Raw genomic sequence first — 72,089 nt, forward strand, 5'->3', positions numbered from 1 at the left:
TTGTTTCAATTGAACCGCTGGTTCTGTTGTTGGGGAAATCGGGATTGTCTTTGCAATGTGAGAGGTCTATTGTGTGACAAAGAAGACTAAAAAACAAAAAATAAAGAGATTTGCCCAGAACTCCAGTCAAATCACCTTTACTTAAAGGAAATTATGGAAGAATTTTCCTCCATAACAGTTTAGTTTTTCATCTGAGTTTGAGAAGGAATGAATTCCAGTTGACTCCAGAGCATTCATTCCAGTGGAGAGGTCTGTTGAAGTGAGAATTTCTCTGAGATGGGGAGCACTTTTTAAAAAAAAAATCAATTCCCCTCCCTTTTGTTACTTTCTTGGTTTTTTTTTCCCATTCCCCACTCTTTATCTCCATTTAATTTTATTGCAACTGACCCTTATTAAATTCTAAGGATGTAGTAACCTTTCATAGCCTATATAAAATATTGTTTGTAAATTGAACTTGCCTACCTTTGTTTTGGTGAAGCTGTGTTATCTGTCTGTAAGCTTAGGACTGCATAATATCTGTGATTCATGAGCTGTTCTAAGACTCTTAAATACTAGGGACATGAAAAGGACAATGTTGAGCTTCTCTAGTACCCCAGGATTGTTCATATGGATAAAAACAAAAGAAAAAAAGAATCCTAGTGTAGACAGCAAATATTTTAAAAATAAAAATATACTGGTATGTGAGAGTTAGTTTATGGAGAGACTTAAATTCCAGATTAAAATTTTTGCATCTTATTTTATCTTAAAGGTAATAGGGAACCACTAAAGATATTTGTACAAGGGAGGGACATGGTCATATTTGTATATGAAGATCATTTTGGCAGATTGGTAAATTAGAGAAAGAAGGGAATGAAAATAGAAAGACAAAGTAAGACTCTATTACCGGAGTCCAAGTGATGCAAGATATGAACTATGGTGATACTCTTGTGAGTAGGGACAAGGATTTGTGAGATATTATGAAAGTAAAATGGACTGGATTTATGAACTAATTTCACATGGGGTTAAAGGGTGAGAAAAAAGTCAGCCATAATTCTAAGTTTCCAAACCTGTGTGACTGAGAGTTGTCTTTTTTTCAAATTGGGAGAAAGATGGATTTAAAGAGAAAGATAATTCATTCAGTGTGCAACAGGCTATAGCCAATTGGATTAAAGGGAGTTGGAAGTAAGATACATTAGCTGAGGCAAACAATTTCAGCTGGATATAGAATCATCTGAATGAAGAGTTAATTTTATCTACAGGAGCCAAGAAGATAACCAAAGAAACAAGTATAACAACAGAAGAAAGGTGGGCCCAGAACAGAACCTTGAGGGATGTTCATGTTTAGGAGATGGTATGAATAATGAAAATTAATGATGATCCAGGAAAGGATGTGGAATAGGAGGAATCAAATAGGAGGAGAATCAGGAGAGAGCAATGTCGTAGAAACAAGAAGAGGAAAGCATTGAAAAAGAGGTGGAAGTTGTTAGTGGGGAGTGGGGAGGAAGGTGAAAAGTCAGGGAGGATGAAAATTGAGAAAAATCCACCCTATTTAGCAATTACAATATGAGGGGGAAAGGAAAAAAAGAAATTTGCATGATTACTGGTATATATTTAAGAGGAATAGCAAGTTGTACATAATAGATATGCAGTTTCATGTGCAATCATCTTTTTTTATTATACTATGTTATAGAAATGCTTCTTTTATTCCATAAATTAAAAATTAAATAAAATTTTAGAAGAAGACATCACTAGAAACATGAAGGATTCCATAATGTCCCTATGGAACCCATTCTAGTTCCTAAGTACCATGGCATTGCTGATGAATCCTTTCTTAGGTCAGGTTGAATCTTGTTTATAAGTTTGTACAAATTGTGTTCATTGGAAGGATTAAAAATAAAAGGTATAGAAAACAGAAGGTTCTGTCCTTTTAAATGAATGGAAAGGCCAAACTAACAAGCAGATGTCTAAACCACTCCTTAGTGAGAAGAGATGCTAACTAAGGTAATTAGCAGAATGCCACAGAAAAGAAAGAGGATATGGCCCTGTTGGGAAAAGGGACAGACAGTGGTGCCAACAGTCCTGAGAAGATGGAATCATAGCTGAGGTTCTAGGAAAAGGAGCTAAGGTTGTCCCTAATGGCTGTTAAGGGACCCTGAGGCTGACAGGGAATAACCAACAAAGTAAATAACACTTGTTTTCTAGAGACACAGTTGCCAATGGGCTGGAGCTGGGCATAGATCCTGCTAAGGACCAGCAGAATTGACAAAAGGGACTATACAAATACTTTTTGCTGACAACTATCTTAGAGACGACGGATTCAGAGGCCACTAAGCAATTATTGCTCCTTCTTTTGTCTTAATCTTTCAGGTTTTGTCTAAATCTCTCAGGTTTATTATTTTGTCATTTGATAAAACAGGGCTTAAAGTTATGGGCATCATTTTCTTGACAGCTTTTTTATGACCAAGTCGGTAGGTCAATAGACCAATGGTATGTGGTTCTTCTTATAAGAAGGCAGATGCCTAAACAGGCACCACTATTCAGTTGGTGGCAACTATCCTTAGTGCAGACACAGGGCCTGATGCAAGCTAATATGCCTATACCACCATAGCCCTGACCATCTTATTTTAATGCTGTCAGATTCTGCTTTACCTCTAACTCTCAAAGTCTCAAGCTTTAGACTTCTAATTTTATGTTGTAAGTAGAGAGAAACCCTGATTATGAAAGAAGAATGTCATGGTTCCTTTCCTCTCCTTCTTTTTCTTGTTTTCTCCACTCTCCACTCCACCTTTTCTGTCCTCTATTTATAATTTATTTATCCTTTACTTCTATAATGACTGCCTGATCCTAGTCAGTGTTTATGACTGGACCGTTATAGCTCCTTTTCTGATTTTTCTTAACTAGGAAAGAAACCCACTTATTCTCCTTGCCTCCCATATTCTCTCTCTTTCCCTTCTACTCCTCTCCTTCCCTCCTTTTCTTCTCTCTCTCTCTCTCTCTCTCTCTCTCTCTCTCTCTCTCTCTCTCTCTCCTCCTTTCTTTCTTTCCTCCTTCCATTTCCTCTTCCCTTCCCTCTTCCTCTCTCTTTTCCTCTTTCTCCCCCAACAAGCATTGCTTTTCATCCACTAAGCCATTCCAAAGAGCTTTTGGTGTTCCTGAACAACTCTATAACTTGAATGATTCTAACAAGTTCTAGACAGAACTTGACAAGATTACTGTCACTGAATCACCTGTGTAAAAACAATTGCATAATTCCATAGCATTTTTGAACTGGAAGGAACATTAGTATCAAAGAATCTCAGGGATAGAAAGGAAACTGCCTCCGCAACTTAAGATCCTCACTTTTTTTGGGGGGGGGAAGTCTAGGCAATGGGGTTAAGTGACTTGGCCAAGGTCACACAGCTAGTAAGTGTCAAGTGTCTGAGACCTGATTTGAACTCAGGTCCTCCTGACTCCAGGGCCAGTGCCCTATCTACTGTGCCACCTAGCTGCCCCCAGACCCTCACTCACTACAGCTTTTTGACAACAGGTCATAGAGCTTGTACTTAAAGACTTCAAGTGAGGAGAGCTGCATTGGAACAAGCAGGAAATTTTTGTGCTGGAAGCAAGAGGCTGGAAAAGGAATCTTCAGTTGTACAAAGTAAGAAGGAAGGAAGAAATACAGCATGGTTACAAGGTGATGTGTAGAAGTATGCTCCCAGGTAGACTCTCTGTTCATTTACAATACAGTCCAACAAGCAGGCATTAAATATTCACTATGCAAAAGGTACCACAGTATTGGGAAAATGAAAACTAGTTCCTACTTGAAGGGGCTTCCATCTTAATGGTGGGGGAGGGGAAACATGGCACTTAAACACATATGCAAGCAATTTCTTGAGGGAAAGAGCACAAACAAATAAGCTAGAGGGATCTGGAATGGATTCTCATGCAAAATTAGAAATGATCTCATATGTTGTTGTTGTTGTTTGTCCTTCATTCTTGAAAAGGATCTGGACTTGGGAGTGAATTGGATTTAAGTAAGGTAGAAGTACACACAGTCATCAAACTCATTCTCACCTCTGGAGTCATCAGGGTCCAATAGCAAGATGAGTCAGGACAACTGGCAATGGCCCAGGATGCAGTAGGTGACCTTGGCTTTTTTTTTAAATTGAGGACTTTCCAAGGTCTTTGCTTGTTTGAGGCAATGACCATTCAATGATCATTCAATGACCATTTCTTCTACAATGGCTAGATTTCAAGAAATCATAAATGAAAAACTATGTGAAACAAAGAGCAAATTGTCCCAGGTTTGGGGGAAAATATAAAATTAATATTGATAATAATAGAAAAAAATAAAAGCTAGCACCTAAACCACAAGATATCTTACAAAATATAAGCAATTAAACATTACATTCCTTTGGACAGAGTAAAATATAACACCCAATTCTATTAAAAACATTAAAAGGCATAGAAATTAATAAGGTCTTTCTTAAAATAATAAATAGTATCTATCTAAAACCAAGAACAAGTATTATCCATAACAATAATAAACTAGAAGCCTTCCCAATAAGACCAAGTGGAAGCAAGGATGTCCATTATCATCTCTATTATCCAATATTGTACTAGAAATGCTAGCAATAAGACTAGAAAAACAGAAGGAATAATAATAATAGGCAATGAGAAAATAAAATGATCACTCTTTGCAGATGATATGATGGTATACTTAGAGAATCCACTAAAAAATTAATTGAACTAATTAACAACTTCCAGAAAATATAAAATAAACCTACATAAATCATCAGTATATCTATATATTGCCAACAAAACTCAGAAGCAAGAGATAGAAAGAGAAATTCCATTTAAAAGAACTGCAGAAAAGAATATCAAGGAAATCAATATCTAGGCTCTCTCTTTCATCATGACTTTCAAGTAGTCCAAAATTTTTAATTCAACTTTCCTTGATCTGTTTTCCAGGTCAGTTGTTTTTCTGATGAGATATTTCACATTTTCTTCTATGTTTTCACTCTTTTGACTTTGTTAAGAAACCATAAGTTTCTTAATGTCTTATGAAGTTATTAGCTTCCACTTGCTCAATTCCAAATTTTAAGGAATTATTTTCATCAGTGAGCTTTTATACCTTTTTTTTTAAATTTGGCCAATTCTGCTTTTTAAGAAGTTTCTTTTTCATCAGTAAATTTTTGTACCTCTTTTTTTTTTTTACCATTTAGCTAATTCTGTTTTTTAAGATTTTTTTTAGTATTTTTGTGTCTCTTTTATCATGCTGTTAATTGTCTTTTACAATTTTCTTTTATTGCCTTCATTTCTTTTTTTCTTTATTCTTTTTTATTAATGAATTTATTTTGATTTATCAATAATCACTTCCATATGCTTTTGAATTTAAAATTTTTCTCCCCTTTCCTCCCTACCACCCTCCCCAAGACAGTGCACAATCTGATATAGGCCATATAAAAATTAGAACCAATAAGAGGAACCACCAGAAAGAGGAAACAAAGCTCAACAGAAGAGAAAAAAAATAGCAAATAGTATGCTTCAATCTGCATTCAAATTCCATAGTTCTTTCTTTGGATGTGGATAGCATTTTCCATCATGAGGCCTTTGGAGATGTCTTAGATCCTTGTATTACTGGGAATGGTTAAGTTTATCAATATTTGGCATTGCACAATGTGGCAGTTATTGTGTACAACATTCTCTTGGTTCTGCTCACTTCACTCAGCATCAGACCATATATGTCTTTCCAGGCATTGCATTAATTTCTTTACATATTTTTCTTCTACAAGTCTTATTTGATTTTAAAAATCAATTTTTAGCACTTCCAGAAATTCTTATTGGGCTTGTGTCCAATGCACATATTCCTTTGAGGCTTTGCTTGTAGTTATTTTGACTTAATTTTCTTCTTTTGAGTTTTTGTCTTGATCTTCCCTGTCACCATAGTAGATTTTTGTGGTCAGGTTATTTTATTGTTTTCCCATTGCTCCACCCCATTTCTCAATTTTGAACTTTATATTAAAGTTGGGATCTGTTCCTAGCATGAGGGGGTAGGGGGAAGAATTATGGCTCAAACTTCAGGATTTTTTGCACTGCTGTTTTCAGAGCTAGTTCTAGGGGTTTGGACATTCTTCCAAAATGGCATGATCTGGAGAGAGGTCTTGTCACTGTTCCCTTCTTATACGCATTGATCCTTACCCAGGAAGGGTAATCCCTTGGGATTGCAATCTATATTGCTCCTCAGGGCTCCTCTTCTTTTGAGACTGAAGTGCTCCTCTCCACCCTTAAACTATGACCCAGAAGTGAATATAGGGCCAGGCAATGGAGTTTCCAAGTAGCCTCTGGTCCTCAGTCCAGTGGTAATACAAGGGACCACTCTAATCTCTTTTTAACCAGTTGCCAGGTCCCCTTACTTTCTCTGCATTGAGAGCTCCTGAAGCCCCTTCTGCTTCTATCACCACCACTGAGTCCCACCACTGAAGTTTCATCCACTTGGGCTTCACGCCAGCCTTCACCCCTGGGGCAATGTTGAGAGAGCTCAGCTGAATACTTTCTCTACTACCCTATCTTGGCTTTGCCCCCAGAAGTTAGATGTCCTAACAAGTGAAAGTGAATGCAATCCAGACATAGGAAATAGCACATAAATGGGGAATGGAAGTTGGAAGATGAAATGCTAGGGAGTGGCAATTAGTCTAAATTGGATAGAATATAGAGGGCATAAATAGACTAATGTGAAATAAACCTGCAAAAATAGGATTGAGTAAAATTTGAAGGGATTCTCATGCCAAGTTGAGGAGTTTGCATTTTATCCTTAAGGAACAGAGAGCCAGAAAGATAGAGGGTTATAATAAGTGGTGTTCTGGTAAATGTGTAATAAATGATGCCAACAACAATGAGCATTAATATAGCACCTACAAGGAGAGGCAGCTAGGTAGTTCAGTGGATAGAGCACTGGAACTGGAGTCAGGAGGACCTAAGTTCAAACCTGGCCTCAGATACTTATTAAGCTGGGTGACCCAGAGCAAGTCACTTAACCTCTGTTTACCTTAATCTACTGGAGAAGGAAGTGGTAAACCACTCCAGTATCCTTGACAAGAAAACCCCATGGACGTTTGAAGAATTAAACATAACTGAACAACAACAAATATTTTCATGTGATGGTGTTGCCCAAGGTGTCACCATATGAATCTGACTGAAGTACGGATAAACATATGAAGTTGAGAAGATAAAGGAATGATGAATAGAAAGTTTTAAAGGGGGCATGAATTTGAACATTGAAATTGCCATGGTTGATGGGGTTATTAGGGGCAGTGGTTTTGAGGTCATCAGATGACATCAAGGAAGAGGGAGACGGGGTAGTAGAATAAAAAGCCACTTCCTAATAGACCAATCACAACTCAGAGTTCAAGAACTAGCTGCCATACCTGCAGCCTTTCTGAACATGGCCCTGGACCATATAACTTCATAATTTTGGTGTGAGTGGTAATGACAATCCCCAAATCAACCCTTTATGTCCACCTATTCTCTGGTGATTAGTGAAGAAGAAAATGGCTGTGTATATAGGTAAAGCTATGGGACTCTGATATTATTGGGTTTCTCTATTCTCCGCTATTTATATCCATATATATCACTTTCAAATTAATAGAATCAGAAGGCATATGAGCAAGGAACTTGGGTATATTTTAATTTGGTTAAATAAATAATTGCCTGTGACTCCAATATGGAAGGTATAAAAATAGCTTAATAGTCTTGAAAGAGTTAAATGTTTAAGATGCTGCTAGAATTCAATGTTTCTAATATCCAAGGTAGCAATGGAACACAGAAAAATATATACATTATCAATAAAGCCCTTTATAAAGCCTAAAAGCTTTCACATTAACAACTTGCCAGAAAACATTCACTTTAGAAAGGCATAAAATCTCTATTTCTAATTTGAGATTCAAGCATTCCTTGGTCAATAAATGAATGATGTAAGATATTTGGAGGGGTGAAAAATAGCCAAAAAGGCCATCTGGGGACCAGGTTTTGGTTAGCAGTTGCAAGGTCTGGTGGAAAGTTGGGAGAAAAATGCCAAGTCAAGATTGAATATTGAAGAGATTTTCTCTCTTGCCTAATTATCTTTGGCAGTATGTAGTCACTAATTCTGGGTAATTAAAAATATAGTTTAGCATCTTGCCTCTTGACTAATATTTCACTTCTGTTATATAAAAGAATTACAACTAGAAAAAATCATATATACACTAAAATATAAAATCTATAAAATAATATATATGTATATTATGTAGTAAATATATGACATAACATAGTTATAAAACACATTATGTGGATATATGTGTGTGCATATATATATATTATATATATGTATATATATGTATGTATATTGGAAAGGTGATAACCCATGGATACAATATCAATTATTCTATTACCCTTTCAAGTTTTAAACTAACACTTTAAAGTAAAATCTACTATGTAGTTTTATTGTTTCTGCTTTCTCCACCTTCCCCCTAAATTCCCCAAAGTTAAATTCTTTATGTTCTTTTGTTTGCCTTCCACACTCTCTTCCTTAGACACCTGATGTATTTTCTTTTTAAATGTAGCTATCATGAGAGGCAACTTGGAATAGTGGAGATTGTTGGATTTGGAATCAGAAAGAGCTAGGTTCAAATCTCAACTCGGAGGCTAACCATATATTCCTGGGCTAGTTACTCAACCTCTTTTGATCTGTTTCTTCATCTGCAAATGGGGTTAATAATAATAATAATAACAATAATAATAAATAATAATAATAATAATAATAACATAGGTAGCATTTCATATTCCAGGGCTTCCATATATAAAGTGTTTCACAAATTTTAAGTACTATTTGGATGTCAATTATTAATGCATGTATTTATGCAAATAACTCCCAAACATCTCCAGCCCTGTCTATTAAGGAAAGACAGCTTCAAAAAAGATTCAGAAGCATGGTTCCGAGAATGGAAAAAAACATCTGAACAGAGATCAAGAAAACCTTTTTGATGGGGGAGACCTTTGCAATAGCCAATAGTACCACTACTTAGTACAACTAATAGTACATCTACATTAGTATCCACTGATTGAGAAAATGCATTATAAAAACCTACTCTTAATCAGTAATACCTTTAAATAAATTTTGTTGTTCATCAAAACAACTTCTATATTCACTGGAAGAATATATTAATTATTCAATGCTGCTGCATATTTTGTCAGAGCTAAATAATCATCAAAATGACAATACTTGGTGCACTCAGTACTTCGGAAGACCAGCTGCAATAATTTTCTGTCTTTCTAGGCTTTTGTTGTCCACCAGTTGGGAACCAGTGGAATGGATCAACTCTAAAGTTTAACTAGGTGGCATAGTATCTAGAACACTAGATTTGGAGTGAGAAAGACCTGAGCTTAAATCCAGCCAAAGACTCTAACTAGCTGTGACATTGGCTAGCCAATTAATTTCTCTGAGTCTCACTTTCACATCTTAAAAATGACTATAATAATAATACCAACCTCACAAGATTTCTATGAAGGATCAAATGAGACATGCTAAATGTTTTGCTGTCCTTAAAATACTATGTAAAGCCTATCAATTACTGTTGGTGGTGTTATTCCTCAGTCTAACAGTCATTCTAGGCTGTTCTTTTATATATATATATATTTTTTTTCTGTCACCAAAAGCAACTTTAATGGCCTATAGAAGTTGCTGAATAATATCTTTTCAGGTGTTTGTTTTCTGTGTTTATTTTGTATCCCCAGTACCTCAGACAGCATCATTTACACAATATATACATAATTACACAATGAATATGTGTTAAAATGAATTATTGAAGTGAGAGATTGAGTCTATCAGAAAGCCATTTTTTGAAGCATATTATCATAAGAGTAGACTTTCCTGAATGGCTGAGTACGGAATTATGAGAATTTGTCTTTTGTCCTTTCTCCTGCTGTCCCATGAAAGATTTTTTTCTCCCTTCTGGTTCTCTGTAATATTAGTTATTGGACTAGGCAGAAACACAAACAGACAATCTGCATGATCATCTGGTGTTTCCCAGTTCCTCCTGGGATTAGAGAAACTTTCCATCTAATACTTTTGATTTTTACTAGGGGATACAGGGGATACAAAGAAATAAAAGAGAATGCAAGATACCAATGTGTTTGGTGTTTGTTTATTCCAAAGAAAAGCACAGTAGAGCAATGCATGGTCTTTAGAACTCTCTGTTCACAAGGGGTTGATACAAGATGCTCTGGTATAGGCAATCACAAAGTTTTCATCAATGATCTTCTGATTACCAATATCTAGGCATAAAATAAGTTTTCTCACAGAGGTGGAGAAAATCCTGTGCAAAATATTATTGGAGGAGAGATTCTCCATAGACTGCCAGGTGTTCCTCCTTTCAGATGACATTGTGCCAATTGCATCAAGCCCCATAGTACTCCAGGGCTTTCTCAATGAGATCCATGACCATTCAAAAGACAGCAACCAAACAAAAAAAAGTAATAAATGAATTAACAATGTGTCTGATCCATATTTTGAGGTGTAGTTGGATAAAGAACTAATTGAGCAAGTCCACTGGCACTTTTGTCTTGGACAGGCACTAAAGATGGAAAACAAACTGGATCCCAAATCAAAGTAGGAAAGGAGACATATCAGGTTGCATTTGGGAAATTCTGTGGCACTTTCAATAATCCCAAACTACTTCCTAGTACAAAATAAAACAAAAATCTTTTTTGTTACCACTATTTTCCCAATGAAGCTATGTTTCCAGATTGTAGAACCCCATAATCTCCAAGAATTAAAATTGTAAATTACCCAAAGGGCAATGGAGAGAAGCATGGTAGATGTAAACATGCTGTGGTATATTAGCTATGATGATTGGAGGTGTATGTTTGGAAAAGGAGGTAGGCTGGTGATGTATTAACAATGAAGGATGACAAATGTGTAATCCTATTGCAATATTGGGGCCCATGGAAAGACTGAGAGCAGAGAAGTTTAACCTGGAGTCTGTGACACATGATTTTTAAAAAAATATTTTAATATCACTATTTTGATATAATTGCTTTTGTTCATAATCTTACAGATTTTATTTTATGCAATTAAAAATTCTATTCTGAGACATGGTTGATAGGTTTCCTTAGACTGACAAAAGTGTCCATAATGCAAAAAAGATTAAAGAACCCTAATACAGAAAAAAAGGCATCCCACGAATTGGTTAAATCCTCTATGAGGGATCTGTTTGTACAAAAACTTTAATAGGAATTATGGGGAAGAATGGAAAAGATTTTATGGTATGATAAAGCATGATAGGCAACAAATTTGTCTGGAAGAGTCTACTCATGGCCATGAAATCATGGGTTCTTTAAGGTTCTAGAGTGTTTTGTACATCACCAAAGGACAAAACATCACTGGCTTAACTCAGTAAATTTAGAGCTTTTATTAGAGTTACTAATTATGAAAACTTGCAAGAGAATGTTCATAGGGAAACCTGAGGGAAATACATACACACATATGTGTATATACACACATATATAATACATATATATACACATATATATCCCATATGCAAATTGATTTTATTTGCATAAAAAGCAAGTTTATGTAATACATAATATACAAATATATACTATTATATCTTCTCTTATATAATATGCCTGAATTATATGTTTATATAAATTATCGGATTATTTATTGAGTTTGAGATTGAGTACAATCTGATATTGTACACTCAAATTATGAGGCTTTCTCTTTAAGTTCTTTGTTTTTTGTACTAGTGATCCTTTAAAAATATCAGCTTCCATCTTTTCATTAGAAAATAGTATCATTATGAAGCTTCCTACTAAGATCACATAGTGACCTCTCTAATGGCGACCTGGATGATGGAGGTATTTCCATAATCCAATAATCTTTAGAGCTATATAATTATATGACAAAACAGCCTTACAGGATCATCTGGTCCAGGTCACTGCCTTCAGGAATGCAGTTCTTCAAAACCAGGAAAAGCCAACTGTGAGAACCATCAGTCAATGGGTGGCTTAGCCTAAGCATCATTCACCATCTTTTTCAATGACTACCTATTCAAGATATTATGCTCATTAGAAAAATTAACAGTTGTTGAAGGGTACATTCCACTGGTCAAATGTCAACATCAAGATTAGTCCTGATGGAAGAAATAATGATAATCATGTAATTTCAGGCTTAATAACACTTTCTCTTCTTTTTGTATTTACTTATTTCTGTTCTTATTTGGTAATGATTATGGTACTAGCAGCAAATTTCTATGAAAGGTGTTTGTTGACATTATGAGGTTTTCATATGATCACAAATTTAGACCTGGAAAGGAACTCAGAGACTGATTAATGGGATCCCCTCACTTTTCAGATGAGGAAACTGATAGTTAGAGAGCATAAGTGATTCCTCAGGCTTATAAAGTCTGGGTTTTGTTTTTGTTTGTTTTTTTTTTTGTTGTTGTTGTTTACTTTTGGTTTGATTTGATCATTGTTTGTTTGTTTATTTTTAAGGTAAATAAATGTTCATTGTACTATAAACCTGGATCTCTGATCATAGACTGGGGTTCCATGTTGTGGCATACTGTACAGGCAACTCTACTTTTTAATGATGCCCTTGGCAAATGCAATAAGTAAATCCCTTGGACAATATCCAAAATTTGACCTTATTTATTTATCTATCTATCTATCTATCTACCTATCTGTTTGTTTGCTTAATTATTTGTTTATTCAGTTATTCAGTCATTAATTCATTTGTTTATTACAAATAACATTAAGTATGAAATAGTATCATTCTAGCTTCAGTGCATTTGTCACATCATACAGCCCAGGTCAAAATTGAATTTGACCTACTGAGGACTGTGAACATTTAGTTATATAAACTAATTCATTAATGAAGTTCATTTATGCTAAATTTGTTGGAATCAAAGACTCGTTCATTCAGCCTCGTTTTAGTCCATTAAAGGAAAATGTGATTGGATGTCACACTTTCTAATAAAGGAACCATGTCAGTTAACATTTCCATTAAATTATAATACTTTCAAGCCACAGGGCTTGACTAAAGTTAACAAGTGACCATCATTCATGATTGAACTATAGATGGGGCACTGGTATGTGACTTTTCTTGAAAGCTGTCTATATCCACAGTTCACAACCTTTTTGATAGGAGAGACCTATGTAATAGCAAATAGTAATACTATTTAGTACAATTAATGATAAATCTATATTAGTATCCACTGATTGAGAGAATGCATTATAAAAACCTACTCTTAATCAGTAATACTTTTAAATAAATTTTGTTGTTCATCAAAACAGCTTCTATACTCACTGGAAGAATATATTAATTATCCAATGCTGCTGCATATTTTTTCAGAGCTAAATAATCATCAAAATGACAATACTTGGTGCACTCAGCACTTTATAGGACTGGTTGCAATAATTTTCTGTCTTTCCAGGCAGTTCCTTATTTATGTACATTCTGGCCTCCTTACATTTTCAACCATATGCAAAGTTTTAGTATAATAATAATTCTTTGTTCCCAGGGAATGAAAAAGCATGCATATCAACAATGCTGAAAAATGTTTGCATTGTTAGGTAACATGGTTAAGATTTTATTTCTCGGGAGGTGGAGCCAAGATGGTAGAGAAAAGGCAGTGACTTGCTTGAGTTCTCCCCCAAACCCTTCCAAATACCTATAAAAAATGGCTCTAAACAAATTCTAAAGCAGCAGAACCCACAAAAAGTCAGAGTGAAACAAATTTCCAGCCCAAGATAACCTGGATGGTTGATCAGAAAGGTATATCATGCTGGGCTGAGAGAGGAGCGCAATTCAGTGTGGGTGCACAGGCCAAACATGCAGTAGGCCTCAGAGGACTGGATCATAGGCAGCTGTGGTGGTTTCCAGTCTTCTCAACCCATGAAGGCCAAAGACAAATTAGAAGGTCAGTGGAAAAAGTCTGTTTCTGCCGTGCTGAGAGAGAAGCATGGTGGGGTTCCAACCCCATTCCCCAAGCTCAGCCTTGGGGTCGCAGCAGCCTCCTGAGCTTCTAGCCCACAGACTGAGAGGGAAACAAGTGGCTGATCAGAGGGGGATTGTAGGGATCTCTCTGCTGGTGCAGGATTTTCTTGCTTTGCCCATGCTTGGATCTGAGTCACAGTTCTAGGTGGCAGTCCTGGGATGAGAAGGAGCGCTGGTGTGATGGAGTTTATAGTGGCTGTAGAAAGGAAATCCTCACAGTTCCAAGACAGAAAAGAGTGTTTGTGGTCACTCATAGACCAGAACACAGGCCAGGAAAGGAATAAACACCTAACCCTTGATCATAACACCTTGGAAGAACTGAAAATTTACAGGTACCTAGAAGTATCTCCAAAAACAGCTGCACAAAACCGCTGAAGCTTGGGACAGTACATTCTCCACAATGGAAACAGACCCCTACCTTAACAAAGAGTTTATAACTCAAGTCATTGGCTGGGATCATGAGCAAGCAGTGCAAAAAGAGTCAGACTGCATTATCTTACTTTGGTGACAAAGAAGATCAAAACATACAACCAGAAGAAGACAACAAAGCCAAAGCTCCTACATCCAAAGCCTCCAAGAAAAATATGAATTGGGCCCAGGCTATGGAAGAGCTCAAAAAGGATTTTGAGATGCAAGTAAGAGAAGCAGAGGAAAAACTGAGAGTGATGCTAAAGGTGACCCAAAAAAATATTGAAGAAAATAACACCTTAAAAAATAGCCTAACCCAAATGGCAAAAGAGGTCCAAAAAGTCAATGAGGAGAAGAATGCCCTAAGAAAGCAAAATTGGCCAAATGGAAAAGGAAGTTGAAAAGCTTACTGAAGAAAATACTTCCTTAAAAATTAGAATGGAGCAATTGGAAGCTAGTGACAATTTGAGAAATCAAGGCACTGTAACACTAATCCAAAAGAGTGAAAAATTAGAAGAGAATGTGAAATATCTCATTGGAAAAACAACTGACCTGGAAAACAGATCCAAGAGAGAGATCTTAAAAATTACTGGACTATCAGAAAGCCATGATCAAAAAAAGAGCCTAGACATCATCTTTCAAGAAATTAACAAGGAAAACTGCCCTGATATTTTAGAACCAGAAGGCAAAATAGAAATTGAAAGAATCCGCCAATCTCCTCCTGAAAGAGATCCCCAAAGGAAAACTCCTAGGAATATTGTAGCCAAATTCCAGAGTTCCCAGGTCAAGGAGAAAATATTGCAAGCAGCCAGAAAGAAACAATTCAAGTATTGTGGAAACACAATCAGGATAACACAAGATTTAGCAGTTTCTACATTAAGGGTCCGGAGGGCATGGAGTATGATATTCCGGAGTGCAAAGGAGATAGAACTACAGCCAAGAATCATCGACCCAGAAAAATTGAGTATATTCCTTCAGGGTAAAAAATGGCCATTCAATGAAATAGGGGACTTTCAAGCATTCCTGAGGAAAAGACCAGAGCTGAATAGAAAATTTGACTTTCAAATACAAGACTCAAGTGAAACATGGAAGAGGTAAACAGGAAAGAGAAATCATAAGAGACTTATTAAGGTTGAACTGTTTACATTCCTGCAGGGAAAGATGATATTTGTAACTCATGAGTCCTTTGTCAGTATTAGGGCAGTGGGAGGGGAAAAATTATATGTATGTATAGGTAGATAGATAGAGGGCACAGCATGAGTTGAAGATGAAGGGTTGATATCTGGAAAATAAAATTAAGGTGCGAGAGAGGATTATACTGGGAGAAGGAGAAAGGAAGAGGTAGAATGGGCAAATTATCTCACGTGAAACAGACAAGGTTTTTACAGTGGAGGAGAAATGGGGGAAGGTGAGAGGGAATGAGTGAATCTTATTCTCATAGGATTTGGCTTAATGTGGGAATAACATACACAGTGGGGTATGGAAATCTATCTTACCCTACAGGAAAATAAGGGGGGAAGGGGACAAGAGAGCAGGGGGTTGATAGAAGGGAGAGCAGATTGAGGGAGGGGATAATCAAAAGCAAGCACTTCTGAGGAGGGACAGGGTCAAAAGAGAGAATAGAATAAATGGGGAGTAGGATAGGATGAAGGGAAATATACTTAGTTTTTCACAACAGGACTACTATGGAAGTGTTTTGCATGACTACACATCTATAACCTGTATCAAGATGCTTGCCTTTTCAATGAGGGTGGTTGGGGAGGGAGGAAAGGAGAGGATTTGTAACACAAAGTTTTAAAAACACATGTTAAAAAAATAAAATAAAAAAGAAGGAAAAAAAGATTTTATTTCTCTAACATTAATTTTTTTCATCTATAAAAGGGAAATAATAATGATAATAATAATTGCTAGTATTTATGTAGCACTTCAAAGTTTGCAAAGCACTTTACAAATATTATGTCATTTGATCTTCACAGCAACCCTGGGAGGCAGGTGCCATTATTATCCTCAATGTACAGCAGGGGAAAATGAGGCAGGAAGAGATTAAGTCACTTATCCAGAATCATACAGCTAAGAAGTGTCTGAGACTGGATTTGAACTTAGGTCTTCCTGACCCCAAGCCCTGTACTCTATACATAGCACAAAAAGGTGGCATTTATATATCCCTCTAATGTGTATAAACAGTTTAAGTTGCCTGCCTCCTACGGCCATTTGTTATGAAGATAGCACCTAGCAAAGTGTTCTTTAAAACTAAACTATTGTTATTTTCTTACCAATCAATTAAATATAATTTGTGCCTTTGAGGATAATTTCTAACTTCATTCTACAACTCATGGCTGATGACCAGTTGGGCCCAATTGCAGACTTTGTCATATACAGTGAGTGTCAGTGCCCACAAGCAACTTGATAAAATGATGTTCTAGATGAGTTGTTGACCAGCAGCATCAGCTGAGGGAATCCTCACACCAGAGAGATCTCCACATGAATGAAATTATAGGCCTGGGACAAGAAAAAAAAAATCGGTTTAAACTTGTCAATCCTCCGTTGTGCTGTGTCTCAACCAGGCTTGCAAAAGCCACAGATCCAGAAGGTAGATTCTTTGATTAAAAGATGCCTGGTTCACCTCAGGATTTAACCAGAGTCAACACCATAACATACACAAAACTATATTTCTTTAGAAAAATAAAACGATCTTGTTGTCTTTCAAGACATAGTATTAAGGGAGGTAGTAAATTCATTGAGGCATGGATATTCAGGAAAAACAAAACATCAAACACAGTAGCACAGAAATATAAATTTCTCTGTACATATACAGAGAGAGAGAGAGAGAGAAAGAGAAAGACAGAGAGAGAAAGACAGAGAGATAATGTATTTGTTTGGTCTAGACCTGGGATTTCTTTGGTTTGTATGATGGAAGATTGAATGAGGGAAATCTCTTTATTTATGAATGAATGATCGAATGGGATAGTGTAGACTTGGAAAAGGAAGGCCTTATTTCTTACTAGCTGTAATATACTGTCAAGTCACTTAACTTTTCTTAGCCTCAATTTCCTCATCTTCAGGGTTTAACTCCATGACTTTAAGGTTTCTTCCAGCTCTAAATCTTTGATCCCTTGATAATGCATAACTACGCAACCTATAGCCTTCAAGAGTTACCTGGGACATAGAGAGTTTTAATAATTTGTTCCAGGTCATACAAACAGTATATTTAAGCATCAGGACTTGAACTCAAGTCTTCTGATTATGAGAATAATTTTCTATCCATCACTTCATATTGTTTGTCATAGAAGTATCAATATGAATTAAATTAAATACAGAGGCTTTTACCATGGAAAGCAAGGACAATAAAGCTCTTTCAAAACCCAACATAGGTTTCACGTCTCTCCCATGATACCTCTTCTGAATACCTCTTCCCTTACAAGTGAAAATAATCTCTTCTTCCTTGAATTTCTCACAGCATTTTTCCTGGACTTTATACACATCATTACTTGTTTATATGCTAGTTACTTTTTTGTATGTGTTTTACTCTCAAGAACTTTGACAGTTAGGTGTGTGAAGTATCTGTCTTTTGATGCATAGGACGGAAGATAATGCCTAGTTCTTACCATCTGCTTAAGAAATGGTTGTTGACCTTGATTCAATTGATTTAAATTATGTCAGTTATTTGAATTGCATTTATCTACTAAGAAGGTTCATGCTTCTAAGGGTAAACACTACTTTGGAAAAGCCCTTAGGTCAATCCTTATGTCCTTTAATTCTTTACCCTTTTCCCCATTGACTTCCCTATAATACCACCACCTAATCTCAAAGTGTGGTTGGGCCATTAATCACAGTCAGGGGATCCATTTGTTATCATTATTTTTTCCAACCTCAGGCCCTACATTTGCTCTTTTCTTTGGGATGATGCAAGGGACTATACACACTCATATTATATACATATACATATATACATATATGTACATACATATAATTTTCCTTCATAGGAGTTAATTATTCAGAATAGGAACACTCATAAATAAAGATAACTGGTTATAAACAGATTGTAGTGTAAACACAGAATTAACTGCATGCATGTATCTTTATCTATATACACACATGTATGCATACATGTACCTCTGAGCTGGATTTTTCCCTTAGACATGATGTCCTCCAGCTATGCGTGTATAGTCATTGAACAGTTTGCATTGGTTAGAGCGCATGAACTTTTCTCTTAATCATAAATGATTAAACTGGATTTGTGTTACCACCATTGACTTCAGAAAAAAATTTGGGAACCTAGTATAAGTACCACAGAATGCTCCCTGAGCCTGGGGCAAATAGTCAGTCTAGGGACCTCAAATCAGGCGTTTTAAGAAATTCATTTAGAGTGTGGGAAAGAGTCTCAGATAGTAACAGGTACTCAAGTGCAAAAGATATACCTCATTATCTCTTGGGAGGATGGTAACAGAGACCAAGAACAAAGACTATAGTATACTTCTGTAAAACTATTGTTGGGAATAGAACACAGAGCAGGGCTGAATCAGGCAAAGTCTTAGATGATATGAAACTGCCTGAGGAAGAATGCTGAAATCTGACAGCTACTTTACCTAATTGTCCTTGCTAATTAAGCATACACCTGGGGCAGCAGGGCTACACAGTGGCTAGAGCACAGTCCCTGGAGTCAGGAGGACCTGAGTTCAAATCCGACCACAGACACGTAACACTTACTAGCTGTTTGATTCTGGGCAAATCACTTAACCCCAACTACCTCATTAAAAAAAAAGTGTACCCCTGATAAAAGCCTGTAAATACTGTAAACACCCTCTAAAGCCCTAGTCATGGCTCTGGTTGACATCCTGTTCAGTTTATTTAATTGACAGCTGCCCTCTTCACTAGACACTGAGCATATCAAACCAGTATTTGATGAATCTGACAAAGTCATTGATCATGTTTAAACTTATTCCTTTGTTCCTAATGCTAATTGTTAATTATTATTTAAAAATACTCCTTACGATGGGATAACTTTGGCATAATAAAGATCTGGCTTTATAGTCAGTAAGGTCTGGGTTCATATCTTTCCTCCCACACAAAGAGTTGTGTGATCCTTAACCTCTCAGTGTCCAAGGCAACTCCCTAAAATTATAGATAACATAAAGGTATCAATTCTGCATCACTAGAGGGAATTTTCTCATCTGAGAGTTCCCTATACTAATAAAACATCAGGTTCAATCTTTATTAGTATTTTTACCATTCCATATGCTAAGTGATTGCAATAATGGTGGATGCACTGTTGGTGGACCTATGAATGGGTATAACCTTTCTGGAAATCAAATTGTAATTATATACAAAATAGTTATTAAATAATGCTCACTCTTTCGTCCAGCTATGCCACTGCTAGGTCTATTCCCAAGAGAAGTCAAAGAAAGAGGTAAAGTTCCTTTATGTAGAGAAATATTTAGAGCAGCTCTTTTTGTGGCAACTAAAACTGAAAACAAATGTTCAACAATTGAGAAATAGCTGCATAAAGTTGTGGTATATTAATGAAGTAGATTGCTATTGTGTTAAGGAAATGAAGAAATAGTTGATATCGAGAAGACATGTAAACACTTGTATGGACTGAGGCAGAGTGAAGTGAGTATAACCAGAAGAATTATTTATACTATAATATCAATATTGTAAAATTGAACATTTTGGGGGACTTTTATAAGCTAACAAAGAAGGAAATTGGCAGAACCAAGAGAATGGTTATTAGGATGATAACAACACTAAAAACAAACAACTTTGAAAATTGCAAGAGCTATGATTGATAACCAATTCAATGACAATTAAGGATTCTAAAACAGAGGAGTCAAAACACATAGCCTGTAGGCTACATGTGGCCCATAGCACTCCCAGTGCTGTCTAAACCATCTTAAAATATATTGGGAAATATTGAACAAAATAAAAGCAAAATGAAATGAAAATAATACTATTATGAAGTTTTCTAAGTCAATGTAAGGCTTGCAGGGATCCTTATGTATGGTTTAGTCATTTAGTGGTTCTCATTTCAATTTGAGTTTGACACCAATATTCCAGAGGACCAATGATAAAATATTATCCATCAAATATTATTGATGAATTTAGACTGTGGAATTATATCAAAATCTACATCATCTATAACTATCCATCTGTATATGTATATTGATGTCTATATCTATACCTATATCTAAATATGACAATATAGACAGATAAGACAGACAGACAGAGAGACAGACAGACAGATAGAGAGATAGATAGATAGAAGAGAAATAGATATTTGTGTATGGCCACTGAGGGATTGTTATTTCTGCATGATTATACGTAGTTGTTAAAAAGTGTTATTTTCTTTTTCCTTTCAATGGAATGAGATCGTGAGAGGAAAACAAAGGTTATTTCTGTTTGTTTGGTTAGTTTTTTTTTTTCAAATATATAGGTGGAACATGCTACAGATGTGCAATGTTGCCTGTACTTTAAAGTCACTGTATTTTTAGTTTCACTTGACTGTTTTGCTTTCTTACAAGAGATCTCTTGCAAAGTGGGAGTAATGCGGAAATAAAAATAAAACACATCAATAAAACAAAGTAGGATTTTCATGAACTTTCTTTTTAATATATTATTTATGCACCTCTTTTCCTCTTGCTTTTCTATTCCAATTTTCTGTAGTCCCCTTGAAAGGCATAGCTTATCTTCCCTCCATCCTTACTGGATAGTCTACTTATAACTTTTTCCATAGATGCCATAAATAACATTGATTTTCAAAGAAATGCTGGGACAAGATCTCAATGATGCCCTGGACATTTCTGTAGGGCTGAAGATGAAGTTAGGAGTGACGATTGTCAACTGGAAGTGAGGATTTTTTTGTGGGTGGGGGGGAGGCAAAGCAAAGCATTCTTCTTTCATGCACCTGTGACAACTATGATTCATGAGGGGGATCTGGGTCAGAATCTGCAGCTGGGGAAGCCCCAGGAAAAGCTCATTCTTGTTATAAAAACATGTACTTAATTACAGCTCAGAGCTAGAATAGAGGGTGAATGGCACAGCTGGAAGAAGAAGGGCAAATTAATTTGTTGATTTTTTGTTGTTGTTGTTTAAGATCTCTTACAGAGAAATATGCCCCCTCCTGTTTTAGCACTGGGTCAGAATGGAAGCCTTACTGAGCGTTCTCAGAGCAGAATCAATGAGTGGCAAAGTGAGTTACATTCGCTATTTCTTTGGGCCTATGAATTGATGAAGCTGCTCTGGTTTAAAGTTTCTCATGAGAAAGTAAGCAAAGCTTGGCCAATCCTCAGAATGATTTCTTCCAATTTATCTCACTCTATAATGTCATCGCTAAGGCTTGTGTGGTTCCTTGGTTGTGGATGGCCTGGTCTTAAGGTTTAATTAGAGTCCATTGGGCCCATACATTTTAGCCTCCTGAAATCATTTCCATACCAGTAGAGTACTAGCAGTGTGTCCCAATCCCATCCACTACAACAAACACTAAAATTTACTATGTGCAAAGCATTGTGATATTCACTAGAGACATAAAGGTAAAACTAACAACAGTGAAGGACTATTGAAAGAAGGATCTTTTTTTTTATTTTTGTGGACTTTTGAAAAGCATGAGAATGAAACTGATGCAGAATGAAGTAAGCAGAACCAGGGAAACAATAAACATAATAATATGCAAATAAAATATGAAAAAATATAAAAAAGTGAATGAAAAAAATTTTAAATGAAAACTAAAAAAAAAACATTAAAACAAAACTGAATGATGTATGATTACAATGATTAATCTTGGCCCAGGGTAGAGGGAGATGAGAGGAGGCACCATTCTACTTTGATTGAAGAGTTTGGAGGACTGTGGGTATAGAATGTTGCATGTGCTAGCAGACCCAGAATCAATGTTAGTTGATTAGTTTAACCAATTTTCTTTGTTCCAAAGAAAATTTCAATATGAGTGAGAAGGGATGAAGGTATATTCAAAAATTACTATGCTATAAAAAGAAAAACAAAAAAAATAAAACTTTTAAAATAGAATAAAGGCAATGGCAATCATACTGGTAGCAGAATAACTTACTGCAACTTTGTCAAGCTGAGCAGCAAGCTACAGCTTTGACATTCCTTATAACAAAGGTGGAGCTCAGTTGCTAAGTTGAAGCAGAAGACAATGTTCTAGGGTACAAGTCTTTAGAGGCAACAGAGGAGGGAAGTATTTCTATTTTCAGTCTCAGGGTTGAAGATAGATTTCTATGACCAATGAATGGAAAAAGTTCATCTTGGAGAAAAGAAACACTCTGTATGCAGATATTTGGGTTGGATTGCTTCTAGAAGGACTGAGACATCTATAACTTTGCCAAACTCAATCCACTGGCTACTCTCTGAGGATGAGTTAGAAGAGAAAGAGGGAATGAACTGAGGAAGATTAGTTTTGACTAAAGAGGTCATTGTAAAGCTTGGTAACTTTTCTATTCAATTGTTAGGACAATTCCCTTATCAAAAACAGTGATTCCCAGCCCAAATTACTATATAGATCCACTCTAAGTTAGTTTCTACTGTTTTGAAATTAAATGAGACTTTATCCAAATAAGAAGCTGAATTCAAAGCATTGTATATTGAGCTCAGGCAAAGCCCCAAATCTCAAATGAGTTAATCAATTGTCAAGCCTGTTTCTGGATTTGGGCCTCACTAAGAGTTGAGCTCCTCTGCAAACTTGTTTGGAAAGTGATCTGAAACTAGTTATCCAGGAAAAACTAAAAATGTACCCATTTGAGGTCTCGGTGGCACCCTTCTAGGAGTATATTTTTAATTGAAAAGTGAAAATAGCTGCAAAGCACCCTTCCCCAAATTGTGTCATTCATTGGATCCAGATATCTTGTTTGGCTTGCAGACTATGTTAGGGTGTATGATTAAATGTTTGAAATTTTCCCCTAATGGTGACATAGTTTATACGCCCAAAGAAGCCAATTATGCCATTTCTTTTTCTTATCTGAAAGAGAAAATGCACTTTGAAAGGTTGGGATAACTTTAGTGTTAAATTAAGGAAATTCTACATCAAAGAACCTTATAAGTAACCCAAGCCATGCCACAAGTATTAATGATCTTGAGTACTGGCTCGCCTCGGCCCTCTTTGCTGTGATCCAGTTTCTATCATTGTGATCATGAAATATCACTGGAAAAGGTGTGATGTGATTACTATGATAAATGTTATATGATGAAATCTCAACTCAAATGCTAAGGAGTTGCTGCAAAGATATTGACCACATTGAATAATCTGGCCAAACATTTGCAAGATTTGCTTTCTCTCCTTCTGCCCTTCCCTATGACTATAACTAAAGTAAAAGCACGACTATGGTGGGTAGGGAGAGTCTTTGAGAAATGGACCACTTCTGCAAGTGTGACGTATCCTATTTGATACAGAAAAAAAATGGAAATCTGAAATATAGGGGCCCTGTATTTAGAGACAGAGTGATGAATTCTGATTAATAGATATCTCCATATCGAGAGTCAGCAGGACAAGGAAAAATTTGAGCAAATTTCAGTGCCAGAACATTACTGGGTTTGAATCCTGCCTTCAACACTTCCTAGCTACTCCACCACCCACCTGTTATCCTTGTTTTTCACCCATCTGTTAAATGGAGATAATAGCTGAACTATTTCTTTTACAGGGTTGTTGTGAAGATTAAATAAATCAATGTCTTCAAAGAACTTTGCAGATCTTAAAGTACTATCTAAATGTTGGTTATTATTATTACAGGTTCTAAGACTAAAGGGTACTCCCAAAAAAGATCATCTCATGACCAAAGAACATGTAGGAGGGAGGGAATGAGCATTTATTAAGCACCTACTATGTGCTAGACATTGTGCCAAGGGCTTCACAACTATTTTCTTATTTGATCCTTCCAAGAACCCTGTGAAATAAAATATAATTGGCAGTCAAACAAAACAGGATGTTGGATCAAAAAAGGCAGGCAGCTAAGTAGCAGGCAGTAGTCAGGGCATATTGATAGACAAGGTCAAGGCACACAAGGATTTGTAACTGGGCCCAGGAGATGAAGGAATGAAGACAGGCAGAATGCAAGAATGATAGCAGAGAGAATACTCCAGGGCCAAGCGGTTTATCTAAAGCCTAGGTGGAGAAAGAACCATGAGGAGGAGCACAAGAGTTCTTGAAGATCAGGCTGAAGCATTGGGCCAGAAGTATAGGTGGGCAAATAGAAAAGTCATTAAAAACATTTGAAAAAATCAGGAGAATTTAAACTATTTGTTTCTATATCTCCTGATCTTCTTGACAGGGGAACAAACCATCTGCAAGCATTGAGGATCCCGCAAATGAGAATCATCCAACTCAACAAACCTCTCCTTTTGGCAGAGCACAGCTGGCAGATCAAACGATAGAGCAAAGACTCTCAAATCAGGAAGAACTGAGTTCAGAATCCTGCCTCACACACTTATGAGTCATTTAACCTCTTCTATCAGTAAGCGTTTATTAAGCACCCACTATGTGCAGGCACTGTGCTAAGTGCTGTAGATAAAATTACAAACAAAAAGAAAGCTTCTTCCCTCAAGCAACTTATATTCTAATGGGGGAAGATTATACATAAAAGGGTGCTGAAAAATGGATGAGGGTTGGTAAAGGGAAGGTACCCACATAGCGGTGTGGTAGCAAAGTCCAGAAAGTCAGAAATTGAGCCAGTACAGGAAGGAAGAACGGCTGACCTAGGCCCTTCCTCAAAATGGAAATTCCAGGAGAAGCTCAACAATGCAAGAAAGAGGTCTTAAGGGCAGAGGGAACTTTTAGGAAGCTGAGGCATGGTGGCCAAGTCTAAATAATCAGAATTAGAGCCTCAGTTTCCTCATCTATAAAGGGGGTGTAGGGATAATACATTACAGGGTTATTAGGTGACTTAAAGGAGATAAAACAAAGTCCTTTGAAAACCTTAAAGCACCATACAAATGCTAGGTGGTATTGTTGTTGTTATATATCTGGCTAGAAAGAGTGACAAAAGAAGTAGTGAACAAAAAAATGAGATAATATCATAACTAAGATATGTCTAGAACAGAGTACTTATTTGCTTTATAGATCTATACATCTTCCTGAGTTCAAATCTGGCCTCAGACACTTACTAGCTGTGTGACCCCAGGCAAGTCACTTAATTAGCCCTGTTATCCTCAGTTCTTCATCTGTAAAATGAGCTTAAGAAAGAAATAGCAAACTGCTTCATTATCCTTGCCAAGAAATCTCCAAATAGGGTTACATAGAGTAGGACACGATGAAACTACTGAACAACAACAGGAAGTGTGTATGTATGTAATGTATAAATATATATAATGTATATACATAAGTACTTCTCTTGCCCAACCTTCATGCCTGTTTTCATCACCCTTTTATATCCGGTCTTGTATGTGTGTCTATCTCTGTATGGCAGATGGTATCCTATGACTTTGAACACTATACATTAAACACCATTGAAGAATTAATGTATTAAGGAAATTTAATAAATGATATATCAGTAATCCAATAATCAGAGTGGTAAGTTTATCATAAAATCGCTCAAAGTCACTTGTAAAAAAAACAGATTTGTTTGTCATGAATAGGAATAATTTATGAAATTTCATTTTTATTTTTCTAAGTAAAAGCTGCAGGTAATAGCGGGCATATTAAAATGCCAGCTTATTGGATAGTACTAGAGGACAAAGTCCACTTAGCAGCCTCCATTAAAAGTCAACTTGGCACGAAATAATAACATCTAGAATCTACATAGCTCTTTAAGGCTAACAAAGCACTCTACATTTATTATCTCATTTGATCTCTGGGAAGGTTGGTGCTATTATTATCCCAATTTACAGATGAAAAAAATGACATTGAAAAAAGTTTAGTGATTTGCCCAAGATCATACAGCATTCAATGGAGAATTTGAACTCAAGTCTTCCTGATTCCATGTCCAACACTCTAGGCAATGGACCACATAACTGAATGAATATGCTTCCTTTAAACACACTGGATTGTAAACTCCATATGACAAGTATTACGTGTTTGTTATTTTTCATATGCTCCAGCACCCATCACAATGTTCTATATTTAATCACAAATGTAATAAATGTCTGTATTTAATTGACTAATTAAAAGTATGTAAATCCAACGAGAGTCATTGTTTTAGCAGACACCATAGCAAATTTGCTGTTTGAAAGATCTGGACTCTAAGTAGATTCCTAAGCCTAACTCTCTCCCACTGATATGGTCTTTGGCTAAACCTAGAAGCAGAGAAAATGGAAAAAAAAAATCTGGAGGAACAGAGACTGGATGTTCAGGATCCCTTCCAGAGCTCCATAGGTATCAAAACAGATTACATGCATAACTAAGGAAAGTACTGTCTCCAGTGACCATGCAGAAGTTTCATAGGCATTACAGCATTCTGCTGGGTTTTTTTTAAAGTGAAAGGACCTGTTTCATTCATTACACACACACTGCTTCTACCTGCCCCTCCCAACTCCCACCAACATAATGCTACTTAAAGATGTATGATTGTCTTTGTTTTTGTAAAATGACAACTGATGCTCTTTGTTCTATCATGCCTTCACTAAAGCCCCAGTGCCATGATCTGGCAAAAAAATTTGGATGATTTTCTTTTCAGAGCTTCGGTGGTTAAAGAATCATCATGCAGAGATAATTCTAGCTTCTGAATGGCTATGGCAGTGGAGTTCAACCCCTGGCCAGAATTACCAAGCCGACAAGGCTTGAAATATGTGCCTGGTGACAGATAGTCTGTCTAGTCTAAATAAATGCAAAAAAGATCAATCACCACAAATTTTGTCATTAGGAGATGGATTATCTAACCACAGCAATTTACCAAGATGGGGACAACTATGTTGATGTAGGGTGCCCACATTGATTCAAACACACATCCTTGAAGTGTCCAGATATTCTATGAGATGTGTGATGACTTGGAGATACTCACTTGCATCAATGTATTCTTAGGCTATAGCTATGTTTGGCCTCAAATTTGGCCATATGTTTAACTTAATAGTCAGGGCATTTATTACATGCATACTATGTGCCAGGCATTGCACAAAGGGAGACAGACAAATGAACAAAACAAAACAAAACAGTCTCTGCCCTCAAGCAACTTACATTCTAGTGAGGAGTGGGGAGATGGCATATAAATAGCTAGGTACATGTGAGGCATATACAAAACAAAATATAATTTCATAGTGGAAGGCACCAGAAACAGCTGAGGGAACTGGAGAAAGCTTTCATGGTAAGTCATTACTATTCAGCGAGTCAAAGGAGAAAGGCTCAAGATTAATATTTTTGGAGTAGAGAACCCACACTTTAACACCTCTCATCCCCTTTATATAATTTCTTTCCCAGAGCCACCTTGTTCCTCTTGCTGGCCTTTTAAAAAGTGACAGAGTGAACCCTTTGAAAAGACTGAGTTGGCTGTTTGGTCAGTTGCCACTTCTGCCACAAAATTATGCCCTGAAAAGGCTGGTGAACCATGCATTCAATTAAAAATGTATTTAATCATCCCATCTGCCAAAAGATTATAGAGTGAACAACTAATTCTCAAAGAATAGGATACTGCATCAATTTTCACTGTGAGATATTTTGCTTTTCTCAGTCTATACTCTTATGTAATAATGGTAGATGTTAAGAATGGCGTTATTGTCATGGGTTTGTTATCCAGCATGCACAACCATGTTCAAGGAACTAGAGAAATTCTTTTTGTTTTATTGGAATGCTGTCACATGGACTATTACTTAAAACAAATTGACTACTAACTAAGGCTTAAAGGTGTTTATTTTTTTATTCATTGATTTTTATGAAAGACCAATTTTTCAGGGTTGAGGATATGTAGCTTCCACAGCAACTACTACTAGTAATAATCACATACATTTATCTAGCACCTTATGGTTGAAGAGCACATTCACAGACATTTTCACATTGAAGAAACATATGTCACCATTTCAGGCTGGCCTTTAACGAATACCTCTAAATTCTGTTAGGAGAAATCTAGAGAATACAAACTGTTAAACGACTATGAAATCTTTTAGAATTATCTATATTTTAAAACAAACTTTAGTAATTCATAATTATAATTCTTCTAAATTCATTTGATTTTAATAGGCTTAAAATAATTTTACTGTATAATTTATAACACAATTGTTCTGCATTACAATGGTCATTTTCTATAATTGCACATTACTAAATCAGGAAACATTGGAAGAATAAGAATGAGTTTGCATGAAACTTGCAAACATTGATTACTAAAAAGAGCTGAGAAAGCATATTGCTGAATGATTGTATCTAATGAACTTTTCTTTACAGAATTGGACAGAAGATTCCCTGGCTGTCCTACTGCTGCTGAGCTACCTATTTATTAGTAAATTGCACCAGTGAATTCAAAGAATATCTATTTCCAAGATGATATTTTAATTGTCAAATCAAAAGCAAGTCATTCATAGATTTGGGTATTTTCAGACTATTCTCAACCTTTCAAAAGGAAAACTGAGAGACAATGTGGAGTCCAAAGGGCACTGGGTCAGTAGTAAGACATGATGGCTTTGATTTCTGGCTCTTTTATTTAGTAGCTATCTAGCCTTAGGCTAGCAACTTACCACTCTCAACCTTATTTCCTCTATCAGTAAATATGTATTGCTACCTGTATAACCTAAGAGAAGCTACTTGACCTCTCCAGGCTCCATGTTGTTTATCTATAAATTGAGGGGGTAAACTTGATGATATTCTAAATTCATATGAAAGGGAAAAAATAAATATTACTTTAGACTTAATTAAGAGGGGAGAGTTTAGTGTGATGGTATGTTAAAAATGCTGTATTTACTGTTTATGCGGAGTTACTATTTCTCATTTGCATTTGCTCTAACAAGTGACTTGAAGTGTGACTATTCCTAATAAATATCTTTGATCCCTTTAGGAATGCTAAAGATGACCTTCTATGATGTTTCTAATATGCATGTCTAGATAACCAACTGACTTTGGACGTAAAGACCTACATGCACTAGCTGCTGAATTTAACATTGACCTTCAGTTAAAAAAAAAGATTATTGAACAAATTAATCAAGGAGCAGTATTTGAGCTTTTAGAAAAGAAAGGGATGTTCATAACCAGCAAGTATGCGTTTATTAAGAATAAATCACACCCCTCAAAACCTCACTTTTTATAAGTGTTATTAGACTGTTAAATCAAGGGAATGCTATGGACATACAATAATAGAGAACATATACAAGACGTTCCAAAAGACTTGGTTCAATTTAAATCTTTAATAGCTTAAAATTGCACTAAGGCTTTTGGGCAACCCTATATTTCAGTAAGATATTTGCTTTAAGGTTTTTCAAATATTTTCCATACATCATTTTATCTGATCTTCTCAATGACCATAAGAAGTAAATGCTGAAGGTATTTTTCCCCATTTTATAGATGAAGAAACCAAGGTCAAGAGAAATTAAGCAAATTAAATAAAGATAATGTAGCTAGTAAGAATCTGTGGTAACATCTAAACCCAGGGTTTCTGGACTCCAAACTATATATACTCTAAAATATGGCCCACTGGTTTTCTATACCTTTATAGAGTATAATGCAAGGTTGTCAAAGAGAAGAAAAGCCCTCTGAAGGGGAGACCAGGAAAGACCTATAGTAAAAGGCAGCATTTGGTCAGGTCTTAAAGGTAGCTGGGGAAATTAAGAAGTAAATGTGAGGAGAGAATTCTAGGCATAGGAGAGAGCTAATGCAAAGACATGCAGGCAGAAGATGAATTGTTGTTTTCAAGGAACATCAAGGAGGGAAGTGTTGCTGAATTACAGTGTGTATAGAAGGAAACACAGTGTAATAGTTCTGGAATGGCAGAAGAGACCAGGCACTGAGGAGCTTTAAATGATGAACAGATATGTTTATATTTGATCCTGGAGGAAATAGGTATCCTGGAATTGAATGAGTAAAAGTTATGACATAGGCACATCTATACTTTAGGAAAACCACTCAGGCACCTGGATGGTGGATGGACTGGAGTGAGGAGATACATGAAGCAGGGAGCCGAAGGAAACAATTATTATCATGGTCTAGGTTCTGAACTAGGGAGGTGGCCACGTGAGTAGAAAAAGGAGTACAGATAAGAGATGTTGGGAAGAAAGAAATAACCATATTTGGCCAAAAAAATGACTATTTGGAGGCATTTAGATTGAAGAATCTAGGATGACACCAAGGGTGGTTTTGTTGGTGCTACTTATAAAAATAAATATTCAAAAAATATTATCCTTTTTGTTGATATAGATATACAATGACTCCAGCCTAGAATCAATTTTAATTCTATTCATTCTGAAAATTTTGTTTACTTGGGCTTTGACGGGAAGGGTAACACATTTAGACCATGCTTGATGAATTACTAAAAGATTTTCTTTTTCTTTCTCTTCCCTTCCCTTCCCTTTTCTTCCTTTCTTTTATCTTCTTTTCTCAACACCAAGATTGTGAATTGGGGAGCTGGGAAAAAAGAGTTTATCTTTGATAGTAAGAGGGGAAGATTTTGGGGAACAATAATGAGTTCTGTTTTGGACTTGTTAGGTTTGAGATGCCAGTGAGCCATCCATTTCTAGATGTTGAAAAGCATTTGGTAATATAGGACTAGAACTCAAGAGAGATGTTAAGGGAAAAAGCAGAAATCCAGAAGAAACGCTGGAATATAAGGCCAGAGCTGGGCTGCATTATCCTTATGCTACACAAGTAAGAAGGTAAGAGTATGGAATAAGACCAGGTCATTGAGAAAGCATGCCTACCAATATACTATACTGATATCCTCATGAATTAAATGTTCAGAGAGTGTGACTCATCAAAGAGAAAAACAAAACACAATAAAATAACAGAAACACATCTAAAGTAAGAAACAAAAAGAAAAGCATAGATGATTTAAATTAATAGATGAATATGAAAGAGGGAAACTTTTAGACTCCTACCAAAAGTTCTACTGTGAATGATCTACAAAGACAAAATATACAATAAACACAAAAGAGAAAATAGATTTCCGAATACAATAAAAGGAAAAATAAGCAATGATCACATAGTAAGTTAATATTTCTTGGAAGAGAGTGCCATGAATTAATGTTACTCAAATTAAGAGGATAGATGGGAATGAGGGAGCCAGGGATTTAGGAAGATTTTGAACTATATTCTTTCCTTAGCTGGGAAAGAGTGGATAGGAAATAACAGAGAAAAATAAGTAAAATTTCAAAGACCAAGGAAATAGAAGTAAGAACAGAGGAGAGGAGACTATGATAAAATTAGTGTTCCCAAATTTTAGTGTGTGAACCAAGTACTAATTTTAAAAGAAGAGAGAAAACTAGTAAAAAATAAATAAAAATTTAAATGAAGGAAAAAAAGCAAAGCTAATAAAGACATTAAATTTAAGTAAATTAAACTACTTGTGAAAAATTAAAGAGCATTTCAAAATGGATAAGGAAAACAAAACAATCATTTGCTGCATACAAAAATAATTTAAGAAACAAAAACACAAGAACAGCAAAAATGAGAAGCTGGAGTATAATTTACTATTTCACATGACTCCAAAGGATTAAGAGGAGCAAAAATGATCTCAAACAAGGCAACAAGAATTGACAAAAGTCAGTCAATTCAGCTAAAATCAGTTGCGAAACTGTCAATCAATGAATCAATCACCAAGTACCCATCACACAACAAACATTGTCTTAGTTGTTGAGGTTACAAATACAAGGAATAAAACAACCCCTACTCACAAGGTGGTATATAATGGGAAAAAATCTTTCCATTAAAAATAACTAACAGCAACAATCATAACAATAACCCAAATGAATATAATGCTTCAAGGTTTTGTCTCATTTGAACTTGACAATTACCAAGTGAAAAGAAGGTACCATTCTTCACACTATACCAATGAGGAAATTAAGTCTCCAGAAGTGACTTACCTAGGATTCTACAACTAGTGTCTGAGGTTAGATTTAAATATTAGTCTACCTGATATGAGCCCAGCACCTTTTCCACTATGTCACACTCCTATATATATATATATATATATATATATGTATGTATATATATACATATATATACACACATACATATATGTGTGTGTGTATACATATATACATACATACATACATACGTATATACATACACATCTGTGTATGAATATATAAATGTGTGCCACAGGTTTATATAACTAATAAACATTCCCCAATAGATAAGTGGTCAAAGTATATGAACAAGGATTGTGCCCAAAAAAGCAAATTTGAGGATTTGTCTCATCTGTGAAACTAACAAAACTGGTAAGTTTTCAAATTGATCTGTGTTTTCAGCAATTTGGGAATTCCTCGCAATGCTGCCTGAGCATCTTTTATAACTCTCACCCATTTCTTCCTAAATGTTCACCACAGGGATTCCACATCACGCAGGTACCAGTAAGGAACTTGGTCTGTCCATCTGATATCTTCTTTGTTCTTGCCATGCGACCAGCCCATCCTCTCTTCCTATCACATTCTTCCTTGCTGACATATGTTCCTCTTGTTTTACTTCAGAGTTCCTTATTGGATTTAGCCCATATCCTATAAATGCCCACTATGTCTATCTCCATTGACTAAGTAGCATTCTACATTCTTTAAATTTCTTGGTGGACTAATTTGCTTTAAACTTCTGCGTGAAATAGTGATAGTGCTGATGTCATTTCTTTCTCCATTTACTATTTTTAATTTAAAATTACTTGTTTTAACAATTCAGGATTAAGTCACATTGATTTCATGCCATATAGTTGTAATTGTTACTTTTCTTTTCTAAAAAAATATTCTAATCTTAGGTATAATGATCACAGTTGGCTCAGGGATAATGTTCCAATAAATAACAAATCTTTCCCTGACTCCAAAAATATAACCTATTCCATTTGTATGGTGTTATTTGGTGCTCGCCATATCCATCTATAAATTCTTTTAAAAAAATATTCATTATACACAACACTATGTAGAGATGTGAGGCTTCTGTGTAACCTGCAAGCCTCTGACCACTCTCATTCTTTCTTCTTGAACCATGGCTCTTTATATATTTCTCCCTTTTTCTCACCTTTGCGCTAATGTCACTAAATATCACATTATATGTTGATTTATTCTTGATGAGTCCTATTAAGTTCTGCATACTTTTTATATTCCTTTGTATTTATAGTCCTTTATATTCCTTTTATATTCCTTTGTCCTCATCACGTTGGTATACAATCAAACAATTATTTTCATGGTGGTATTTTTGCAATTACAAATCTTTAGTGTTGTAATGAGAGGCAATATGGTATAGTGGATAGAAAGCTAGCCTTGAACCCAGAAAGACCTAAGTTTGATTCTGACCTCTGACACATACTGGCATGCGACTGGGGTCAAGTTAATTAAACTCAGTTCTCTTGGCAACTTTCTAAGATTGATAAATTCCAGTTCAGGTAAAACATATTCTTAGGGGGGATTTCCTTAGCTAGGAATTCCCTGTTTCATTGACATTACTGGCCCAGTCCCCATCCCTATCCTTAATGCTGCAATACACAAAAACAATGTCCCATGAAATATGTTTTTTTTTTTAAGTCTGGGTGGACAGTCAAATTGATTCTTCCAACTCTTTTTATCCTTCCAATGAGTCCTAGTGAGCCATCCTGCTTAGGAGCAAGTTGCTACTTTCTTTTTCTTTCTTCCTTTCTTTCTTTTCTTTCTTTCTTTCCTCTCCTTACTCCTTTTCCTCCTCTTCTTCTTCTTTCTTTTCTTCTTTTTTCTTCTCCTTTCTCTTCTTCCTCCTCCTCCTCTTTCTCTTCCTTTTCTCTTCCTCCTTCTCCTCCTCTTTCTCTTCCTCCTTCTTCTCGTTCTTCTTCATAACACTAACTACTCTTGTCCTCACTGCCTGAAATCCAAGTAGGTTACATCTCACCCTTCCCTCAAAGTTCTTCAGTGCCCTTAATGGAGCAAAAAGAAACAACAAGAAAACTTTACATAGGATTTTTAAATTAAAAAATAAAACCCACAAGCTGTTAACTTAATATTATCTGTTATTGTATATTCCTCCACAATTTCCTTTGTATATTGCCCTATAGTACTCAGTAAATAGAGAGCTGGACTTGAAATTAGGAAGATGAGTTAAAATCCCACATAAATTGTTCACAAGCTGTGCAATCCTAAATAAGTCACTTAATCTCTCTTAGCTTTGGTTTTTCCTTGTCTGTCAAATGGGCATCATAATAACACCTGTATCACAGGGTGATGATTACATATAATATTTAAAGCACTTTGAAAACCTTAAATCACTATGTAGTTGTTTTTTCTTTTTCTTTTCCTTCTTTCTCTTCTTCTCTTTCTCCTCCTCCTCCTCTTCTTGCTTATTATTATTTTCTTTCAAATACCCAAGTGGTTAGTGTACTGTTCTGGGGAGTAGGGAATGATTGGAGGTGAGAAATATGGAGAAAAATTTGGAAGAAAAGGAATCAGCCATGCACTTGAAAGGAAACCACTGAGCAAAGACTTGAACTTGCTGATTGAAATATCTATAGAATTATAGAGATATAGATAAAAAGAGATATAAATAGATATATACATCAATATATAACATATATGTATATATAACACACACATATATGTATATATATATAGGGGGGAGGGAGGGGAAAATAGAGGGAGAAAGTGGAGAGAGAGACAGAAACAAAGATTGTGATTCTGTGACCATAGAGATAGGTCACACAGCCTTTGCCATAATTCCACACTAGTGAAAGAAACCTTCAGATGAGTTCACATTTAGACTGTGAGCTGAAGGGGGAGAATCTGCCACTGCTAGTGGGATAAAGCTCTGGGCCTGGAGTCAGATAGATATGAGTTCAAATTTGGTCTCAGACACTTACTAGCTCACTAGCTTGCTAGCTTACTAGCATGTCACTTAATTTCTGTCTGCCTTAGTTTCCTCATATGTAAAAGAAGGATAATAATAGCACTGACCTCACAGAGTTGTGAGGATCAAATGAAACAATAATTTTAAAGCATTTAACACAGTGCTCAGCACACGAGTGCTATATAAAGGCTAATTATTATGATTTTGATCTTTATTCAGCTATGATCAAGAACTCAATGAAATAGAACAAGCCTCACTGCCCTTCGTTTTTCTCAGTGTCCTTGTGGCATGTTTGCAAGCAACACTGACTTTTGAGTTTTAACATTTCACAGTAGGAGGTGCTAAGAATTCAACTGCTTTTCAAAGTTATTTCAGGTCACTATTTCTAGCAGTAGATGGCAGTAGTAATTTCTCTTCATTTGGTGAAATTGGATTCATTCTTATTTCCTTTCATATCAACAGAAATTCCGCATTTATTCTCCTGTCAGTGACTGTTCCAGGTTTTCACAGAATCAGAGGTTTAAAGGGACTTCAGGAGGTCATCTCATCTATCCTCCACTCACTTATCTTGTGTATTATTTATTTGCATTTATTATACTTTATTTTCCTCTTCGTTAGCAAGGTGGTGGGCTAATGACTTCGGCCTCAGTTCTTACCCTGTTTCTGAATACCACCCAACCAACCTTACTATGTTTATAGATTGCAGCAGGAGACAACAAAAGGACACAAATCATTTCTAGCTTCTTAAACTAAACACACGTAGAAAGGCATGCCAGAGGGCACAGGATCAAGAAAGCCAAGGAGTCCAGGAAATAACAACAGCATTTACTAACACGCTCAGCCAAGAACATAATTGTTAAAATAACCTTGAAAGGGGGTTAAATTACTGTATACGGCAGTGGTGATTACCCCGATTTCAATTACTCTGGTTTAAAGGGAATGAAATAGGGGTCTAAGTCTGTTAATTAACCAGTCTATCCACAGGTGATCTCAAAATGCCCCATATGTAACTTCTGTTAAAGCAGAAACCCTGTACACCCAGAAATGGCAAGTCTGCATATTAAAGCCAATTATGCAGTTTACAAGACTATTAGAGTTCTTTTATTTTTCTACCAAGAAAATTATAGTGAAGGGAGAAAAGGAGGAGAGAAAGGAGCACAGGGAATAGTATATATATTCATGAATAATGATCGAGAGACTCTGCCTTCCTTGAATTAGTTCATTTTGAGGAGAACAAAGGGGTTGTCCTGCTGGGTAGATTTTCAGCAGGGATGCCTGGCTGCCTTATTTCTGATCTGCATTACTATGTGGTTTCAATTAGCAGTGGCACTTACAAAACCAGGAACACAGACATTTTGGCAGGAAATGTGATTCTGAAGGGGCGAAGGGTACTTCAGATAGTCTAAGGAAGAGACAGAAATATGTGATATTTTAACTCTTGTTCTGCCTTTAGACTCATGATACGCCCTAGAGAAACTTTGTTTTGTGGCACAGTAGAGAGAGTGCTGGACTTGGAGTCATGAAGATCTGGGTTGACACCTGATCTCGGATGCTTAATACCTGCGTGATTCTGGTCAACTCACTTAACCACTTTGACCCTTAGTTTCTTCATCATTAAAACTAGTATCATAATTGCTCCTGCCTCACAGGGTTATTGTAAGTATCAAATGATATAATAAATAGAAATAGTTTTGCAAATCCTAAACTTATACAGATGCTATAGCAATTGTTATTATCATTTTTTTTTTACCTTGTCTTCAATAAGATCAGGTAGAAATGGTCCTGGTACAAGTTGTATCCTGATTGTTCTTTTATTTTTAATGTATGGAATAGTATAGCATAACTAGATAAAATGATTGTTTTTTTATCATTGAATAAAAGTTCTGGAATGCAAGTTCACTTTTTTTAGATTCACAGAAAGCATCCTCAGTGCAACTACAATAGCAAACAAGTCTGTTTTGTATTGCACCCTGTTCCCATTTGATTTCTTTTCCTAGGTCTCTATATTTTGAGAGTTTTTATTCTGCATGGCTTGGAAGTTCTGAGTATTTATAACATCTAATTAAAATTAGTTAATACATTTTCCATTTTGAATGTTTGAGAATGTGGCCAATGCTTCTGCATGTTATTATTTATCACGTTCTTCCTTCTTTCCTTCCTTCCTTCCTCCTCCCTTCCTTCTTTCCTTCCTTCCCTCCTTCCTTCCTTCCTTCCTTTCTCTCTCTTTCTCTCTCTTTTTCTCTCTCTCTTTCTCTTTCCTTAATATAATTGGAAGTTTTCCCACATGGTAAACAATGATCACATGCATAAGTTCACCAAAGGCTATGATTGTAATTTTCAATAGTTATTTTTTTAATTAAATACATTTTAAAATGTAGATCACATTTAAAATTATTAAAGCTTAAAATTGCACTAAGATTTTTGGGACACCCTGTACATTCAAATGTGAAGAAAGGTCACAGATCGAGAAGTGATACACTGACAAATTTGTCTAGGGAAGTGGAAAGAAATAAAAACAAAAGTCAAAGAATAGGAGTGACTCTTGTCACCACATCAAGGAAGAAAATGGCAGCCTCTTTTGAAACAGTTCCAAATCACTGACCCATAGAAACCTGGTACAAAGGGAACCTTGGTTTTTTGTTTGTTTGGTTTTTATTTTTTTCCCCTGAGGCAGCTCAACTTCTGAGTGTCCCTTGTGATATCTTAAGATGTTGATTGTTTGTCATGTCTTCATAGATTGAGGTTCCCAAGCCTCTTTCAGAAGTTCTCCTGTGTCATTTTCCTGCAATTCTGATTTGTTACCGCTAGATGAAGAGTGATGGTCCTTCCATCAGTGTGATTAACTGAGGTAAAGAAAATAGCACTCCTTTCTAGTTAAGTATGCTTGTTTCCACAAATACATAGTTCTTAATTAAGACATTTATGCACAGACTTCAAATAAACAGACTTCAAAATATAACAGATGACAGAAAATTTAGATCACAATTTTTTTAAAGTATACCACTTTCATTTTTTTCTTTTAAATAGTATTTTTCCAATTACATATAAGGACATTTTTAATATTCATTTTTAATAAAATTTTAAGATCTAAATTTTCACCATTTCTCCTTACCCTCCCACATCCCTAAGAGGATAAGCAATTTTATATAAGTTATATATGTGCAATCATGTAAACATTTCTATATTAGTCATGTTGTGTGAAGAGAAACAGAACAAAAAGAAAAAAAACTATTAATAAAATAAATAGTATTCTTCTATCTGCATTCAGACTCCATCAGTTCTTTCTCTGGATGTGAATAGCATTTTTAATCATTAGTTTTTTGGAATTGTCTTAAGTCATTGCTGAGAAGAGCTGAGTCAATCCTAGGTGTAGATCACAATTTTTAAAAATACAAATATCGATATAGACTTCCTAACTTTCTCACTAATATTTAAATGATATCAATCTGCTTAATTTAACCTGGGTTTCTTTGAGACACAAATGAGGTTCTGTTAATACACCTAATCTTTCAAGTCAGAAACTCTTCAGGGATATAAATCTTAATTCACATACATACATACACATATTATAAATATACAGATATAAATTTATATAGAGATATATAACTATTGGTATTTGGTCACTTTTCAGTTATGTCTAACTCTTTGTGACTTCATTTGGGGTTTTCTTGGTACAGATATTGGAGTGGCTTGCCATTTCCTTCTCCAGCTCATTTGACAGATGAGAAACTGAGGTAAACAGGGATAAGTGACTTGATCAGGGTCAAGCAGCTTGTGTCTGAGGCCAGAGTTGAACTCAGAAAGATGAGTCTTCCTGACTTCAGGCTCAGCAATCTATGCACTGTACCACCTAGCCACTACACACGCACATACACACACACACACATACACAAACACATGCACATATGTATCGATGCATAAATATATACACATTAAATTGAAGTGCTAGCTGTGTGAGTAGAGAAAAAAGGTTGGATGTAAGAGATGTCTCAGGGCAAGATTTGGTAACTGACACGTGTGTGTGAGATAAGAGAGAGAAATTGAGGGTAACTATAAGATTCCAGACCTGAAAGAGTGGTACAGTTTTGGGAGAAATAGGGAAGTTTCAGAGACAGTAGGTTTTGAGAGAATGATAATGAGCTCTGTTTTGGACATGTTACATTTTAAATGGCTCTGAGACATCCAGTTCAAAATGTCTAAAAGGCAATTGGAGATTTAAAACTGATGCTGGGGGGAAACCTCTGGAGATAGGTATATAAATCTGGGTGCCATCTATAGAGATGTGATAATTAAACCTATGAGAACTGAGAAGGTCATCAAGGGAGATCATCAAGTGTGTGGAGCAATGTGTAGAGAATGCCCTGGCTTATTTGACAGAGCTAGGCTGTACAATTCTAGGGTACCTTGAGGGATTTGGGGATGGGTCTCTTTTCTAACACTTAGCTCAAGCTCTCACCAGCTATGTCCCACACCCCTCTATTAGGTTCCAGTTTCCATTAACACAAATTGGCCTTTACAAAATGATATTTACTTCAAAGATATAGCAATTATAAAAGCACAAAAATCTCTTAATGCTTTGGGGACATAAGTTCTCCTATCCCACCTCCATTTCTGAGGAGCATGAGCTAAGCATTCTTTGTTGTTGATATTGTTTATTGTTCAGTCATATCAATCACGTCTGGCTTTCATCGTAATTGGCAGAGATATTGGAGTGGTTTGCCATTTCCTTCCCCATCTCATTTTACAGGTGAGGAAACTGAGGCAAACAGGGTAAAGTGACTTGCTCACACAGCTAATAAGTGTCTGAGGCCAGATTTGAACTCAGGAAAATGAGTCTTCCAGACCTCAAGCCCAGCAGTCTACCAACTATGCCAGCTCAATTCTTGCATAACATTTGTCCAACTGAGTCCAAGTCCATAGATGGCGGTACTGCTAGATGAGTCCTCATCTCAGCTACTACTGGACAGTGACCCAAAGGTCACTCCTTTCTCCTCTTAGTGTTGATTTTGAGCTGACAATAAAACCTAGACATTAAAATCCCAGGATGTCAGATTCTCCAATCCCGCCACCTTAAATGGAAATGGATAAACACCAGAGAGAGGCAACAAACATTTAAAAAGTGCCTACTATTTTACTGCATTGTGCTTTACAAATATTTATTTTATTTGATCCTTATGATAATCCTAGGTGATAAGTGCTATTTATTATCCCCATCTCATAATTGAGGACACTAAGGCAGAAGTTAAACAACTTGCCCAGGATTACACAGCTAGTGTCTAAGGATGGATTTGTACTCAGGTCTTCCCGACTACAGGCCCATCTCTCTATCCACCACCTCAAGGAAGGTAATAGGACTAATCTAAGACTGATGTTTGACAAGGGAAGATCAGTGGTTGGACAAAGAGGCAAGGGATTCATGAGTAGTGGATGGAGCAATGTAGAATTAGTTTATTACAGGGTCCTGATTGCATAGGATAGGAAGTGAAGGGATTATCAGCCTAAGAAAGTACTGAGAAGTGAAGGGATTAGAGGCGGGGGTATGCTGATGAATGTTCAACCATCAACTCTCTGAAAATCCATAAGCCAGCATAGGCTGACTTCAATACATTCCTTATTGGAGATCTCAAAGAGAGTGAATATTTGGTTTAGAGGGAGTGATCTGGTATGATCGGAATGAAGAATGGCAGAGTTTTTAATTAAGGAAGTGGAACCCTCATAAGTAATGGTGAGGTCCACTACGTGACTAGTTTTAGGTGTGGCTAAGATAGAATGAAGGAACAGGTTTCTGGAAGAAAAGAATTCAAGAAGACTGAAGAATTGGCAGCTAGAGGAGTTTGTAAGAATACCAACATGGCTATGGAGGTCTTTTAACATATGGGTAGGAGGTAGAGAAGAGAGGAAGATGGAGTGCCAGGTAGTGAACTACGTGATGAAGGAGAAAGGATGGCCTGGGAGCTGATACACAACAACCACCATAGTTTGGATTGAATAGAAAATGGTGATAATGTGAACTTCAGATGAGGAGTGGCTGCTGAGAGACGGTGGTAAGGGGAAAGGCTAGAATGGCCGTAGGAAGCAAGGGACAGTCTAACTCTAGGAACCACTATGTTGGGTGATATGGATTAACGAGAAGAGCTGGTATATGATGGTGTTGGACGGAATCAGGTCTCAGAGATCATATATGGCAAGAATATGAATGATTAATTCTAATACTAAATAAAATATTTAAGATAATGAGAAAAGGAGGGTCTGCATGAGAGTCTTTGAATAGTCAGGGCAGTTGAACACCCAAAGTCGTAGAAGGTATGTTCCTCTTTCAGGCTTTAATTTTTCTATCAAGGGAACTCTAACTACTTGCTTACAATTTATCTAAGGAAAGCTCCACACAAATTAATGTAAATGCAGAAGGTCCCCATTGAATCAATCAATAAAGGTATAAACTAGGTTAAAACAAGTCTTTGTCAGTTTGGGAGGCCTGATGTGATTTTATCATCAAATGAAATCAAATGACACCATACAGGAAATACTTTGTGATTGGCTAAAGAGAATCAGTCATGCCCTGATTGGCTGAACATAATACAGCAAGCTAAATGAGAAGCTTACATTCAAGCTGGGGAAGCTTCCAGGCCCAGGAGTGCCTTTAGGAGCCAGACCCTCCAGCCTGACCCCAGAAGATGTTATTGGGAAAGAGTCACTATCCACCGCCTCAATTGTTCGTGTCATCAGAACTGAAACAGTGAAAAATAATTCAGCCAACCAGCAGTAGAAACACATTGAGGACATATTGAAGATAAAAAGTTGTAGAAATAAAGTGGAAAGGACCCATTTTAAGGAGCATGGCTCACTTGCACCAGAAAAGAGTACCAAATATATACTCACGAAAGGTTCCAATAAAGAGGAGGTGTGAGCTACCCGCTTGCCACACACGTCTTACACATGTACCTCACATGAGTACAAACTGTACTTTTGACTTGTGCCTATTTTCCCATGGATCTATGTGTAGTTGTGTGAGAGTGTGCCCTGGACCACTGGGGCAGGCTTTTGTACTATCTCTTCTTGCTATATTGTGAGAACCCACAATATATGACCTCTTTCCCAACTCCAACTATCAATGGCAGATTGGCTCTCTGAAGAGTGGTTATTTCTCTCTTCGGGCTTCTAGGGGTAACATTGAGGGCTTAGGTGTTCTAGTACTGTCATTCATGAGTCTGTTGCTGACTCATCACCTCTGAAATTTGGCTTCCAGATGGGGTGAAGAATTTCTTTTTGGTTATAGCAACTTGTGGAACCATCCTCTGGAATTTAAAGAGCTGATGGTTTTTTAATTAAGCTGAATTTAAAGAGACTCAGAAGAAGAACTATTGACATCACTGACATAGTCCATCTTTTGAAAAAATGAAAAGTTTCCCACACTACGAAAAAGCTCATCTATGAAAATATCACTAAACATAGAGACATTTAAGAGTGATTGTTCATTTGCTTATTTATTTTGCAGAATGAACTTCAATGACCCACCAGGTTTCTTGCCCCTACCTCCCTCCAGAGATTATAATTATGACTATTTAAACCCTTCTTTCATCCTTACTCATCCGTAGCACTAGTCTAGATATAACCTTTGGATTATAGGCTCCTAGCTGGAAGGAGAGCCTTAATAGTTCACTGTTAAATCTACCAGACCAACAACCTTAATAGTTCACTGGTGAATCTACCATACTGTTACCCTTCAACTAAGCATATTTTTTTCACCTTAAAAATCTATGCCTACATTTCCTCTAGAGTTACTTAATAAAGACCAGCAACCATGTGGAAATTCTGGAAAATTTCTAGGTTAGCTAAAAAAAAAAGAATCTGTTAGAATACTCTTCTAAGTTAAGGCTATAATAGGGTACTAGATGCATGAGTATCCCCCCAAAAATACATAGATGTAGAGAATTACCAAGTACTACTTGCCCCAGACTTGGTGTGGGGTGAAGTCTGATGTTGATAATGTGAACTTCAGATGAGGAGTGGCTGCTGAGAGATGGTGGTAAGGGGAAAGCTAGCAGAAGAGAGTCAAAAATCTGCAGAACCCACCAAGAAACAGGCACAGAAACAAAAAGCCAAACTGTTCTCTGCTAATCTGTTGGTTCAGGAGAAGACAGAGTGTTCACAAGATGAAGCTCTCAGAAAATTGACATCTTTAAGCCCTGCCTAGGACTTCTGGTCTAGGAAGGTGTCCATGCCTGCTGCTTTTTTCTTTTGACTCTAGGTAACATCAGATCCTCTGAACTTCAAGTTCTAGGTTAAATGCAAGACTAGTAGAGATTTTCCTTTCCCTGTTTCAAAAGACATGGCAGGTTTGAGTTGAAGAAATTCTACCATTTTAAAACCAGAAAACCACCTCCTTCATGCAGACTTTTCAGAGCTTTTGAGTGTTCCCTTTCCCAAGAATTTAGAAGGATTTCCATGAAAGAGGAAGAACTTGTTATGTCTCCTCATTCCAAACAGTTAAAAAAGTAAGTTGACATTAGTCACAATTATAAAGTGCCAGGTCTGGAGCCAGGATGACTCATTTTCCTGAGTTCAAATCTGGCCTCAGATACTTACTAGCTGTGTGACCCTGGGCAAGTCACACAACCCTGTTCACCTCAGTTTCTGATTTGTAAAATGAGATGGAGAGGAAAATAGCAAAATCCACTCTAGTATCTTTTCCAAGAAGACTCCAAATGGGGTCATGAAGAGTCAGATACAACTGAAGTGACTGGACAACAAATTTTTATAGAGTGGTCAAGGATGTCTAAGCATCAGGCTCATAACATAATTTGAAGGTCAACAATTTCAACAAACATTTATTAATCACTAAATGTTTGTCGAGCATAGTTTTAGGCACCATGTCATATACAAAAATAGAACTCATAATGTAAAAGCACTCTCATTCCACCAAATGGATCCTTGCCTTATCCTTAGTAGTAAAGTTGAAAAGCTAGAATATATCCAGTAAAGGTTGAACTGGATGGTGAGCATAATGTAAATCACCTCATTGGAGGATCATTGAAGAAATTTGGGATATTTATCTTGGAAAAGACTTATGGCAGAAAAGAGAATATATTCTAGTGTTTGAAGGGCTGTCATCCAGAGTAGAGGCTGGATTTCTTCTGTTTGGCCACAGAAGGTGGAATGATGTATGGTTTTAGAGTAAGTTTCAGCTTAACATTAGGAAAACCTTTCTAATAATTAAACTCATCTCAAAGTGGAATGGTTTGGTTGATGGTGCAGCTCCAACCTATAGTGGTTTTCAAACAGCTAGGATAAGAATTTATTGGAGGTAATGTAGAGTTGATTTCTGCTTATGAATGGGCAAGATATCTAGAAGACTCCTGAAATACCTTTTGACTCTGAGTTTCTATGATTCTGTGTTCTAGGACTTACACATCAAGTAGCTACATGAGACTCCAGTTTTAATAACTCGGTACTAGTCTTGTCTCCCTTCTTACCCCCACATGTGTCCATTCTTCAATCCTCACCTTCCCTGGGATAAGTGTTTTAGAATATCTTGCTCCCCCAGTCCTCCAATGACCTGTAAAGGCCTGCCCTTGATGCCCATGTTCCATGACTGGATCCTCATTTTCCATGCTGTCTGTAATGAGGTTCCATTATCTTCACCCTCCCCTCCCATCTGGGCTCCCCAGCCCACCCCTAAGAAATCACCCCTTTGCTTGCCTGTGTTCCAGACTTGGACTCTGATCTTGAATCTGCTTATTTTCCTGGTAACGACTTATTGTTTCTGGCTTGGCCTCTGTTTTTGTCTCAGTTCCTTTGAACCTAGTTGGTTTCCATGTGATTTAGCCCCATGCCATCACTGCACCTGGCATATGACCTACAATTAAGTCTATATATTAAAACTTGTTGTGCCCCCACCCCCACCCCTTGGGACCATGTTTGTCTACTCCCTGACATTCTGGCCCAGAGCATCTCCTCTTCTCCTGGGGGGATATCCACCTGGTTTCCAAGCTCCAACAGCCCCTTGGGCCACACTCTTTAGGTAGGCCAGATGGGACAGGATGCTCACTACATGCTGTCAGATTCCCTGTGATGTTGACTGCCTTCATGCTTGACTTGCCCCATCTTTTGCCTGCTGCCAAACTCCAGTGATCTGTGCTGACTGCTTTCCAAAACATCTGCCTGCCACCTACGGCTGGATTGCCCTGATGCCAAATGCCCGTGTGTGCAGACTTCCTTGTCTTTTCTGCTGCTGGTTCCTGCCCCATAAGAATAAACTCACCTATTCTCCAATTGTGGGACACTCCTACATGGCCTATTAGTGCCAGGATGGACATTGGTTCTGACAAGAGGCACTCTATTCTTTCAAATGGCAAATTCCCCAAAGACATTTTAAATCATTTGACTAATATGCAGCTTTTCAGTTGTAACTGTAACATATCTACTCTGAATAGGACTTGGTGGTGTTTGCTATGCCTTTATGGATGGGTGATTGAGAAGGTCATTGTTCTGCCATACTTTAGTTTCTCTGAGGTAGCTATGTGGTAGAGAGGATAGAGTACTAGGCCTCAGAAACTTACTAGCTTTGTGACCCTGGGCAAGTCACTTAACCCTATTTGCCTTACTTTCCTTATCTGTAAAATGAGCTAGAGAAGGAAATGGCAAATCCACTTGGCACTCCAGTATTTATGTCAAGAAAATCCCAAATGGGGTCATGAAGAGTCTGACATAGCTGAAACAACTAAACAACTTTTGTTTCTATTTAGGTAGGCCTACCCTATGCTTGTAATTAAGGTAAGCTCCCACCAGGTAGAGTGTTACCTAGATTACATTTATGAACAGGTAACCTCCAAATAGGATAGATAATAAACACAGAACATAGTATTTTTTTTCTCAACCAATTGTAATGTTTTCTACAAACACACACACATACACATACACATAAAGGAACATGCTTTTCCTCAGCCAACTGTGTTTTTTCTATACACACATATATATAAAACAACATGTTTTCTCAATTATGATATGCATATAATATATACACAAGTAAATGTGTACACACATATATATGCACACACACGATGTATTACTGATATTAGCATGACATTCATGAGTGCTACAGTTTACAGCAGGATTTAAAGAAATACAAACTTGTATAGGGAAGTACCTCCTAGATTATCTTAAACCATCAGAGGTAAACAGCAAAGTGAATAGAGCAATGGACCTGGAGTGAGAAAGCCATGAGTTCAAATTCAGCCTCAGACACTTACTGGTTTATCTCTGGTCAAGTCATTGAAGTTTGGTTGCCCCAGTTTCCTCATCTGTAAAATTGGGGTAATAACAGCACCTACCCCCAAGGGTTGTTTTGAGGAAAAAATGACATAATTGTAAAGTATTTTGCAAATCTTAATGTGCTATATAAGGCTAACTGTTCAGTGTGTCCCTTAATGCTTCTTCCAACCTTAAATAAAATAAATATTCACCCTCAATCTTGGGGAGCTGTTCACATTTCCAAGACCTCCAGGAAGCTCCCAGATTTGCCAGATGTTAAGGAGTCTGAGAACACTAGTTCTGTTATGGGCTTCAATGATGACATGCTCAGATGCATAATTACTTCTAACTAATCTACTAAATCCCCGTTTTTGCATGAAAGACAAAATTGGCATTCTTTTCTACCAACCTGGTTTTATAACACAGATTGGCTGAAGCTCCGTATCATCTTACTAGGGGAATATAACATTAACATGTAAACGTAATAAAAATATATAGTCCTTGGGAGGTCAGTAGAGAGAATATGTCACTGATTATATCAGTGGCAAATTTGAGAAAGGAGATAAATCTGACAACTAGCCTATCAAAAATGGTTTTTCTTTGTTTATTTTTGTTGTTGTTGTTGTCGCTGTTGTTGTTTTTGGTATGGAAAGGTGATAGCTTAGGTGAGTCCTGAAGCAAGGTAAGGGTTGTCAAAGAAAAAAGTGAGAAAGACTACAGTTACCTCTTCTACATCAGGACTTTCCCCATCCTAGTGTGAATATATTGTGGGTGGGCATGAGAAATAAAATGGGAATTTGGGGGAAGTTTAGCAAAAGCCACAGATGACATGCAAAGACCAGCAGATGACATAGAAAAGGTTTAGAAACTCAGAAATGCATAAATTACATGTATAATATTGTACTTTATCAACCTAAATTTTACAATAATGTACTGTAAATACCCCATGAAATAAAAAAGAAAAAATTCAGACTTTTTCACTGATACAAAGGGAGGCCAAAAATTTTAAACAGATTTTCCAGATTGTGGGGGAACCATGCCCCTAACCTCTGTAATGTGGAAGGAATAATTATACATACCTGCCTTGAAGGAATGATGTCTATGAGTGCAGAAGAGAAGATGTCATATTCTGGGAACAGTTTATAGCACAGGTGGTTTGAAATATAAAATATCTGAAAAGAGCAATGTGAAATAAGACTAGACAAGCAGGTAAGAATCATATTGTGCAGGGACTCAAACAATAAGAAAAAGAGTTGGCATTTTACCACCCAGGTGGTAGGAAATACTGAAGGTCTTATATTAGGAGAGTAACATGATCATTTCCTACCTGGCTGCTCACCTTAATTTCATCATGATCTCTATAAACTCATCTTCCTGAAAGATGAAATCAACCCTGAAACTCATACCTTCTCCTCACTCCTGCCCCTTAAAGGCCCCTACCTTGCTCTGATTGGAAAGAATAGACAGTGGACATTGGAGACTTTTCCCAAGATTCTCTATTTAAGGAGAGGATTCAGGGCAGACACTTCAAAATTCCCCACCTGGCTGCATGACTTCCTCATGCTCCCACACCAGGTACCCTCCCTCACTTCCTCTGCTCCCCCCACCCTTCTGTTTCTTTTTCGTGTTGTGTCCCCTGTTAGACTGTGAGATCCTTGATAACAGGGAGACTGTCTTTTGCCTTTATTTTCCCAGCATGTAGCACAATGTCTGGCACATAGTAGGCACTTAGTTTTGTTTATTGACTGACTGTGCTGAGCCTCAGAATAATTATTTTGTCAACTACTTGAAGAATAGATAGCAGAGCAGAGACAATTAAAGGTTTTATTATGGTAGTCCAGGTGAGATGTGATGAGGGCCCAAACAAGGATATTAACCATAAAGGTAAAAAGAAGAAGAGAGATGGAAGAGATATTGAAGAGACAGAATGACAGGATTCAGATAAAGGTGGGAGAGAGGGAAGAAGGAAAAGTCAAAGATGCAGGTGTGGGTCGGGAAGAAAAAAAGGGAAAAAAGAAATTCACATGATAATTTTATTATATATTTAAAAGGACTAACAAGTTGTATATAATAGATTTGCAGTTTTATGTGCAACCATTTTCTTTTTTATTCTATGTTATAGAAATGCTTGTTTTATTTAATAAATTAAAAATCAAATAAATGAAAGTTTAAAAAAAATCTCTAATCTTCCAAAATTAGGTGAGTACAAAGATAGCAATGCCCTTAATAGAAATAAGGAATCTTGGAGGAAGGGTGCTTTCAGGTGGGAAATGTTGAGGTTAGTTGCAGTTGTATTGAGTTTGAAGGTCTTCTTGAGGAGCAAATAGAGCTGTGGGTCACAGTTTCACAAGAGACATTAGGGCAGAATATATAGGTTTAGAAGTCATCCTATAAATGAAAATGAAATTCATGGAATCATAAGAATTATATAATTCAATTTAATATGGAATCTGTGTGAGTGGCATCTTCTGATTCTAGATTTGTGAAAAATATGGGCTATGGTATAATTTTAAATGTTTTATCATTTTACTATGAACTTTATATTGTTATACCTTCTCTATATCCACCCACATACCAATGTTACTATACTTATTTCAAAATAAGAGCGTCTCTCATGAGAAAAATAAGTATCTGAAAGTAAAGTAACAGGATAAATAAGACCTTAAATTGAATAATGCTCCTGGGGGAACTCAGCAGAGAGTGAAACAAATCCATCACTTTTCTTTGGGGATCTGGCATTTCATGTTTTCCTTAATGTAACTACTTCTTCCCTGTACAGTACAGATTGCAATCCCTCTATGACTTGGGATGCAGTCTTTGAGAACTGCCGTGGCCAAAATATTCATGACCATATGGTCAATTTGATAATTAGCCTCTCAAAACTTGGATCTAGGTTTTAGGATGGCAGACATAAAATCTGTCACTGGGTAAGCTTTTAGAGCTTGGCAGGACTTGCCAGAGTTTGGTCTCTCTATGGTGTTGCCCTAAAAATCCCAGGGTAATGTCCATGATGCAATGGGATATCAGAGAGACAAACTGTAGAGGAACCCAACCCAATTGTCCTCAATGATTTCTGAGAGGACCATTATTTTGAAGCAAGTATAATAATAGGTGTTCATTTGATGACCCTGCATCAATGAGAAAAAGATAAATTATATTTTGTGTACTTTGCGGAGATAATGGAAAGCAGGATGTAGTCTAAGAAAAATATTGCATCTAAATGGCTATACTGAAAATATTTTCAACTCGAGAAATATTTTTTTGCATCTTAATTGTGAGTAAGGCACTGAACTAGGTTTCAGGAAGCAAAGACTAAAAATGAAGAAACAACAACAGAAAAAGAAGAAGAAACTCTGCCCTCAGGGAGATCACTTTATACTGGGGATTGCAAAAGCATCAATAGAAAAATTAAAGAGAAGATAATGTGAGGAGAGAAAGAACACTAACAAACAGGAATATTAGAAAGGCTTCACAGAGAAGGTGATGTCTCAGCAAGACTTGAAGGACACTAAGGATTCTAAGAAATATAGGAAAAGAGAAAATATATGCCAGGAAGGGAGAGGAGCTGGTAGCTGGTGCAAAGTCTTGGAGGGGAGATGTGTGGATGCCATATTCAAGAAGCAACGAATAGGTCCATTTAGAAAAAAACATTAGACTAGTTGGAACCATATTAGCAAGACTTTGAATGTCAAGAAGGTGAAGAGTTTATAAGTTATAAGTCTGTCATAAAAGCAATAGGGAGGAAATGACTATTTTGTGAGTAATATCATGGCAGGATCAGATCTATTCTTTAAAAAGGTTTTTTAGAAAGGAAAAAGTAGAAGAATCAGGGAGACAAATTAAGAAGCCATTGAAACGGTCCATTCAGAAAGAAATGAAAGGCTACACTAGAGTGCTTAAAGGGTTAAACCTCATTATTCTGGAAACTTCTTTTTATTCTGAACACTTGAATCCCATAGTGGATAACTGGAGTCTCACTGGCATTAAAAAATGTGAAAGCTGATGTATACCATTAGGAAATAAATATGTAATATGCATCTAAATGTAATTATCTATCTATATTGGGAAATGGATCTATCAAGGAAAAAGACTGCAAGCAGCTAGATTGAGCTTTGTTTTTTATGTAATCAGGGGACAATGGCTATAGTACCCAAGTTGAGATGGACTTCAAAATCAATGGAAATTCTCCACAAATGCTTCCTTCTGTGGTGAAAGATATATACCCCAGAAAAGGGTTCTGTATTTATTTTTGTATCCCTGGTGCTTAGCACAGTTCCTTATGGAGAAGTGGCCTTGGATAAATGATAGGAACTACACTTGTGATTTCTTTAATGTATGGAACTCTAGGGTAAGGAAACTCCCTCTACTGAGGTAGACCAGCATTTTCTCTGTAATTTATAATCTTAGAGAGTTGCCTAGAGCACCATGAGGTTAAATGACTTTCAGAGAACCATTATGTATTGGACAAGACTTAAATGTCAATCTTCTTGTTTTTGAGGCCAGCTTACTTTCCACTCTTCCAGGATGATGTATGTTGAGTGAATCGAATTGATTTGGATAAAAATCTAAGTACCATGGATACATATGACCTTCTATTGGAAGCTTCCCTCAGAAATAGACTTTCCTACAATATGATTTGGAAACAATAGTTTATGTCCTAATAAGATTAATTTGTCTCTCTATATGTTACAAAGAGCAACCAATAGTTAATATAATCAATAACAAATCCATAAACTTTGAAATGATAACTCATCATTAAAGCATGTTGAAATGTAAGGAACATTTAGTAATAAGAACTACAAACTGAAGGGTGGTGATCTTAATGAATTCTAGAAAAGGTTTGCATAAAAAAATGTATCCACATGCTAGGATATCATCATCTCATCCAACTTCCTATCTCAAGCAAGTATAACTTCCATACTTCTATCCCTTCCTGACCACTCCCTGATCCACTATCTATACAGAAACTTCTAATGATGAAAATCTTACTTACTCATAATGCAGCCCTTTTGATCAGTGGGTATCTCTAATTGTTAGAAAATTATGTTACTTAAATAAAATATCAGCCTTTTTATGACTTCCACAGGTTGATCCTAGTTTTATTTTTTGAGCTACACAGGAAGTCTATATAACCACTTTCACACAACAGCCCTTCACATCAAGCATAACCTTAGGATATCTTTTCTTCTCCATCCCTGGTTCCTTCAGCTACTGCTTATATGACATTGTTCACTGGCCCTTTGCTACAGTCTTGTTACCATTTCTTCAGTTCTATATTTACCAAACAACCTCATTTTAAGTTGGTTTCTTAAGTAAGCATCTCTGCTGGAAAGAGAATACAGAGAGCTGCCAACCCAAATACACTGTCTACTTGGAAGCTAAATTTCTTACTGTAAATTAATACCTTGGCATTCAAGTTTAAAAAATCATGTATTAAGGAAACTCTGATGAAGACCTCTCTATACCTTCCTTCAATGTAATATAAAACATCTTAGAGATACCGTGAAAAGTAACACTGGTATGAAATCCAGGTCTTCATTTCTGGAGAGGCAAGATGACAGTTGGGGTGGGGGAGGAGTAAAAGAAAGAGTTATCTTAAAAAGGACTCTAAGAGAGACCGAAATGACAAGGAATAGTTAGTTAAAGGACTTGCCATTTTGACTTAAAACTGCCCCAGTTGGATTCTATATTACTTGTTTGGTGCTTTTATGCAATATGGAAGCAAGTAATATTGGAACAATAATGATATCAGATTGGAATTCAAGAGACCTAAACACTGGTCTTTGTTGTAACTCTGAGAAGCATTTACATGGGAATGTACAGAGGCAGTATGAGGCCAATCTCCAAGGTATCTTAGGTTGCCCATTGATATAAGGAATGTGGCATCTTATCCTCTCATTCTGTTCCTTGGCCTAAGTGAGTTTATTTTCAAAGGGTTGCTTACCAAAGAATTGTCTGATGTGAAAGCTAATCTAGTAAATGGAGATTTGATTTCATACTGAATAGTCTAAGTTTCTCCAGTTGTTCTGAAGACATTGGAGAAAATATTAAAATTTATTCTAATTTTGCATGTCTCTCACGGCTTATGAAAATGTTCAATTAAAAATAGAATAGATAATTATGATGGAATGAGAATATAATTAGGATATGATTTCAGAATTTTAGGAAAGAACTGATACACCAACAAAGATTACAAAGGACTCTGGCTCACTAGATAAGTCCTAGTGTGTTGTTGGAAGCAAATTGGAATTTGAGTGACTTGCCCAGGGTCATGTGATCTAAAAAGGGTCATAGACAAGATTCAATCCCATTTCTTCCTGACTATGATGTTGCTACCTCTAAGAATTATAGTACTGGAGAGAGGGGGAATGAAGGCAGGCTGAAGTATTGTGTTCAGTTCTGGGAACCACATTTTATGAAGAATGTTGATCACATTAGAAACATTCAGAGTAGGGTGGTGATGATAGCAAGGTCCTTGAGATCATGTCAGATGAAGATTAATTGTAGGAAATAGGAGTGTTTAAACTGGAGAAGAGAAGCCTTAGTTGGGACACAACAGCTGTCTTCACGGGTTGTAGGGACTTTTGTGTTCTATGTGGCAATAGGCAACAGAACTCTAAGCATTGGTGTGTTCTTACCCAAAAAAGCCCTAGGCCTTTCCAGACTAAGAATGGGCTACTGCAAAGAAGAGTGGGTTCCATTTCATTAGAGGTCTTCAAATAAAAATCATACTGGCAAAGAACTGGAAATTGAAGGGGTGCCTATCAATTGGGGAATGGCTGGACAAGTTGTGATACATGAATGTAATGGAATACTATTGTGTTATAAGAAATAACAAGCAGGCAGATTTCAGGAAAAAAAAAAAACTCTAGAAAGGCTTACATAAACTGATGCAAAGTGAAGTAAACATCTGTAGAAGATTTCCTAGGGGACAAGGACACAAGAGTCTGAAAGAATGAACAGAAGATAGGTTGTTATCTTCACCTTGGAAAAGAGTACCCACTTTAATGAAATTGTACCTCCATCATAGGATCAAAGAAGGGTTCAAAGTAAGTGCACTAGTCACTGCTGTATTCTGCCATGTTCAGAACGCAATGGTCATATGGCATTCATTTTTAGTGCCACATTTTAACAATGATATTGACACACTCTGGCCTATCTATAGCAGGCTAATGAAGGCTATCTACCATGTTGTTCAAGAATCTCTATGGAACTGAGGATATTCAGCCTGGAAAAGAGAAGAGTTGGAGGAGGGAAGGGTGATGAGACATGAAAATTGTCATCAAGCCTTTGAACGTCTGTCATGTGGAAGAGGGTTTCAACTTATTTTTCTTTGCCTGAGAAACAGAACCAAGAACAATGACTCAAAGTAAAAGAGAAGGAGATTTTGGGTTGATTTAGGTAGGGCTAACTTCCTATTACTGCCATCCCAAAGTAGAATGGGCTGACCTATAAAGTAATAGTGTTTCTATCAATGGGAGTTGTCTAGTGTTGGTTGAGTGGTGACTTACTCAGGATGTTTAAAGAATATTCTTGTTCATTTTAATAGTCAGACAAGAAGATTACCAAAGTTCCTTCCAAATTTGAGATGCTAAAGTTCGTGGTTCTCAGTGCATGGCTCACCTATTTTTACCCTTTTGACCTATGTAGCCTCTTTTCAAATATTGAAAATTACTGATTAATTTAGAGATTAGCAGTAAAAAAAAAACAAGAGAATGATGAAGCATTAGCATATATGGTCATTTTTCCAACAAAACTAGAATATCCTTCATGTTATGTAAAGATATCTGCATATATATGAATGGCTCTAAAATTAACATCAGTATCCTCCAAGGATGTATTCTAGCTTTTGATAGTTCATTGAACTTGCAAGTAATATTCATATTATATCTGCCCATTCATTGAATCCAGATTTATTTTGACAGGATAAAGGGCAAATGGAAATTGACCCTAATGTAGAAAAATCTATTAATTCTACCAGAAATGACATTTTATAGGAAGCAACAAATGACCCACTGACCCACAGATAAGTGATATATAAGCACATGAATGGATGGATCTATCAACGCAGTTGCTATGAAATGAGGACCCTAACCCTGACTGAACCTTCAGGCAGCTGCTCATGAAAGTAGTGTCAAAATTGACGTTTAACGAAAATATACATTGCAGAAAGCATTATAGCCTAAAAACAATGCACTTTAGAATAATATAATTTTTGCTGTTGTTAATGGTGAGATAATAATGCATACTCAGAGACTATATGGACAAAAAGAAATGTACTCTCAGCAGGCCATTTTTAGCCAGTGTAAGTGTTGAATGTAGTCAACAAGGAAACAGACATTTAATAAGCATCTACTATATACCAGGCGCTAGGCTAAATATTGGGAATACAAAGAAAGGTGAAACAATAATCTCTGCTCTCAAGGCACTCATAGTCTAATGGGAGAAACAACTTGAAAACAGCTATGCACAAATGCAATAATTACAGAATAAATCAGAAATCATCTTACAGGGAAGGCACTAACAAAGAAGGGATAGGCCAAGGCTTTTTGGCAGAAGGTAGGATTTTAGCTGAGACTTAAAGAAGCCAGAGAATCCATAAGGCATGGAAGAAGAGAGAGAGAACTGCTGGCTAGTGAAAACAGTAAGGAGATATGGACCATGCAATAAACACCAAGGAGAACAATGTCACTGATCGAAGAATAGATGGAAGGGAGGAAAGTGTTAAGATGACTGGAAAGGCAGGAAGGGGGAAGTATTATGAAGCAATTTAAAACACCATTCTTAGTGTTATATGTACATACATGTAGCTAGATAGATATACATATATAGCTATATCTGTATCTATTTGCACATCTTTCTATCTATTTATACACACACACATATACACATATACACACCCATACACATATTCTGTTACTGTTCATTCATTTTCGTTCATGTCTGACTCTTCATGACCCCATTTGGGGTTTTCTTGGCAAAGATACTGGAGTGGTTTGCCATTTCCTCCTTCAGCTCATTTTATAGATGAGAAAACTGTTGTAAACAGTGTTAAGTAACTTGGTCAGTGTCACACAGATAATAAGTGTCTGAAGCCAGATTTGAACTCAGGAAGATGAGTCTTCTTGACTCCAGGCCCAAAGCTCCATCCACTCCTAGATATATGTGTACATGTATACATATAGTATGTCTATGTGTACTGATATGATATAGATTTATGTGTAATATACAATGCAAAACATGCATAACATAATAGATAATATGTAATATAATATGCAATATATATATATATAAAATACAGATACATATCTATGTATCCAATGCCGCAGCATAGAATTAACAAAATGAATATGATTTTGCACAAATAAATGTTCTGTTATATATTTTTCCAGTATAACTACATATATAGTACATATTTATGTACATATATGTGTATATGTGCCTTATGTGTGTATGTGTATATATACATGTACACATATACACATATACATATATATGCATAGATACTTCTTCCTTTGTTAACCAGGAAAATCATAACAGGGCTGCTGTAAGTTCCCTAAGAACTATTACTCAAAACAATATAGACAGCAGTGTCTTATATAACATGGTTTTTTATATTTCATTTTGCACATAGTTTTCTTCCAGTCTAAATTTATTCTGCATGTACTATGCCTTTAAATCACACATTCAGCTAGCTTACCTAACCAGGACCTGAAACCATCTTCCCTGACCTACCTTGCAGGGTTGTTATGAGGATCAAATGAGCTAAGTTAGAAGTATTTTATAACCAGTAAAACACTCTGTCAACTCTTGTTATTGTTCTGACCTTGAGTTTGACAGGGGTGTATCTTCTTTGGTACTGCAAGCATGCAGAAGGTTAGGACTGCTTGGTGTCCAGAGGTTTTTGAAAATGAAGAAAGATGAAGCAAAACCTTTTCATTCCCTTGAGAAATGGCCGGAGGAGGGGTAAGAAGGGGTGTAAGTGGCCACTAGCTAGGCGCAGTGGAAAGATTAGCCTGACTCTGGAGTCAGTGGTCCTAAAGCCCTGCCTCTGAGGTTTACTGTCTCTGTGACCTTGGGCAATTTATTTAACCTCTCTAGACCTCAGATGCTTCAGCTGTAAAATGAGGGAACTCAACTAGATGGCCTCTGGGGTCCCTTCAGATTTATATCTATGATCCTACAACTGTTACTTGCCTGACTGATTCAGAGTTGTATATGACATTCTATCTTAAATTTCTAATCAATCTTTGATAAGTAAATATATTTTTGCAACAATACCCCCTTTTTAAAATAAAATTAACATTTTGACTTAACTCTTCTCAGCAATACAGTGATCCAAGACAACTCTGAAGGACTTATGACGAAAAATGCTATCCATCCCCAGAGAAAGAATTGATGGTGTCTTAATACAGACCAAAGCATACTTCATTTATTTATTTTCATTTATTTATTTATTTATTTTTACTTTATTTATTTTTCTTGAGCTTTTTTTTTGTTCTATGTTTTCTTTCACAACATGAATATTATGGAAATATGTTGCATGACTACACATGTATAGCCTATATCAAATTGCTTGCCTTCTCAATGGGGGAGGGGGGAAGAGAGGGAGGAAGGGAGAGAATATGGAACTCAAAGTTTTAAAACACGAATGTTAAAAATCATTTTTTACATGTAACTGGGGAAAATTAAAATACAAAATAAAAGAAAAATAACATTTTACACAGATAAATATTCTAGAGTATAGTTTTCCAGTAAACATAATAGTCAAAAGACAAAAATGTCAACTCCTTAAAAGCAGTTTGGTATTTGTTTTTTGACTCCTTATCCTTAGTGACTTATATGTAGACAGTGGTCACTTGATAAATGTCTTGAACTGAATCAAACGTGACTATAAAATAATATCCCCCCTTTGCTCTGCTTAATTCTTCACAACACTTTAGTTTTTCACATTTAAGTTAAATAGTCCTTCAAAACTGCTAACAGTGTTCAGACCTTAATATTCTACCTGCAATCAACTGGATGAACTGAAGTCAACATGCCCTTATAAAGTATCTGTGAAGTGTCAGGCCCTGTACCAAGCAGCAGGGATACAAAGAAAGGCAAAAATGTTCTCTACCCTCAAAGAGCACACAATTTAATAACAGTTTTATGTAAACCATCCTTGATAATCAGCATAATCAGATAGGTCCAAATCCTGTCTGGATTAGCTGTGTGAGAGAGGCCTGAAAATACAAGTCCAAATGAGAGAACCATTAATGACTCTCAGGGAAACTGGAAGACTAAATGTTTAGACAACATGTCTTGTTTTGCTCAGCTGTATAAACCTGGACCCATGGAGTTCTACGAGAATAAGCCTCATTTGAAATGCCTCTATACTTTCAAAAAACACTCAGAAAGGGTTCCTTTATGACTTTCATCTAATAGATAGTTGTATCATCTTTTCACATAACCAGATATTTTCTTGAAAATGTTTTCCATGGTGGAAGCCTTAGGGAAGAACATACTGTACTTAGATAAGTTAAGAGAAAATAGAATTCAAATTCCTATCATTTACTATATAATATTTTAAGTAATTTTTTAAAAATTATAGATAAACCTTACAAGTAATAAAAACTCAGTGCAAGTTTTTAATCTCTCAGGTAGAATATGAAATATAGGTATTTTCTTTTCCTTCTTAAGTGCTAATCTGAAACTACAGGGAAGTTTCCATAGTAAACAGAAACTGTAAAAATAAATGTGGTATCAGAGAGAGAGAGAGAGAGAGAGAGAGAGAGAGCTGGACTTGGAATCAGAAGACTTTTGAAAAGGTCATAACTAGGGTGAGGAGCCTGGTATTTACTCCAGGGTGCTAGCACAAATTGGAGGAAGGGTATTCTTCCTCTCCATAATGATCCTCCATTGTCTTCTAGTGTTTGGATACAACTCTGTTCATGCCCTCATTGGCCCTCAAGTGCCCACTCCCAAAATGCTGTAGCCATGGTGACCTTTTTTTGGTGCTTACCTTACCAATAATACTACAGACCCTGCCTACCCTCAGGGTTATGGGCTTGAGAACAGCAGGCCATGTGCATGGTGACTAGATCCTCTGCAAGATAGTTCCACACTCCTTACCAGTTGCAATTATACGCAGTAATGTTCTTTGTTCTCTTCTCCCATCATATACACACACACACATACACACATACACACACACACACACACACACACACACACACAGATTATAACCCTGACTCTAGTCAACTTAGTTCTAATATCTGTTAGTTTATTAAGACAAGTCACTTAACCTCTTCTCATGTAAAATAGTCAAAGTAGACCGATGATCATTAAGCTCCAAAGTAGCACCTAAGGTGGGGGAGCTGGGATTTTGCCCAGGTACCCAAATTTAGAGGAAGTTCCATTCCTTCAGCAGCATAGAAATATCTTGGCACCTAGTTAGCAAGGATAATTATGTGAAACAGGAAGAAACCCAATGGAGCTCTTTTCCTCTCCCAGCACTACCCACTCCCAACAACTCCCCAATCACAACAGGCTACACTCTAGGTAAACTCTTTCTTAAACCCACTTTGTCATCTTCTTGCCATGCAGCAGGCTTCGGGATGCCTCAGAACTTCTGCCTCCCCTCACTGGGCAATGTCCCACAGACTTTCTCTTCTCCATCCCCCTTCTCCAACTTGATTTGTCCTAAAATGTTGGTTCCATGAGGTATTTTCAAGAAGCTTGTCCAGGTGGTAAAACTTATTAGTTATGGCCCTTCCAAGCTTTCTTTCAACTCTAACATTCTGTGATTTTGTGAAAAGTATTGTGAATCACAAAGATAGAATGTTTCTGTCTCACCACAGTGCATCAGTAGGGAAAAACATGATTTGTAAGCGTGTTTAAGCGACCCACTTCTCTCCCTTACATAAAGAAAAAAAAAATCTTCAGGAGTGTAATAGTCCTGAAATTTAGATGATACTGGATGTTGTTGTTGTTGTCATTGTTTGTGGAGTGGCACGTTTTGTTTTGCTTTCATTTGAATTCTGAAGTTTAAAAAGTAATTCTCTGAATTCAACCATCAAGACATTAATTCCTAGAAGTTTTCAGACTGATGTAATCTTATTTAGGCAAAAGTTACTCTCATCCAAAATAAAGATATCATCGTACACACAGGCTTTCTCAAGTTCAGTCAAGCTGTCTGACAGCTTCATCTTAACCCTAGGTATTAAGATCACATTTCACCAACTTAAAAGCATATACTTTATATGCTGGCCTGATTGCTGCTATCCTGATGGGTGTATTGTGAGATCAATACCTATATTAATGCTAATAAAACACTTAATGCCTTTTCCCCAAAGTAGATGGGGCCCCTTAATCCTTCCTTATGCTTTTGGGGGTAATCATTTTTACAACATAAGATCACTTGCGTCAGTGAAGTGCATTTTAACACCTTTCCCTCTTTTCCATGTGAACAGATGAGCCTAATAGAATCCCAGCAGTGCAATTCAACTTCTTTCCTAGGTTAATCAGGCTCAAAGAAAGTTTCCCAACTAAGCTTCCCAAAGGGAGGCATCTCTACTTTTAAAATAAATAAATAAAATTTTATAGAGTAATTGTTCATCTTCAATATTGCCGCGACTGGGGAAAGAGAAGTGCCCATACAAGGAAAAGAAAAGGTTAGGGTTTGTGGGGTTTAAAAAAAACAAAACAAAACATTCCTCTTTTCTCCCCTTCTTTCCCTTTGTGTATGTGGGGGGGGTGAGGAGAGAGGGGTAGAAGGATGAGGTGGTCATGTAGTGGACAGCATCCTTAAAAAAATATCCTTCTCAACAAAGAAGTTAGGCAGGTCTCTTTTTATTTGATCTTTAATCCTTTCTCTCCCCTCTAGAATGGCAAAGGAGCACTTCTCTCTTTCTAATAAAGAGCTGGCAAAGCGAGGCATTCTAGGCTGGGTCCCTTTGATCAGCACAAAGCTGTCAGCCCCTGCAGTTTTTTTTTTTTTCCTCCCAGCCCTTGTTCCTGGCTAAAAGTGGAAGTAATACTCCCTGAAAGAAATACCCTAGGTGTCCTGCAAATCATCAATCTTTCTCTTTCTCTACCCCCCCTTTTTTTTCCAGAGGCCCACCCTCCCAGCCTGAACAAATCCCCCCTTTCCTCCCTCCTCCCCATTCTCCAAAATCCCAGTTCCATTTGATACACAATTCAATGTGCCAGTCTGACCTACTGGGACCTTGCTGTCTGAGACTCTACCATTCAGTGCAGACAGGGGAGACCTCTATTCTAACAATAAACAACAGGGCTCACTTTTTCCCTGAGTTTTGAAGAGGAAATTATATAAATACATGTGTTTCCATGTGCAGCAGTTTGCTTTCGAGAGGTTTGGCATTGTTTTCCTTTGAATGTACCCTTTATTTGACCCCTCAAATTCCTATCCCCCTTCTCCCCCCTCGGCCCCCAAATGGTTTGAGAGGTCCTTATGGAATCTCTGGGTTTTCATTTTGGTCTCAGACTGCTATGTTTGGGAGACCCAGCAGCATTTTAACTGTAAACATTTGCAAATGCTGCTGTTTCCAGACAGGTCATTTAACACATTTTAAAGCTGATGTTCCCCCTTCCTTGTTTACTGCTGCGATTATAAGCAATCTGTGTCCCCTTATCATGGTGTCAGGCAGTGATATATAGTTTGTAAATATTATGCAAAGGAAATAATTCACAGAGGCAAACAATTACAGGAAACTATATGCAGCGGGCATAAGTGTTTACCAAGTCACAATACAGTGGACTGGCGGGGGTTTGACGCGGGTTTCGGGGGGAGGGGGTTTCAGGGAGGGGAAAGTGATCGGAAGGATCCTGATTCTTTGACAGTGACACGACAGCTAATTAAACAAAACGCCGCTTAAAGGGCCTTGCTATTTTTCCAGAAATTGCTCGAATGTGTGCATTATTTAAAAAAGAAAGAACCAGAGGGGAGGGGCTTTGGGGGAACCGTAATGAGTGAATACAGCTCCTTGTGTTGGCTGCAAAATGTCAAACTGCATTGGAAAGAAATACAGCATTGCAGCGGTGGTGTTCTGAGGCCCCTCGTAGAAAAGCGGCGGCTATTAAGTGGAAAATTCCTGCAGAGGACGTGTTTCCATTTCTAATGGGAAGAAAGAGGGTGTTGTTTGAGGCTTGCAGGTCGGTGGAAAATACAGAAAACCCAGGGAAGATGAGAAAATGACCTCATTGAACTCTGAGAACTTAAGCAAACAAAGCGATTTCGCCAACCAGACACATACTGATTCCTGAACAACCCAACTGATCATCAATATTATAGATTGTCCAGGCAGCAACCCCGTTTTACAGGCTGTTTTTTTTTGGGGGGGGGAGATTAGGGAGTGTTAGCTCTTAGTAAGCATATACCTCATCTTACAGTAGGCATGTTGACAAAAGGCTGGAGAAGATCGGTTTTTTACCCCCCACCCAAAGGGCTTGGCCCTTTCACGTGAAGTTCATGTTTAAATCACTAGGTGAACCCCAGGAAGCATAGGGGCGCACCTTGTAGATTACGCTGCCCAGACGCCCAACACACGTTTGCGTTTTCCATTGCAAAGGTCCTCGCTCCCCTCGCCTCAGGTGGGACCGGTTTCGGGGGGCCAAGGGAGGTGACGGGTTCTGTAAAAACTTGGTGGGGATCCTTCCCAAGAGACTTTGGACTGTATTGTATGGCAGTACTGAAGGGGGCACAAATGGGGCACATTTTGAGGTCTTGGCTGCGGCTGCCCCGAAGAGGCCGCCTATATGGCAGCTCTGAATGCCAGAATTACCATTTTATATCATCTAAAGAAACCGAGGCGTAAGCGTTCTGGGGCCAATCAAAGACCACGTTTTTTTGTTGATCTGTTAGGCTCTGTTTGGAAGAAAGGGGAGGAAAAACATTATGGCAGCTAGGGAGTATGCTCAAGGCCTTTGTTATGCGTTTCTTTTTTTCTCTAATATGATAACATTATACTGATAACAATAGAAAAAAAGTATTGACGTGTGTCTTGGGGGTGGAGTTGGACTTTTATTTACTATTTACACCCAATGCAATTCATTTTACTAATGCATTGTGGAATTGAATGTCCATTGAGCTATATCCACAGTTCTTTTGAAGACCTGTAAGTTATTTTGCAAGGATCCTTGTATTTACAATTAATTGTCCTCTCCCTCACCCCAGATGTGTTTGGACAAATCCAAAACATTAATCTGAATACCACAGGCATTGAAGTCCCAACCTCAAATCAAATTTACCAGAAGATCTCAATGTGGAGTGCTTAAGCAAGGTCTGCAAACTTAAAATAGCAAGCAAACAAGTTAAGCTTAGGGTGGAAAAATAAATGAGCTACAAGTGACATAGAGATAGAGATGAATAGCTGTTTGAGACAAATGATAAACTAAAGAGGCTGCATTTAGATTCAAAATACTAATTGTGTTAAGGTCCCTTCCAACTTTCAATTTGTGATCTTGTGATCTATGACTTAAAGAAACACACCGAGCATTGAAATTATGTAGAAAGAAGGAAGGGAGGAAGGGAGGAAGGAAGAAAGAAAGGAAGGAAGGAAAAAAGGGAATAGGAAAAAAGAGGGAAGGAGAAAGGAAAAAAGGGAGGAAAAAGGATGGGAGGGAGGAAGGAAGGAAGGAATGAAGGAAGGAAGGAAGGAATGAAAGAAAGAAGGAAGGTTGGTTCAGAGGGAGTGCAACACAAATACTATGAAATTACTTTAAATGAGTCAAAAAACAAGAATGTACTGAGCATTTGTTATATACGTAATATTATGATAGACAAAGTTTAGAAAGATTCAAAAGGATTAAATCTAGATTTTATCTAAGAGATATCAAAATTTCAATAAAAATTATAAACATTTTGTTTCTTGAATATTATTTTGTTACTTTGTAAGGAAATGGCACGTTAAGTATCTTTGCTCTGAAAGCTATAAACATTCTCCCCATCATAGAAAATATTCTTTGATATATGGGAGACTGACTGGTCTTTGAATGTGCAGTCAAAGGACATGGATTCAGAACTTATATCTATCACCCTCTCTGGGCCTCAGTTTCCTTACTTATAAATGAGGTAATCAGACTAGATAACCTCTAGGATTCCTTCCAAGGCAACCAGGTGGCTCAGTAGATAGAGTGCCAGCCCTGGAATCAGGAAGACCTTAGTTCAAATCCAGCCTTAGACATTCACTAGCTGTGTGACTCTGGGCAAGTCACTTAACCCTTTTTTCCTCAGTTTCTCATCTGTAAAATGAGCTGGAGAAGGAAATGGCAAACCCCAAATGGGGTCATGAAGAAACAGCACTGAAAATGATTGAACAAAAGGTTCCTGTGAGCTCGAAATCTAGGATCCCATGTAAAATGACCAAATCCCATAAAACTAATCTAATATTGTTCTCTGACAAAGTATTACAGAATAGGCTATATAAAACCTTTAGTAAGGGCTTTGATTTTGTCTAATGGTGAATAGTTCAATTAATTAAACGGAAGCACTTGGTGGCACTTTGGATAGAGGACTGGGCTTGGAATCAAGAAGACCTGAGTTAAAATCCAATCCCAAATCCTTACTGTGTGACTCTAGACAAGTCACTTAACTCTGTTTGCCTCAGTTTCCTCAACTTCAAAATGGGTATAAAAATTGATCAAATAAATAAAATATGTGCCTTGCACATAATAGGTTGTATATAAATGCTTATTTCCTTTTCCAAATTGAAGAAGAGAGGATTACAGGAAGGGGGATGGGGACAAGTCAATCCTAAAGGGAGCTTTTTCTTTTTTTAATATAGATTTGTTTTCCAAGAAGAAAATTGTAAGGTCTCAGGTATTTTGCCCAACTCTTACAGGAATTCCCTTTAAGACATCTCTGACAACTAGTACCCAGACTACATCAGAATACTCCACTGGTGGTGGGAAGGAGGTAAGGGGCAGAACTTTTCAAGGCAGCCCTTTTATCTTGGGAATAACTGGGATGGTTAGGAATTTTTTATTTCCTTAGAGCTACAGGTGTCCTCTCAGCACCTTCCACCCATTGTTTCTGGCACTGCCCTTGGTAATCCCTTTAAATATGGCTACGTTTCAGATACTTAGAATCATAAGGGCTAGAGATAGTGACTGATCTGCAGTATCATTAGACTATGGAACACTCAGGTAAGTAAACTCTATGGAACAATGCAGGCTACTCTCCTATTCTTGAAGGGTGGCCTAAGACATGTAGAAAATAAATGACTTACCCAGCCAGTATGTGTCAGAGGCAGAATTTGAACGCATGTCTTCCAAACTTTGAAGGCAACTGTCCAACCAGTAGCCCATGCCCTCTCTCTTGAATCTGACAATCACAGGATCATTGATTTGTCCTGGAAGGCAGCTGAGAGGCCATGTAGTTACAGGATTGTAGATAAATAGGTTAAAAAAAAACTCAGAGTCCATTCCCCCCCATTGTACAGATGAGGAAACTGAGGCCTAAACACAGTTTCAATCACATTTCTACCATCATACATGTAGTAAGAATATTCAAAGGTTGGACACATTGGACAGAGCACTGGATGTGCCATGCTGCAACTCCTTTATTTTATAGATGAAGCCCAGAGAGGAAAAATAAATATAAATGATGGAATCATAGATTTAAAGCTAGAAAAAAAAACTTCAGCGGGCAGCTGGTTCAATCCACCCATTTTAAAGATGAGGAAACTGAGGCCCAGAGAGTTGAAGTGGCAAGGTCACCGTGATAGTAAATTGTAGATCCAGAAAAGCAAACTGCATCCATTAAAGGGAAAGGATGATGTATTCAATTTGAGGACAAATAAAAAAGGTTTATGGATGAAGATAAAATACTTCAGCCACATGTCCCTGTCTGTTTCCTTTCTTCTTTTTCAAATGTTGTTTGCTCAGGTGCCAGAAGAGGAACAATTAAGGTGCTCAGATTCATCTCCTGGCCTAACATGTGTCCCACTGACCTTGGCTCATCAAACCTGGAGTGCTGTATCCCTCCACTGCCAATTTCAGGGGTTATATCGTATCAGATGATAAACATGAATCTGCAATGTTGTTAAAAAGCGAGATGTTACTGGGGAACATAAATAGCTCCTCTAGGACCTGTGATCATGTTCCACTTTTCTTTCAGCTTTGTTAGGGCCAAAGTAAAACACTATCCTGAGTCCTAGAGAGCACTCAAAAAGCAAGAAGAATGGATTGAGAAACAAGTCCTGTCAGAATTTTGATTAATTAGTTTGGAGAATCAAGAGATGGAGGGAGGATAGATTAATGATTTTCAAGGACACCAAAAGGGAGTGATGACCAGAAGGAACAGAGAAATTGCCCGAGAGATTTAAACTCTTGTTCAGACCTGATTCACAAAGTTTCACTATAGCCATATTAAAATTTAGGAGCAAAGTGTACACAGAAATCTTTTGTTCCCTGAACCCCTGAAAAGAATAAATCCTACCTGAGACTAACACAAAGTTGAAACTTGGAACGTTGGGACAAACCTAGCCCTTTTCCCTTTTCTCTAAATGGCTGGGATCTGTACTGATTCAGGGATCTCTGTTACTTCTGTACCATCAAACTGCCCCCTTTTCTGTGACCAGTCCATTCTCCTTTCCCCTACTACCTCACCAAATAGCTCATCACCATTTAGTTCCATAGTAGAGTGGAAAGAATGTCTGATTTGAATAAGAGTGTAATTCCTTGTTCAGAAGATCAAGAACTAACTACTTTTATGACCTTGGGCAAGTCATTTTCTTTTGGGCTCTAAGTTTTCCTCATGAAAGAGTGGAGCTAGATGACCAAAAAGTCTCTTCTACATCTATATCTGTGACCCTATGAATCTTCTGCTCCAAATTTTCCCAGTATTCATCTGCTGAATTATCTATTTTCTATAATCTGAGATCACTACTCAAGATGAATTTTTCATTCATTCTTTTAATCAACAGACATTTAAGTGCCTACTATGTGTCAGGCAGTGCTTATGTTACGAAGACAAAAGTGAAACAGTCCTCACCTTTAAGGACCTTACATTATATTGGAGATAAACAATATATACACAGATAATGCAAAATAATTGCATAGGGATGAAATCGATGATTTCATTGTTACAAGGAATGCCCAAGTGAGTAAATTCCCTCTGCTAATACAGATTGGCTTCTTCTCTACATCATCTAGTCTTACTGTTGTTGTTCAGTCGGGTCAGTCTTGTCTGACTCTTTCTGACTGCATTAGGGGTTTTCTTGGCAAAGATACTGGAATGGTTTGCTGTTTCCTTCTTCAGCTCATTTTACAGATGAAGAAACAAAGACAAACAGAGTTAAGTGACTTGCCCAGGGTCACATGTAAGTGTCTGAGGACAGATTTGAACTCAAATTGTTCTGACTCCAGGCCCAGTATTCCATTCACTGAGCCATCTAACTGCCCTATAGTGTTAGAGGGTTCCCTGCGACACTGAAAGGTTGTATATGACTTGCCCAGGGTCTCACAGATAAATACGTCAAAGACAGTACTTTAAGCCAGATCTTGTTAGCTTTGAGACCAGGCATCTACTGAATCTACCATACTTTCTCCCATACAAAAATAAATTAAAACACTATTTGATGCATAAGAGGGGCTTGGCCAATGGAGCGCCATATGACCAGACTATACATGGTATATTCCAGGCAAGAGGAAGAGATTGGGGAATCTGCTCTCTGAAATAGCATGATGTAATAGAAGGACTCTGCTCTCTGATTCAAGGTATGCCCTGGTCCTGTTTCTGTTCCTCTTATCTTATGGTGAAGAAGTAGATTTTTTGATGGATGCTAAGCCAAAACTGAGAATCATTCAAATGGTCCTAAGTAGTCAATATGTTTTCTGTTTCCTGCCTGACTGTGTTCCAGAGAGAAAGCAAGAACTTCTATAGGCGTTTGATGGGGAGAAGGACCTTAGGCCATCATTTTCCCACGTTAGCAGCCACCATATAGCTTCTGAATGAATGGTCATGCTGTTGTGTCTGTCTTTATGGGGTCTATTCTTCCTGTTCAAGTGATGGAGTATTGGAGGTGACTATGACCTTGGCATCTTCGGAATTAACAGTTTCAGGAATCCAGAAGCTGGAGTCCATGCCAGGATTTTCAGGAGGTCAGATGCAGATGCGGACACAATAGCTGCTGAGGCCCTCAACAACTACTGACTTGACCCAGCCTAGGAATAGTGGACATGTGGCCTCATCCATCAATCCATTGGATAAGTTACATTTACAAGTCAGTCAATTAAATAGAATTTATTAAGGACCTACTACCAGTCAATGTGCTAAGTGCTGAGGATATAAAAAACAACAAAAGACAGTCCCTACTCTCAAGAAGCTCACAGTCTAATGGGGGAAATCATGTGAATATGTATGTATAATAAGCTACATATGGGTTGAATTAGAAATGATCAGAGAGAAGCCACTAGAATTAAGGAGAATTGGGAAAGGGTTATTTTTTATTTTATTTTTTGTAGAAGATGGGATTTTAACTGAATTTGAAAGAGACCAGGGAATTGAGAAGACAGAGAAAAGAGGGAGAGAATTACAGTTATGCATGACAACCAGTGAAAATGTACAAAGCCAGGCAATACAAAGCAAAGCAAGGAACAGCAGGGAGGTAGGCAGATGTCACTGGATGAAAGTATATTAGAGTGAGTAAGTTCACTGGAAAAGTAGGAAAAGGGTAGGTTATGTAGCATTTTGAAGACCAAACAGAGGACTTTCTATTCGATTTTGGAGATGACAGGGAGTCACTGGTGTTTATTGAATGAGAAGGGCTTACATCATCAACCCTGCTCTTTCTGAAGATCAATTTGACCACAGAGTGAAGGATGAACTGGAATGGGGAGACCCTTGAGGCAGGGATACCAGCCTACAGACTGTTGAAATACTTCAAAAAACAAAAAACAAAAAAGAAATAGTTCAGGAGTGAGGATTTGTACTGCACCAAGTGGTGGCAGTGCCAGAGGAGAAAAGGATGAGGTATTTTACAAGAGATGTTATGAAGGTAAAATCAAAAGGACTTGGCAGAAAATTGGATATGGGAGTGATGAGAGTAAGGAGTAGAAGATGACATCTAGATCATGATTCTCAGTGACTGGAAGGATGGTGGCATCCTAGACAGTAATAAGGAAGTTCAGAAGAAGAGGATTAGGAAGAAAGACAATTAGCACTTTTGGATAAGTTGAGCTTCAGACATTACCTGAACATCCAGTTCAAGATGGAGATACACAATCACAGGCAAGAACAAAGGTTAGTGCTGGGTACATGCATCTGGTAAACATCAACACAGAGATGATGACTGAATCCACAGGAGTTGATGAGATAAGTAAGGGAAATAATTTAGAGGGACAAGGGAAAGGAATCTAGGACAAAATCCACAATGAGTGTGTCTGATTTGAATGAAGATCCAGTAAAAGAGGATGAGAAGAAGAAGTCAGACTGGGAGGAAGAGAACCAGGAGAGAAAAGGGTCACAATAACGTAGAGTGAAGAGGATATCGAAGAGGAAAGGGTGGTTAATATTTTCAAATGCTTCAGAGAGGATGAGGATTAAGAAAAGGTCAATGGATTTGTTGATCAAGAGATTATTGGTACCTTTGTAGTTTACATTTTTGCCCCAGACACAAGAAGGCACGAGTGGGGCTTCTTGAGCAGGAGTGACATGGCCACACGAATGTTTTGGCAATGCTGATTTGACCCTTTTATGAATGAACCATGGTTGTTGGTGGTTGTGGCTGTTGTGTGTCCTTCATTCTGGAAGAGGGCCATGACATCAGGAAGATAATGCCATGACTTGCAAGTGAATTGGATTTCAGTGAGGAGGCCTGTGCAAAATCACCAACCTCACTCTCCTCTGGAGCCATCCGGGTCCAGTGGCCAGATATAAATACTGAACTGGAAAGAGGAAGGGAGCCTGGGAGGCCAATTTAGAGGCTATTACAGTATTCCAATCCTGCCTTTATTTTCCCCTTCTCTCAGTCCTCTGTTCTAACTTACTCTCTACTTCCACCTACATTGAAATACTCCCACCAAACCCTAAAATATACTGGACTCAGTATACATATACATATACATGTGTATGTATATATGTATACACATACATATATACTTTTACACACATATAAATATATACATATACAAACATTTATACATATATACATGTATACATGTAAGTATGTGTATGTGTATGTATATTTACTTGCATGTCTGTGTATACACACATGCATATATACATACATTTATATATACTTATACATACGTATATATTTGTATTTGTGTGTGTGTACACACATACACATATGCACACTCAGGGGCAATCACCAGCCAGAGTGAATTATCTATGGTTACTTAAGGAAACTCTCTCCTCATTATTTCTCTAGCTCCCCCTTTTAATCCAGAAAGCCCTATTGCACTATTTTTATAATATTACAGTCTTGTACACTAAGATGAAATATGGACATGAGCAATATTTAATTATACTCCAAGAGATTATTATTTTGTATAGTAGAAAGAGCATCAGACTAGGAGTCAGAAAACGAGGGTTCTGTTCCAGGCTCCACTCCTTATTACCTGCATGATTCTGAGCAAGCCTTTTAGCCCCTCTGGGCCTCCACTTCTTTATTGGTAAAATAAGTGATTTCAAGTAAATAACCTTTAAGTTTCCTTCCAGCTCTAAATCCTATCACACTTCAGAAAAAAAATGAATGCAACCATCCTTTATGAATACTGAAGCAGTAGACTTTCTTTTGAAGAGATTTGAAGACAATATAGTAATTTTATAATTCAATCAAACTCATTAAAATCATTTTCTACCCCTATGCAGAAGAATTAAAGATGTAAAAATATTTAATCCCTTTCTACCTTAACATATTCCTGATTTCAGACTTTCTTATAGTTTTTTATCTTTTCTATATTTTTATGCTTCTGAAAAATTTTCCCCAAGCCATTTCAGAGTTGGGGTGACATGTTCCCATAAAAGATTCTTATAACAACCTGACTACATAAGAGTATATAAGAATATTATTTATTAAATTTGGCATCTTTTGAGAATATCATATTCATTACCTACAGAGGCAGAGAGAGGGAGGCAGAGAGACAGGTAAAGAGACAGGTAAATAGACAGACAAAAAGAAGTGAAAAACAGAAAAAAAGAAAGAGAAAGGAGGGAGGGAAAGGACAAATTTCTTTTAGGGAACTGGAGGAAGATGGCTCCATCCACTGGTGACTACACTGGAGTCATTGTCCTTGGAGTTATTGATGTTGCCATGATGCATTAGCAAGCCAGGAACAGAATGCCTATATACAAGAGGTTCAAAAAGTTCTGCCAGTTCTTTACTTCAACTGACCCTCAGCAACCTTCCTATTCTAAATCCAGTCTGCCTCATAACAACCTTACATTTGGTCCAAATTTACTATTGCTTTTTATAATGTGTACAAATGGGGACTAAGACAAACTCATTTTGGCAACCATTCCTACTTACAAACCCAAGATGGTTTCAATATACACAAAAGAACTAGTTGGCCTTAGGAAAAAAGCTACCATGTCATCTCTCCAGAAATGGAATGGAAGATTGGTTTGGGTGTCCACATGACAGTTTTGTAAAAAGCATTTGATGGAAGATTGGTTTGGATGTCTACATGACGGTTTTGTCAAGGCGATTGACTGTTCTGTGATCAGTGATGAACCTACATAAGTTAGAAGAAATTCAGTATATTTCATTGTGTTTTTCAAGGGGATTTATCTTGTGGCTTGGTTTTTGTGGCTATTGCATCAAATAACATCTTGGCCCCCATGAACTGTCTTTAAGGGTGATGCAGACATTCCCACCACAATGTGGTTTCTGTAAAATAAAATCAAGGGGTCTGGGGACATTGTGGACATGGCCCCTTTTTTGTTGTTGAAAATGAGGCTGCTAGCTATCCACAGAAAGTGAAGACATTTGAATTTTTTATTTTGTAAAAACCCCAAATTTAAAATGTTTCCCAGAATGTTTAGTTTGAATATCTCATGCAAACAAATTTTCTTTGGAGATTTGTTCTCCTCTCTAGTTCTGGTTGGAAGCACAATGACTGCCTAGCATAAAATATGTCTGCAGAGACTAGAAAGGCATATCCCCTAAAAGCATTGCTCACAGCTGACCCCGAATTAAGGATAGTCTGTATTCCAAAAATAAATGCAATGTACCCCATAGGCCTTCACTTTTCCTCTGCTTCTTAAGGAAGGAAAATAATTCTGAATTCATCTTGGCTACCCATTTGTAGTACTTTCCCACTAGAAATTAGAAGTTAGGAAAGTGTACACATTTACATAACATTACCAAACAGTACAGAATTATATGAACCCTTGTTCAGTTCATTAAGAAATCCAAAAATGGATCAGACAGGCAGGGACCCAATAAATCAATAAATTCTATATTACTTTGTTTTTTTCCCCAAATATGGTAATATTATAAGCCCCTCCCTCAGTTATAAGTACCTTGTAAGATATGGTACCACCTTGCTTTGAACATCTACTGATGTATAATAAGTAATCCACAAGTATTCAGTACCTTCTCTGTATTTTACACTATGTAATAAGATACAGAGTTT

The sequence above is a fragment of the Vombatus ursinus genome, unplaced genomic scaffold (assembly GCF_900497805.2).
Source record: "Vombatus ursinus unplaced genomic scaffold, bare-nosed wombat genome assembly UNPS02014810.1, whole genome shotgun sequence".
NCBI lineage: Eukaryota > Metazoa > Chordata > Mammalia > Diprotodontia > Vombatidae > Vombatus > Vombatus ursinus.